The 70767-nt window shown below is 46.1% G+C and overlaps 2 protein-coding genes and 1 pseudogene across 8 annotated transcripts; 2 read left to right on the forward strand and 1 right to left on the reverse strand.

The window, feature by feature from the left end:
• Positions 1-11402: 11402 nt before the first annotated feature.
• LOC100967573 (speedy protein E18-like) lies at positions 11403-17626 on the reverse strand (annotated as a pseudogene).
• Positions 17627-24926: 7300 nt separating this feature from the next.
• Positions 24927-49203, forward strand: RBAK (RB associated KRAB zinc finger). Of its 6 annotated transcripts, none has more exons than XM_055114882.2 (6): positions 24927-26188; positions 26546-26639; positions 27253-27876; positions 37014-37140; positions 37403-37498; positions 43411-49203. In XM_055114882.2, the coding sequence occupies exons 3-6, from the start codon at positions 27862-27864 to the stop codon at positions 45315-45317; spliced, it is 2145 nt and encodes a 714-aa protein (XP_054970857.1). In that variant the 5' UTR covers positions 24927-26188; positions 26546-26639; positions 27253-27861; the 3' UTR covers positions 45318-49203. The 6 variants fall into 6 exon arrangements, with proteins under 6 accessions (XP_054970857.1, XP_057158675.1, XP_034819464.1 ...); XM_057302692.2 differs by having other exon boundaries at positions 27755-27876; XM_034963573.4 differs by having other exon boundaries at positions 27818-27876.
• Positions 49204-51076: 1873 nt separating this feature from the next.
• On the forward strand, positions 51077-52956 carry LOC100968264 (putative RBAK downstream neighbor protein). 2 transcript variants are annotated; one of them, XM_034963578.3, is made up of 3 exons: positions 51077-51689; positions 52098-52233; positions 52657-52956. In XM_034963578.3, exons 1-3 carry the CDS (start codon positions 51553-51555, stop codon positions 52951-52953), a joined length of 570 nt encoding a protein of 189 aa, XP_034819469.1. In that variant the 5' UTR covers positions 51077-51552; the 3' UTR covers positions 52954-52956. The 2 variants fall into 2 exon arrangements, with proteins under 2 accessions (XP_034819469.1, XP_054970860.1); XM_055114885.2 differs by lacking the exon at positions 51077-51689 and adding an exon at positions 51789-51940.
• The last annotated feature ends 17811 nt before the right edge of the window (positions 52957-70767 follow it).

Consider the following 70767-nt stretch of genomic DNA (forward strand, 5'->3'; position numbering starts at 1 on the left):
CAGCTGCGTCTGAAGCGAGGGCAGCCTAGTGGGGGCTGGTGGCATTTGACCTGTGGCATTTGACGTAACATCAGGGAGTTGACACCAGAATTGCGTCACACAGGCCAGGTGTGGTGGCTCATGCTTGTAATCCCAGCACTTTGGGAGGCAAGGTAAAGGATCGCTTGAGCTTGAGTCTGAGGCTGCAGTGAGCTATGACCGTGCCACTGCACCCTAGTCTGGGTTATAGGACAAGACTCCGACTCCAGAAATAAAAAAGAAAAATCACAAAGAATTGCATGGAAGAGTGCCTGTCTTTAACAGCTTTAACTGTGGCAGGAACTGTTTTGTCTTTTTTTTTTTTTTTTTTTTTTTTTGCAGCAGGAGACAGAGTCTCACTCTGTTGCCCAGGCTGGAGTGCAGTGGTACAATCTCTACAACCTCCACTTTCCGTGTTCAAGTGATTCTCCTGCCTCAGCCTCCCAAATAGCTGGGATTACAGGTATGCACCACCATGCCTGGCTAATTTTTGTATTTTTACTAGAGACAGGGTTTCACCATGTTGGCCAGGCTAGTCTCGAACTCCTGCTGGGATCAATGGAGTGAGCCACCGTGCCCTGCCACCTTTAGAGTTTTCTTACCACCTGGTTTTCCTCTCTCAGTATCTTTCCCTCATTTCCTGCTTTAAAACCCTAGCTTGGGGTCTGGGTGCAGTAGCTCACGCCTGTAATCCTGTAGCACGACGAGCCTCAGACAAAACTCCTCAGACACCGAGTTAAAGAAGGAAGGGGTTTATTCGGCCGGGGGCATCGGCAAGACTCCTGACTCAAGAGCCGAGCTCCCCGAGTGAGCAATTCCTGTCCCTTTTAAGGGCTCACAACTCTAAGGGGGTGCGCGTGAGAAGGTCGTGATTGATTAAGCAAGCAGGGGGTACCTGACTGGGGGCTGCATGCACCGGTAATTAGATCAGAACAAAACCAGATAGGGATTTTCACAGTGCATTTCTATACAATGTCTGGAATCTATAGATAACATCACCGATTAGATCAGGGGTCGATCTTTAACTACCAGGCCCACAGTGTGGCGCCGGGTTGTCTGCCTGTGGATTTCATTTCTGCCTTTTAGTTTTAATTTTTTCTTTCTTTGGAGGCAGAAATTGGGCATAAGGCAATATGAGGGGTGGTCTCTTCCCTTATTCCCCCCCTTGAGGATCTCACTCAATAGTGGGCGTTCTCACTTTCATTTTTACTACCTATGTCTTCTTGCAAGACACTTCGATAGTGATTCATATAGTACACTTGTGCTGAAGCATTTTGGTGAACTAAGGTAGTGATGAAGCTTTTTATCATTTGAAGAAGTACAGTTAGCAAACAAGGGAGCAGTAAGCAGGTTGTTATTACTATTATAACTCTTAATATAAGAGTTTTTAATCTTCTTAGTGCTGGGAACCATTTTCCAAACATGGCCCCAGGATCAAATCTATGCCACACTTGCACGGGCACATGTGCCAGTTTTGTCATATCTCTAACTATGTCTTCAACTACTTGCCCTTGATTATCTATGTATAGGCAGCAATTAGTAAGGTTAAATTTCCTACAGACCTCTCCTTCAGCTGCTAGCAAGTAGTCAAGAGCCAATCTATTTTGATAGATAGCATTTCTCATCTGAGTTTCTTGCCGGGCCAGAATAGTCAAGGCTCTGCCAGTTTTGTTAGTGATTATTTTTAAGACAGCTTGTAACCGTATGATTCGGTTGATCATGTAAATGGGGGTCCAGTATCCTCACGAGCCGTCTTTTGCCTAAGTAGCAGGCCTATAATATTGTATGATTCTCTCAGGGGTCATTTATCATTTTTTCAATTTTTTATAGCTATGCTTCTCTTTTCGCAGGAAGCATAGACAGGGAAGCCCAGGAGTCTGCCTGTTTTTATGGGCAGTAGGAAGAAAGATGGTTTAATAGTGCCAATAAAACAACTACCTGCCTACTGGTCAGGTAATTTGGCATAAGCTCTATGCCTACATATCCAGTATAATCCAGTGGGGGCCATCCAGTCCCGGTGGGACTCTGGGTGGGTCCACATGGTTTGCAACTTTGGGGATTTACTAAATGGATTTCTTTCTTTTTTTTTTTTTTTTTTTTTTTTTGAGACAGAATCTCGCTCTGTCGTCCAGGCTGGAGTGCAGTGGCACGATCTCTGTTCACTGCAAGCTCCGCCTCCCGGGTTCACGCCATTCTCCTGCCTCAGCCCCCCGTGTAGCTGGGACTACAGGCGCCCGCCACCACGCCTGGCTAATTTTTTGTATTTTTAGTAGAGACGGGGTTTCACCATGTTAGCCACGATGGTCTCGATCTCCTGACCTTGTGATCCACCCGCCTCGGCCTCCCAAAGTGCTGGGATTACAGGCGTGAGCCACCGCGCCCGGCCTTGGATTTATTTCTGTGTGATTTGAACTCCACCAAGTGACTGTTTTTGTCTCAGACAACTACGTCGTCCTATGGGGTAAGTGAATTCTTTTCCTACACTAGCTATGCAATATTGTCCAATAATTGAGGCGTTTAGGACCTAGAAATTATCAGGGTGATTCTTTTGAGCCGGGAATTCATCAGGAACTGGGTCTGTAGGTACTAATTCTCGGGCTTCCCATGGCCATTGATCTCCCATTACAGTTCCTCCGCATACATAACATGAAGTGACATTGAGAGACTGGGCTACATGCTTGGCTAATTGCAAAAACCAATTTCTTGTTTTTCCTGGAATTTCTGGTACTGGCACATTTAGTTCATCATAGAAAGTTTGAAACAGTGGCTCAGGAGAGCGTTTGTAAACTTCTCCTCGAACCAAGATATTTACTCGAGGGTTCAGTCCGGCCCCGTGATTCCTAAGGTCACACGTTCCTCTTTTTTCTAGCGAGGATCGAGGGGATTGGTTATTACTAGCTCTAAGGGGTTACATTGTCCTTTAGTACAGGAAGGGCTATTTTTTCCTTTCTGAAGGTGGACTGGATCCTTCTCATTTTTTTTTTATCCAAGTGGCCTAAATGACACAAGACCAGTATTTACATTTATTTCCACACAGTCCTAATTTATGACAGATGTACTTATTTTCTGCCATATAGCCTCTTTTCTAATTAAGAGAACCACACCTTATTCCTAACTTATTACTATTAATGAGAGCACAGGCATCAAATTTTAAGGTGACTTGTTTGGGCACCCCTTTTTCTTCTGTTTTGGCTAACACTTTACTCGTATCGTTTATGAGCCCCCACCAGTCCTCAGTCCTTAATCTTATTTTAAAAACTGTGGTCATGGGGGAGGCTCAGATGGGTCATAACACACATCAGGTTGGTCATTTCCTGGGCTACATACCTCGTACAGAATAACATTATACAAACAAGTTCTTTTTAGAGTTCCAGTACACTTACAATAACCATAAAATAATAGGACTGTAGCAACCTTTTGTCCTACCTCCGTGACTTGATGTATACACTGGGAACAGCCCTCAGTCTGAGGAAGGTCAGTTGAAGTCCTTACTGTACAAGTCCAAATTTTAAGGAAAATGAGTCCCGCGATGAGTTTCCTCATGCTTCGGCCGTACATGGATCAGTCAGCTTCCGGGTGTGACTGGAGCGGGGCTTGTCGTCTTCTTCAGAGTCACTTTGCAGGGGTTGGCGAAGCTGCTGCTATCCACGTACTGCTCACAGTCTACTGATGTTCAAGGATGGTTTCGGAGATTGGGCCTGCTAGAATAAACGGAGTCCAACACCTCTACACAGTTATGTTCAACTGGGCTGTCTGGTACCGGGAGCAAGGTGGTGGGGTTTAGGGTGTTGTAAACTTTAGTGGTTATGTGGGGATTTTCACATAGCAAGCTTTGGTACTTGGTTAATCTAGCATTTGTTAACCAATGATGTCCTTTGGTATTTATTAAAGTTACCACAGCATGGGGGGGCCTTTATATTCAGGTTTTGCCTAAGGGTTAGTTTATCTGCTTCTTGTGCTAACAGGGCCGTTGCTGCTAGGGCCCTTAGACCTGGGGGCCAGCCTTGGGAAACCTTGTCTAGTTGTTTTGAGAGATAGGCCACTGGCCTTGGCCAGGGCTCTACAGTCTGGGTTAAAACTCCAACTGCGATTTTCTCTCTTTCTAACACATAAAGAGTTTTGTCAGGTCAGGTAGCCTCAGGGCTGGGGCCGACATGAGTTTTTCTTTTAACTCATGAAAACCTCGTTGTTGTTGGTTGTAATAGATGCAGTTTATCTAATCTACATTTTTATTAACTGTCACCTACTAAAATATTGACTTAAATCCTGCAGCTATTTGATTTCAAACTTTAAATTGATCTGGTATTCTTCGTGGGACTCCAGTTGCGTCTAAATAGACATGAGAGTCGAAAGACCCATAAGGGGCTTCTCTTGCTTTACGATATCATATTTTTTTTCCTTCTGGTTGATGAAATGCCAGGGTGAAAGGGGTAGCCAATTGGACTAAAGTACAAGCGCCACTCCAGTTATTCGGCAGAGTGTCCAGTAAAGGCCCACCACAATACCACCATACATCCGCTCTGGGATGAACAAGGGCTGGCTGATTGAAAAGCTCTTGAAAATTCTTAACCTCACTGCATCCTTTCAGGTCTCCAAGGAATGCTAAGTTTCCTCCCTGTCATGAGAGACACGAAGTGAACTTAGTGTTGGGAGACAGAGGCTGGATGGCCCTTGGGGGCTGATCCACAGGGTGCTAGACTTTGGGATGCAGCAGAGAGAGCTTGGCACGACTTATTACTCCAGGCTGTAGAATCCCAGAGAAGGCCTACCGTGCAGCCTACGCCTGGTTGACTGGAGAACCACCTTAGTGGAAAGGGGACAATCTGGGCCTCTGGCCTGCCATGTGCACACACATAACAATTGCTTTTGTTTAACGTGCAGATGGAATATTTGATCCAATTAACCAGGCATTTGCATCTTGGTATCCTGTCTTAATTGCTAAAGTTTGTTTTAAGTCTTTAACTTCTATGATCCTCTAGTAAAATGAATGTATGATTTTAGGAAACTACAAAAACCGGTTGGGGCAGTCCACCCTTGCTCTTTAGTGGTCCACAGAACGTTGGACCAACTATGGCATGAAAACTCTACATCGGGGGGCAAGACTCCTGGTTGGCACTGGGGTCTTTATCGAAATCTCCCCGGATTAAATGGTCCTAGTTTACTAACGCCCAGTCTGAGGAGAGTCAGGAGGGACAGAGGTACTTTTGTGAAGTAGAGAGCCGTCTTTGACTTGGCAAGTCCCCACAGGGTATAAAAAGGCAAGCATTAAATGCAATAGTTTGAGGTGAAATTGACTTGGTTATGTTAATAACTAGATGGTCAGCAATAGAATGAGGAAAGAAGGAAGAGTAATAGAATAGATGAAAAGAGTTAAATTTTTCTTAGCTTTAGTTTGGTAGGGTTTTCCTATGGGACTATAGCCTACGACTCTGGAGGGGGTGGCGCTTTCTTGACTCGGATGTGATGAGTCCATCCTTTTATGCTGTACGAACAGCAGTCTTGGTGGTTAGCAGCACAAGGTAGGGTCCTTCCCAGGCTGGCTCGAATTTTTCTTCTTTCCACTTTTTGATGAGAACGTGATCTTCAGGCTGGTGCTGGTTTACCGGAAATTCTAGCAGTGGTACATGTGCTAAAATACTTTTAGTTTTTGAGAGAAAGAAAAGTGGAGGATAAATCAAGTATATAATTTCTAAGAAATTGACCTTTTGTTTTAAATGTGGGGACCCTGGCAGTGGACTTTATAGTCCTTAGTGCCTTTTTACTGAGAAATTTCCTTTAGCACCTATTTTTATTACTTTTTAGACCAAAGAAAGCTAAACACTATTTTATATTTAATAATGCTTTTTGTATGATTTTTATACCAGATAAGCTAAATTGTATATTAGTGTGTTATTAGTGTTAAACCTAACTTTAATAAAACCTTGTAAACATATTTATCTAATTTTTAATGTTTGACCATAAGGTAATATTTTATAGACTCTTTTTAACCTTTTATAATTTTTGCTAAAGAGCAGGTTGGTGCTTTAAGAAAAACCTGTTATGCTTTTACTTTAATGTCCAGTTCACAGAAAAACTGGATGATACTTCTTTAACTTTAGCTAATATGTTTACACACAGAATTTTCTTTACAATTAACATTTTAAAACTTGCTTAAACCTTCAAAACAATATATTTTTTAAACTTTTTAATGTAGGTAAAAATCCACATTCTTATGCCTCCTTATAATCCTTTTACCAAAGGTATATTTTACTTTTCTTATACATCTTACACATAAACTGTTTTTTCTTCAATAGTTTTACATTCAGGAGGCCTAGTTACTTTTAAATTATACAACATTTTTTGCATAAATTCTTTTTTATAACATTTTTCTCTTTCGCAGACAATGACTTTCGCAGACAGTTCTTCAACATGCATCAACTTTCTGACTTATTACAAATATTTCTTTCTTTAAACAACCAGTTAATTTGTTTCAGGACAAGAATTTACCATATAATACTCTTTTTATATAAATTCCGTCCCCCCCCCCTTTTTTTTCCTTTTTTTCCGAAGATGATAACCATTCTTTTCCAAAGCAAACCTTTTTTATGTCTGTGGACTAGACTGTCTAACGCCACAAGAATAGAAGTTACTATAATACATGTTACACTGTTAACTTTTAGCAGACTTTACTTTAGTTGAAAACCTTGTAAGTTTGGGATTTTAATTATCCTTTGCTATTAATACGACCTTGTTTTGTCCAAATTAGAATTGGTATAGATGGCTTTTTTTTTTTTTTTTTTTTTCAATTACCCGGGAGGAACCATCGATCGTCCTGTCCTGAAGGGAGTTCCTCCTAGGTCTGGTCAGACCTTCGTATGATAATTAAGATTTAGATCCCCTGTTAGGAAACCTGCTGGGTTAAGGGAATTTTCAGTGATTAATGTTAAATCATCTTTCTTTCTTTCTTTCTTTCTCTCTTTGACTCCTTCTTTGTCTGTCTCTTCCTCTCTGTCTCTTCCTCTCTCTCTTTGCCTCTTTTCCTCTCTGTCTCTTTCCTTTCTCTCTCTCTGCTGCTCTTTGCTTGCCTCTGCCAGCTGCTTATGCTGCTGTTCTCTCAACCACTGTGTGTTGGGGGCGGGGAGTCTAAAACCAGCTGTAATCAAGTGTCTATGTACGGGAACTGGTCTGGGTGCCTTGGCTTACAGGTTACCTTGTGCCATACCTTCGAAACAGGGGACCTGTCCAGGCTTCCTTCTAATGGCCAACCCACCTCTAATGCTGGCCAGTCTATCTTACACAAAGTTGTAAGTTTTCCTGGTGTCATAGTACTCCATAGTCTCCCTTAAATCCTTTTTTTGAAATTTTTCAACATAGTTCCTAGTGGGGTGGGCTTACTTTGGTCCTCACCCATGTTTCCTCAAGACAAAACACCACACTCACACCACACGCACACCACAAAACAAAGAATGGGTAAAAATGGCACACACTTTTGTAGTTTACACCAAACCAAAATCAAAACCAAGATCAGAGTATCCAGAAATCCAAGCCAGGTCAAAACCAAAGTATCAAGCAATCCAAGTCAAGTCAAAAACAAAAACCAGAGTGCTGGTACAGGCACACCATGGGTGACCAGGCCACGCTTCCACTCAAATGGAGTAGGCAAGTTCCCAAAACCAGTCCCATCAAGCTATTCAAACCAAGTCAAAACCAAAACCAAAGTGCCAATAAAGGCGCACTATGGGTGATCAGGCCACGCTTCCACTCAAATGGAGTGGGTAAGTTTCAAAGACTAGTCTTACCGAGTTTTAGATGTCCAGACTCCAAGTGCCCATTCCTTCCCAGTGTTCAGCCACTGCGTTGATCCTTCACGGGGGCCTGCCACACACTGCTCTGGCAAGGCGTCCCAGTAGGGCAAATGCCTACTTGGGAGCGCTCGCAGGATCCGCGTCGCTCGGGCTGGTCAGAGTCCCCCTCAAGGATGTTCCATGGGGCAGGCTTAAGCCACCTAAGGAGCTGCCTCGACCATCTGCCAGTCACCTCGCTTCCCGGTCAGGGAACCAAGAAATGCAGCAGGATGAGTCACAGATAAAACTCCTCACACACCAAGTTAAAGAAGGAAGGGGTTTATTCAGCCAGGGGCATTGGCAAGACTCCTGTCTCAAGAGCCGAGCTCCCCGAGTGAGCAATTCCTGTCCCTTTTAAGGGCTCACAACTCTAAGGGGGTGCACTTGAGAGGGTCGTGATTGAGCAAGCAGGGGGTACATGACTGGGGGCTGCATGCACCGGTAATTAGATCAGAACAAAACCAGATAGGGATTTTCACAGTGCATTTCTATACAATGTCTGTAGTCTATAGATAACATCACCGATTAGATCAGGGGTCGATCTTTAACTACCAGGCCCAGGGTGTGGCGCCGGGCTGTCTGCCTGTGGTTTTCATTTCTGCCTTTTCGTTTTTACTTTTTCTTTCTTTGGAGGCAGAAATTGGGCATAAGACAATATGAGAGGTGGTCTCCTCCCTTAATCCCAGCACTTTGGAAGGCCAAGACGGGCAATTCACTTGAGGTCAGGAGTTGGAGACCAGACTGGCCAACATGATGAAACCCCGTCTCTACTATTTTTACAAAAGTTAGTCGGATGTAAGGTTGGGTGCCTGTAGTCCCATACTTAGGAGGCTGAGGCAGGAGAATTCGCTTGAATCCAGAGGTGAAAGTTGCAGTGAGCCAAGGTCATGCCACTGCACTCCAGCCTGGGAGACACAGCGAGACTCTGTTTCCAAAACAAACAAACAAACAAAACCTCTAGCTTGGGATTGGCCTTCTCTTCTATTATTTTTCTTTTTAAAAAAATTTTTAAAAAATAGTTGTTGATGCTATGTTGCCCAGGCTGGCCTCAAACTCCTGGCCTCAAGCGATCCTCCCGCCATGACCTCCAAAAGTGCTGGGAATGTAGGTGTGAGTACTGCACCCAGCCTTGTGTTTTTTTTCTACATAAAAAATAATGCAGGATTGTCTTCTAGAGCTAATTAATATATATGTTCAAATAACCAAAAGCCCATTGAGGAAAAATGTCACATGACAGCAAATAATCAATCCAGACCAATATGATCACACTCGCTGTGTAGGTGAGAAAACTTCATCTTTATTACGTTTCCCCAAGAGATGCACTGCCTTGTTCTCTTGAAAACACACAGCTCATGTTCTCCTTTAAAACACACATCCTCTTTAAAGTAACATACAAACATGCCAATACAAGGTAAAAAGTTACATCTGAATTCTCACATTTCAAAAACATACAGTAAACATCAAATAAAATTTTATTTTTATAAGAATTTAGGGGAACTATCATGTAGCTATAAGTGTAATACATATATTAAGTATCATAGATAAAAAGAGTGCTCCCTTCAGCAGCACATGTAATAATAGATACAAAGATTTACAGATAAAAGATTTAGGATAAAAAGAATCCTCTCTTAAAAAGGAAAACAAAATTATATTTATGTGTATATAGCAGCTGTAACACCCATCTCACAACTTTATAGGAACAGTGTCTATTCAAAAATACCAATATTTTCAAAATATTTAAAATAAATGTAGTAATAATTCTTCTAATAATGCCCATCTTTTTCAAAATAAACCAATAAAATATATAGTATATATTAGACATGTTAGTATATATCTAAGATGTTAAAAATCACAACTGAATTCTCACAATTCAGTCACAAATCTAAACAGCAAATAAAAATGTGTATGACAGGAATTTAGGGGAACTACCAATAGCTATAAATAGAAGAGATTATTATGGAAGTATCATAGATAAAAAGTGTACTCGCTTCAGAGGCACATATAATAATACAGAAAACAATTTAAAGATAATAAAAGATTTAGGATAAAAAGGATTCTCAAAATGAAAAGAAAGTTATCTTTATGTATGTATAACAGCTATAACTCTCATCAAAAAATCTACAGGAACAGCATGTTTTCAAAAGTACAACAATTTCCAAACTATTTGAAATAAACCTATTAATAATTCGATGGCCAACATTTTCCAAACCAATAAATGCATAGTGTGCATGAAGCTGTCTGTTACAGTCTATGGCACTCATATTTCACAAAGAATTCCATGCCAATCTGAGTGTCTGCACTGTGCCTTCAAATGCTCCTGGACTGTGGCAACCAAGTCCGTAAGAAACAGGACCTCCAGGTTCCACCCCAGGAAGTTGGAATTCAGCAATATAAAAAGGGAAGTGGTGCCGCAGGAAGGGGTGGAACCAGAAACACCCCTGGTTTCTCACTGTTCTCTGTGGATTCCTAGAAATACCACCCCACCCCCACCCCCAGTCCTAGGACAACAACGTGATCACTCTATTCAGCTTCATCTAGAACAGTCCAGGTTCTTCTAGATGATCTGCACAAATAGCTCCTCTCCTTCTTCCTGGTGCCTGCCATTAGCATTGGAATAAAGTTCCTGATGAAAATCCGCATCTCCCCTGGGCCCGGCGTTCTGGAAGCGAGAAAGAGGATGTCACACTTCAAGGAGGCAGCTCTCTAGACAGGAAGGTTATTCACGTCCCATGTCAAGTCTAACTAGAGTTCAGAGCAATTGAGAAATCCAATTTTATCTCCTGTCCTTCATTCCATAGCCTGCTTCTGAACCATGGTGTTCAACTGTGAAACTCACACTTTGGTGACCCTGACTCCAAAACTCACTTAATACACCCAAGGGCAGCCCCAGTGATCTGCTTCATAGCAAGGACTTTGGGTGGGTCTGCCCAGGGAGTAGGGCACCCTCAGAGAATGTGGCTTTGGACTTCATCACAGCTGGGGCCTTTTGTGTCACTTAAGAGCTAAACTTGTAACCATGCTAGATCTGTTTCTAATGTGACAACGTCACGAACCCCGAGTCCAGAAGCCTAATCCATAATCCTACCTCCTCATGATGAAGTCTCATGCTCTGTGCTCAACGTGGTTAGCTGCACAAGATGTAAACCAAAGCTTCACTGAACCCTCGACCCAAATCGGTAATTCAAGTGCGTCAATCATAATGAACCTCCCCAAACTCAATATTTATGATTATTTTTGAGTCAGGGTCTCACTCTGTCAACCGGGCTGGAGTGCAGTGGCAGGATCAGGGCTCCCTGCAGCCCCGACCTCCCAGGCTCCAGCGATCCTCCTGCCTCAGCCTCCTGAGTAGTTGGAAGTAGAGATGCCTCCCACATCGCCTGGCTACTTTTTGTATTTTTGTGGAGAGGGGATCTCGCCACGTTGCCCAGGCTTGAAGCCAGATCAAGCAGTTGGGTTCCTCAGATTTCTGAAATAGACCCCAATATTCTGCCTTTACCCCAGAGGACACAGATGTACCTTCTCTCAGGCCGATGACCTCAGGCCTCCACGGTCCCTGGAGCTCTAGGAAAGGCGGGCCCGATCTCACGCCCACACCCAGTGCTCTGGGTCATAACCCTGGATCTGGAAAAACAAATGCCCCTTAAGAAGATGGGGACTCCCCAGGATACTCCTCCCTCCCCTCATCCAGCCTCCAGCCCACCCGATTCCTCCCCACCTCCTCCATCTCCCCAGGCCCCACCCACCTCCTCCAACTCCTCCAGGAAAACCCAAGCCCTGCAGCGCACGGAGTGGAAGAACTGGAACCAAAGCTTGTGGGACAAGGCAATCTGAGAGCAGTTCTTCCCGTACAGGAAGTAGAAGATGTTTTGTTTGGGGGTCTCGCTGTCCTCCTCCATGTCATTGGTCAGGTAGCTGGGAACAGAAATCAGGTTACTGCTCAGGGGCACCACCAGGAGAGACTTCTGGCTGAGGTCAGCTTCCCAGAGAGGAGGGTAGGGGACCGTCCTCACCTCAGGACGGGCACCCACCCTGCAGAGAGCCACGCCTTCCTCAGGAGGGCTCTGCTGGACAGAGACCTGCTGAAGGGCACCTCCCACGCCCTCAGGATGGAGACAAAAACCCAACTGGTGGCCGAGAGTGGTGGCTTATGCGAGGAATCCCAGCACATTGGGAGGCCGAAGCAGGAGGATCACTTGAGGCCAGGAGTTTGAGATGGGCCTGGGCAACATAGCAAGACCCTCGTCTCTATTAAAAATATAAAAAATACGCCAGACACAGTGGCTCATGCCTGTAATCCCAGCATTTTAGAAGGCTGAAGCAGGTGGATCGCTTGAGACCAGGAGTTCGAGACCAGCCTGGTCAACCTGGAGAAACCCCGTCTCTACTAAAAATACAAAAGTCAGCCTGGTGCGGTGGCACACCTGTTAGTCCTAGCGACTCAAGAGGCTGAAGCATAAGAATTGTGTGAACCCAGGAGGCGGAGGTTGCAGTGAGCCGAGATTGGGCCCCTCCACTCCAGCCTGAGAGGCACAGCAAGACTCTGTCCCAATCAATCAACCAATCAATAACTGTCCAGGTGTGGTGGCACAGCCCTGTAGTCGGAGCTAATCAAGGGGCTGAGGTGGGAGGATCGCTTGAGCCCAGGATATGGAGGCTGCAGTGAGCTATGATCTCACCACTGCACTCCAGCTTGGGGGACAGGGCAAGTCTGTCTCAAAAAAATAAAAGAAATTGAATACATTGATAGTTTGCCAGGACCCTGCCTTCTACAGGCATCTAGTCTAATGGGACTGGGAGTAATCAAGGCAGATGACCTAATCCCAGTGTCACATTATAATAGGATGTAACTGGAGAGCTATGGGCTTGCAGAAGTTGGAAGATGAGGGAAGGCATGACAGAGGCTGTGGGGTGAACTGACTTCAAGGAATGGGTCCTTCCCTTCAGAACCACATGTGTGTGGGACACCCAGACAGAAAACACAAACGCAAAGTCAAGTGGAGGGCGTTTGGAAGGAGCAGTGAAGCCAAGCCAGGAAACACCAAGATGGTGAGCCAGTGTGGTTGTAGAGATTGTAGAGAGGGTGGAATTGGCACTGTTACCCTGGCCTCGATTTAGAAAGACGTCAGCTAAGGAGGTTGTTCAGGTGGGCAGTGAGGTTGTTGTGCTGTGGAAAGATGTTCAGGCTGCACTAGGGAGCCCCCTGGCTTGGGGAGAGACTCCAGGAGACCCCGGCAGGGAGCATTTGACAGTGGATTCGAGTGATGCAAGGGGGACCTGAACTGTGGCTTCTGTCGTGGGAACCCGAAGGAGGTCGATGGCATTTGCGGTTGATGTGGGAAGGAGAGAGAGAGAAGAACCAGAAACGTCTGCTTGCTGGGGGAAGTGTCGTGTCCGCTCCTCCGCTCCTTTTCTTCTCCCCTTAGGAGCAGTTTATGCTTCCTTTTGCTTTATTCTTTTTTTTTTTTTTGAGAAAAAGTCTTGCTCTGTCACCCAGGCTGGAGTGCAGTAGCTCAACCTTAGCTTACTGCAACTTCCACCTCCTGGGTTCAAGGGGTTCTCTTGCCTCAGCTTCCCAAGTAGCTGGGATTACAAGTGCATACCACCATGCCCAACTAATTTTTCTATTTTTACTAGAGACGGGGTTTGGCCATGTTGGCCAGGCTGGTCTCGAACTCCTAACCTCAGGTGATCCACTTGCCTTGGCCTCCCAAAGTGCTGGGATTACAGGCATGAGCCACTGCGCCCAGCCTGAGTTTCTTTTTAGAAACAGTTTAAGAACAAGATAGTATAATCCTGTCTTTTTTGTACACAGAGTAAAGAGGACAAATAGGTGAAAGAATAAATGAAAGGCTGGAATCTCACCTTCCTCTGCTGTCCCAGGGCGTTGGATACTGATGGATAGGAGTCAGCAAACCACTCACAGAGCCAGGAAGAAATGAATGCGTTGGTATTGCCAGGAGAAGAGGCTGGCCGGGCTAGAATATGCTATGACCATAGCCAGGAGATACTGATGGAGCGAAGGGAACACAGAGAGGGAGAGGTCACATCTTGGGAGAGGAAGATCATGGAGATAGTGGAATGGGGGTCTGGGGAGGGGTTGCCCATCAGAGAAGGGACCTCAGTGTTGGGGTGACTGTGCTCATGTGCAAATTGCAGGGTGGAGGGGTATTCAAAGGTCGGATGCAAATTCGAGAAGCCGGAGGAAGGGATGTCGGTGATGCTCCCAGGATGGTGGGCTCTGATGGGATCTTTGAAAGGGTGAGTCTAGGTCAGCTGGTGTCAGGAGGGTCTTTTGTGTGCCAGGCAGAGAACTGTCCCAAAGAGCTGAGAGTAGAGGGGCCAGGAGCTTCAGGGCTGCGACCAGACTGTGGCCCATGGCTCAGATCCCAAACAACCTGTAGGAGAGGCAGGGGCCACTCATTCACTCGGCAAGAGACTAGCAGAGTCCGGAGGGAGATGCTGGCAAATCATAAAAAAGACCAAGAATAGCTGGGAGTGGCGGCTGAAGCCTGTGATCCCACTAGTTTGAGAGGTGGAGACAGGAGGATCACGTGAGCCCAACAGTTCGAGAACAACCGGGGCAACATAGCAAGACCCTGTTTGTATAAAAATTATTCAAGCGTGATGGCATGTGCCTGTACTCCCAGCTACTCAGGAGGCTGAGGCAGGAGGATTGCTTGAGCTCAGGAATTAGAGGCTGCAGTGAGCTGTGATCATGCCACTGCACTCCATCCTGGGGAACTCAGCTAGATACTGTCTCAAAAAAAAAAAAAAAAATGGGCACCAAGACTCAAGACTGTGGGAGCTGGAGGGGCACAGTGGCTGATGTCTGTAATTCCAGCACTTTGGGAGGCCAAAGCGAGTGGAACACCTGAGGTCAGGTGTTCAAGGCCAGCCAGGTCAACATGGCAAAACCCTGTCTCTACTAAAAACACAAAAATTAGCCAGCCATGGTGGTGCATGCCTGTAATCCCAGCTGCTTGAGAGGCTGAGGCAGGAGAATGCCTTGAACTCGGGAGGCGTCGGCTGCAGTGAGCCAAGGTTGAGACACTGCCCTCCAGCCTGGGCAACAGAGCGAGACTCTGTCTCACAAAAAGAAAAGAAAAAGACTGTGGGAGCATCTGGTGGGAGATGCTGGAGGGAGAGAGGAGAGGAACTGTGGGTTTGGAAGCTGGGCCTGCTCCGGGCGGTGCATTGAAGCAGGAACACCGTTCCGTAGAAAACAACCTTACCTTGTCCGACACCCTCAGATCTTTGTCCCAGGCCAGGAATCTTTTAATCACAGGATCCTCTGTTATTGGAGGGCAGATGTCAGCATGAGAAGCTTTCTGTGGGAGCAGCAGGGCAGCGAGGAGAAGTGTGCCTCCCGGGGGGGAACTCTCAGGATTGCTGCCACGGGCGAGGTGGATGGGAGGGGGGAGAATGACTTTCACTGGGCAAAGGAGAGAGGCTCCCGCTCTGAGACTCCCCTGAGAAGAGGCCGAAGGAGGCCCTGGGTGTGAGAATCTACAGGATGTAGAGCTGGGAATAAGCCAGGACGCCCTCCAGCAGACACGGAGGGACCACTGCAGAGTCATAAAGGAATTCCCATCATTTTCCCATAAGACAGTCACATCAGGGTGCGACCATGGCCTCGGTATCCCCCTCTGTGGATGGAGACACTTAGGTTTAGAAAAGTCAGTAAGAGACATTAAGTTTCAGAGAGCACAGCTGAAACCACTTTCTTTGATTTTTATTTTGTTTTATTTATTTATTTATTTATTTATTTACTTACTTACTTATTGAGATGGAGTCTTGCTCTGTGGGCCAGGCTGGAATGCAGTGGCACAATCTCAGCTCACTGCAACCTCGACCTCCCAAGTTCAAGCGATTCTCCTGTCTCAGTCCCCTGAGTAGCTGGGATTACAGGCGTGTGCTACCACACCCGGCTAATTTTTGTATTTTTAGTAGAGATCAGGTTTTACTATGTTGGTCAGACTGGTCTCTAGCTCCTGACCTCAGGTGATCCACCTGCCTCAGCCTCCCAAAGTGCTGGGATTACAGGTATGAGCTACCGCGCCTGGCCTTGCTTTTTCTTTTGAGACAGAGTTTTGCTCTATCACCCAAGCTGGAGTGCAGTGGTGCCATCATAGCTCACTGCAGCCTCAAAGTCCTGAGTTCAAGCAATCCTCTTGCCTCAGCCTCCCAGTGTGCTGGGATCTCAGGCGTGAGCCCCCGCACTCAGCTCAAAACCAAGCTTTCTCATCCCAAGCGCTGACCTAATCCTAATCCTCTATCGTCTCCTAAACGTCCCTCATGAGTGATCACTTCTGAGTCCTCCCGCATGGAGAGCTCACCCACTGGGGGCATATTTTTCCCATTGGAAAAGTGTGGTTATTGGAAGTTTCCTCTTTTTAGAAAGAACGGGATTGGAAGTGCTCTCTGGGGTGTCCTCCTACCAAGCAGCCTGTTGAAGGCCTCAGGTGCTCAGGGAGCACAGGTGACACTCGCTGTCACTTCAGCTTCTTCTTGAGCCCACACAGTGTCTCCGCCACCCAGGTCTCCTCAGGCTCAGAGGCGAGCTCCTTCTCTGGCTCCTCCTCTGACTCCTCCTCAGATTCGTCCGACCACTCCCTCTTCCTTTTCCAGCAAAGGGACCTACCCCAGGGGCTGGGATCTACCCCAGGGGCTGAGTAAAGAAACCAGGCCATGGTGTAATGCTTCTGCAACTGATCACCTTAGACCCCGATCCAAAACCCCAAACTACTCTCCATCCTCCCCAGCCTCACAGACTGTTGGTTTCTCCAAGCCATCTTTCTGTCTTTCTCCTCTGCTGAGCCCCATGTGGTGCTCCTTCTCCTCCCCATTCTTGCATCTCTCTGTCCTGAGAACACTTCCTCATGTCCTTCCCTGGTCCCTGGCTCTCTGAGTCCCTCTTTTTCTGTTTGTTTGTTTGTTTGTTTTGTTTTGTTTTGTTTTGAGACAGAATCTTGCTTTGTCTCCCAGGCTGGAGTGTAGTGGTGCAATCTCAGCTCACTGCAACATCCATCTCCCGGATTCCAGTTATTCTCCTGCCTCAGCCTCTCAGCTCTCAGGTAGCTGGGATTACAGGTGTCTGCTATAATGCCCAGCTCAGTTTTGTACTTTTAGTAGAGATGGGGTTTCACCATGTTGGCCAGGCTGGTCTCAAACTCCTGGCCTCAAACTCCTGGCAGGCCAAGTGAACCGCCTGCCTTGGCCTCCCAAAGTGCTGGGATTACCGGTGTGAGCCACTGCACCCAGCCTGAATTTCTCCATTCTTCCCACACACCCTTCTCAGGTTCTCCTTCCTGATCTCTGACCTTTTTTTTTGTTTGTTTTGAGACAATATCTCTCTCTCACCCAGACTGGAGTGCAGTAGTGCTATCTCGGCTCACTGCAACCTCTTCCTCCCAGGCTCAAGCGATGCTCCTGTCTCAGCCTCCCGAGTAGCTGGGATTACAGGCGCGCACCACTACCATCTGGCTAATTTTTGTACTTTTAGTAGAGATGGAGTTTCACCATATTGGCCAGGCTGGTCTCGAACTCCTAACCTTAGGTGATCTGCCCACCTCGGCCTCCCAAAGTGTTGGGGTTACAGGCGTGAGCCACTGCGCCCGTCCCCCTTCCTTCGTCTTAGTCAATCCTATCCTACCTCTTCTTCCTCCAGTCCCCTCACCTGATGGTCCTGACACTTCATCATCCACCACCTCCTGGAGGGGGTACCCTGAGGCGCTGGGCTGGGGGCTCTGCTCCTCATTCTGGAGGTGTGGTTGATGGTTGGTCATGATCTTTCCCAAAATCTGTCCCATCCCATGGAACCTAGTCTCTGTTCTGCCCAAGGCCTTCTTCTGGACTCTGCTAAGACCCAGAAGAGTGTGTTGTCAATTCTCGAGGCTGGGAGAAGTCAGGAGTGGAGAACAGCTCTGAGAAGATGCTGTTGTCCACCTGAGCTCCCAGGCGCCCACAGAGTCCAGTCCTTCCTAGGAAGGTTGGAATCTCTGATGTCATTGGTTATTCCAACCTGGCAACCATTTGGAAGAAAAACACATGTAACTGCCAGGCTGATCTCTTGTCCTGGGTGAATGGTATCTCCTGCCACTGTCCCAACCTCAGACCACTGTCCAAAAGCATCTTCAGGGTCTCCGCATCCCTCTGTTCCCTGTCCCAGCAGAGGCTGTGTCCTCTCCACTCAAAGCCTGAAGTATGTTGGGGTCTCCTCTTCTCTGTACATGCCCATTTCAGAGTCCAGTCTGGTGGGAGAGGGAACAGGGTGGGAAAGAAAACTAGGGTAAGCAGAAACTATGAAACCTTACATGAGTGAGATGATCATGTACAAGAGATCCCAGGAACATTGACCTTGATGAAAAAATCACATCAGAGCACTCAATTTGGCAGAGCTTTTCTGCCGAATGTTTACTGACATTCACTGTCCGAGATTCTATACTGGGGGTACAAGCGTCCTCTGCCCTAAGGCATCTTTGAGTCCAAGAGACATTTTGAGGCCTGAAAATCATAGGAAAGTGCCCATGAGCTCACACATATTTCCAATGGTGTCCCCAATTTCAGGGAGTCCATGGATTACCTAAAGCTAGGCTCTCCAGTTTTGTATCATATGTATTGCTCTGAACTCAGAAATTTCCCTACCATTTATGGATTCTATGAATAAAATATCGCATGTACAAGAAGACTAAGTCGAAAAATTTCAGCTGTGCACAGTGGCTCATGCTTGTAATCCCAGCACTTTGGGGGGCCAAGGGAGGAAGACTGCCTGAGGCCAGCAGTTCAAGATCAGTGTAGGCAACATAGCAAGACCCCATCTCTAAAAAAACAAAACCAAACCAAGTTAGCCAGGTGTGGTGGCTGGCACCTGTGCTCCACCTACTTGGGAGACTCGTGACAGGAAGATCTCTTGAGCCCAGGAGTTAGAAGCTGAGTGAGCTATGATCTTGCCACTGCACTCCAGTCTGGGCAACACAGCAAGACGTTGTGTCAAAAAATTTTTTTTGATAAAAAATAAAAGAGTTGCATGACATTCAGAGACCATCCGAAAAACCTGTGGGTTCCTGGCCGGGCTCAGTGGCTCATGCCTATAATCCCAGCACTTTGGGAGGCCAAAGGGGGTGGATCACTTGAGGTCAGGAGTTAGAGACCAGCCTGGCCAACATGGTGAAACCCCATCTCTACAAAAAATACAAAAAATTAGCCAGGCATGGTGGCGGGTGCCTGTAATCCTAGCTACTTGGGTGAGGGGGTGCAGGAGAATCACTTGAACTTGGGGTGCAGAGGTTGCAGCAAGCCAAGATCACACCATTGCACTCCAGCCTGGGCAACAAGAGCAAAACTCCATCTCAAAAAAATAAAGAACCTGTGAGTGAGTTCCCACATGGCTTCCTAATGTGCTGTGGCTCTCCTAGGAGTCTCTCGCTCATGGGAAAGGCACAGACTGAACGAGGAAGCAGATCCCATTGCTGTGGAAGTCCCATTGTTAGGAAACTCTGCTTTTCTGGAGTTCAAATTTGCATTCATGACGCTTTAAACCGTCAGAGCTGGGTGGGTTCTCCTACAACAAAAGAGTTTGCTATCTGTCTCCTAGTTAACAGGCTTTCAAATATTAGAAGATCAATGTTCTGACCCCGTTAAAATTGCTCTTTTGTGGAATGAAAAGCTCTGATTTAACCCGTCTTCAAGCCTGGTTTGCATATTCCTCTCTCTTCTGGCCACCTTGTCTAGACACACTACACTGAGGCCGTGCCCATCTTAAATGATGTTGATACGTTGTCAAAAAACGTAGCAAAGCAGGTGCGGTGGCTCATGCCTGTAATCCTACCACTTTAAGAAGCTGAGGCAGACAGATCACCAGAGGTCAGAAGTTCGAGACCAGCCTGGCCAACGTGCTGAAATCCGTCTCTACTAAAAATACAGAAAAAATGAGCTGGGCCTGGGAGTGCAGATCTGTAATCCCAGCTACTTGGGAGGCTGAGGCAGGAGAATCGCTGGAACCTGGAAGGCAGAGGTTGCAGTGAGCCGAGATTGCGCCACTGCACTCCAGCCTGGGCGACAGAGCGAGACACCATCTCAAAAAAAAAAAAAAAAAAAAGCTAAACAGCCCAGGTTTGGTCTGATATGTTCAGAAAAAAGCAAAATAGCTACCTCTCGCCTTCTCTTTTCCCGCAGTGATGCAGTTGAATACAGCAATGGCTGCAGGTATGCGGCAGAAATATCATTCAAGTGACACAGAAGGGCTTTCCTGGCCGGACACAGTGGTCACTCCTGTAATCCCAACACTTTGGTTGCCAAGGTGGGAGGATTTCTTGCAGCCAGGAGTTGGAGGCTGCAGTGAGCTGTGATCCCACCACTGCCTTCGAGGCTGGGCCTCAGAGTGAGGCCTGTCTCTAAAAAAACTCTTCACTCCCCACAAGAAGGGATTTGCAAATACCAGCCTTTCAGCATGAGGATCACATGGAGGAACATTAAGATATAGATGCTGGGACCTGGCCCTATTGATTGTAATTCAGAAACTGAGGTGGGGCCTGATTTAACCCCATCATTGGAATCCATTCAGATTTGGAACTCTCTGGGTTGAACAGTGTAAGAGAGATCCTAAGAAAGCAAAGTCACTATGGACTGAAATGAGCAGACAAGGTTTTCTTTCTTTCTTTCTTTCTTTTTTTTTTTTTTGGAGATAGAGTCTCGCTCTGTCACCCAGGCTGGAGTGCAGTGGCGTGATCTCGGCTCACTGCAAGCTTCGCCTCCCAGGTTCACGCTTTTCTCCTGCCTCAGCCTCCCCAGTAGCTGGGACTACAGGTGCCTGCCACCACGCCCGGCTAATTTTTTTGTATTTTTAGTAGAGACGGGGTTTCGCCGTGTTAGCCAGGCTGGTCTCCATCTCCTGACCTTGTGATCCTGCCCGCCTTGGCCTCCCAAAGTTCTGGGATTACAGGCGTGAGCCACCGAGCCCGGCCGTAGACAAGGTTTTCTGAGCATAGTGAAATATGATCTGGGCCTCACTTGGGAGGGCTGTGGCCAGACCTTGAGTCCTTGGCTCAGTGAGACTATCTGAAACAGCCTCCAAGCTGCGCCCCCGCTTCCTTTGCTGTTGGATGACCCCCTCCAGCGGCTTTGGTGCTGATGGGAATAAGTCGACCTGCAGCAGAATTTCAGCCCAAGTCTCAGCCCAGCAGCGTCCCCACACCTGACCGGGGTCTGGTCATGCTGCCATCTCTGCGGTTCTCTGCAGAGTTGTGGTTTCTGTACCTTGAAGAGAATTTCCCCTTCTGGAACCCAGAAACCCAGTAAACCCTGAGGAAAAAAGCAAATGAAATTACTCTGTGGCAGGGAGATGGAAAAGAGGCTCTTTGTTTTTGTTTTTTTGTTTTTTGTTTTTTGAGACACAGTTTCACTCTTGTCACCCAGACTGGATTGTAGTGGCTCAATCTTGGCTCACTGCAAACTCTGCCTCCCATGTTCGAGCGGTTCTCATGCTTCAGCCTCCAGAGTAGCTGGGACAATAGGCGCACACTACCATGCCCAGCTAATTTTTGTATTTGTAGTACAGATGGGGTTTCGCCATGTTGCCCGGGCTGGTCTCGAACTCCTGGCCTGAAGCAATCTGCCTGCCTTGGCCTCCCAAAGTGCTGGGATTACAGATGATGTGAGCCACTGTGTCCAGCCCTCACTGTACGGATTTTCTAAAAAAAAAAAAGATTAAATTTGTCTTATTTGCCAAAAGGTAAATTAACCTTTTCTCCTCTCCTTTTTAAAGAGTATTTCCTTGATAAACGTGGTAATATAAATAACTTTTGTGCCTTTGACATGTATCTAAATCTTTTAAAAAGGTGAATGAACTTCTTGCCAACACTACAACCTGGGAATTTTTTTTTTTTTTTTTTTTTTTTTTGAGACAGAATCTCACTCTCACCCAGGCTGGAGTGCAGTGGTGTGATCTCGGCTCACTGCAACCTCTGCTTCCTGGGTTCAAGCAATTCCCCCGTCTCAACCTCCTGAGTAGCTGAGACTACAGCGCCTGCCACCACGCCTGGCTAATTTTTGTATTTTTAGTAGAGACGGAGTTTCACCTTGTTGGTCTGGCTCGTCTTGAACTCCTGACCTCAGGTGATCCACCCGCCTCGGGCTCCCAAAGTGCTGGGATTACCGGCATGATCCACCAAGCCCGGCCACAACCCAGGAATTTTTTTCTTAAGAGCCTGAGAGTCTTGTCTTTGAAATGTAAACCTCGAGGAAAATAGTGTCCCTATCTTCCTGTTGCCTAGGGAGTTTAGCCTAGGCACCTTGAGCTGTTACTACCTGCTTGTCAAGGAGATATGAGAAGTTTTGTTTTTTCATCGGATACAGGTAATTAACTAGCATGGGTGGCCACCTTGATTTCCAGGTGAATTTAGGATGAGTGTTTAAGAATGAATAGCAGGCCAGGCGCGGTGGCTCACACCTGTAATCCCAGCACTCTGGGGGAGGCTGAGATGGGCGGATCACTTGAAGCCACACAGAAATCAAAAGAAGGAGTTTGAGTCCAGCCTGGCCAATATGGCGAAACTCTGTCTCTACTAAAATACAAATATTAGCTGGGCATGATGGCACATGTCTGTAATTCCAGCTACTCGGGAGGCTTAAGCACGAGAATCACTTGAACCCAGGAGGTGGGGGTTACAGTGAGCCAAGATCACACCACTACACTCCAGCCTGGATGACAGAATGAGACCCTGTCTCAAAAAAAAAAAAAAAAAAAAAGCAAGTCCTTTTACATGAGGATGAGTTACCGTTTATCTTGAGAGCGTGTATGCAGTGGATCATGTCTGCCAGGCTATGTAAAAAGGAGGCTTTGGCCGGGCGCCATGGCTCACGCCTATAATTCCAGCACTTTGGGAGGCCTAGGCGGGCGAATTGCGAGGTCAGGATTTTGAGACCATACTAGCTAACATGACGAAACCCCATCTCTACTAAAAATACAAAAAATTAGCCAGGCGTGGTGGCATGTGCCTGTAGTCCCAGTTACTTGGGAGGCTGAGGCAGCAGAATCGCTTAAACTGGGGAGGCAGAGGTTGCAGTGAGCCGAGATCATACCACTGCACTCCAGCCTGGGTGACACAGCAAGACTCTGTCTCAAAAAAAAAAAAAAGGAGGCTTTATTTCTCTTTGCATCTCATTAATGGATCACCTGCGATGGGCATCACAGTTTGGTTTAATGTTTATTCAATAATAAAATTGTTTTCTTTATTTTCTGAATTTGTGGAGAGAATATTCTAGGTTAAGAGAAGAATTTCTTTATTTATCTATTTATTTATTTATTTAGAGGTGGAGTCTTGCTCTGTCGCCAGGCTGGAGTGTAGTGGCGTGATCTCGGCTCACTGCAATCTCCGCCTCCCAGTTCAAGTGATTCCCCTGCCTCAGCCTCCCAAGTAGCTGGAACTACAGGCGCGCACCACTACACCCAGCTAATTTTTTGTGTTTTAGTCGAGACGGGGTTTCACCATGTTGGCCAGGATGGTCTTGGTCTCCTGACCTCATGATCCACCTGCCTCAGTCTCCCAAAGTGCTGGGATAACAGGCATGAGCCACTGTTCCTGGCATCAGAAGAATTTAGTTTTAGTCTTTTCCTTACCAGTTTTTATGAAACAACTGGGCAAGAACACTAAGAACACTGTTAGAGTTCACCAAAAAATTGTGATGAATCATTGTCCTTATGATCCCATTTTTGAAAACTGACATTTTAATTGTAAAGCAAAAATAAAATTCTAAGCCCCCACAACTGACTGAATGGACTCCCCTGTTGGCCAGCAAGATCCAAAATAAACATGAAAAACTAATTCAGGTCATGATGGGAAGGAGGGGGTCGGACATGCCTTGTCATACTCTCCTCCCTTCAGAGTTTAGGCACAGCTTACCAACATTAACACTAGAATACAGATGATAAGACTGACAGAACAGGCTCTTTGTATCAGTAAGATACCCAACTCCATCCAGACTCTGATATAGCATCACATGACAGATAGCAGTCCCTGAAGGAAATCATAGTATTTTACCCCATAATATATTTTCTTTGACACACTTTAAAATAGTCCTGCAAAGCCATCTCTTTGGGGAAAATTTGCATTCTGTAGAGAATCTCCTTCCCTTACAGAAAAGAATCCAGGTCTTTTCTGGAGATTCTGACACCTTTTAAGATCCAATAAGATATATTTATCATCTATTCTCTCTGAAGCCTGTTCTGAGGCTTCATCTACATAACAAGAACCTTGGTTTCCACAATGCCCCTTATCTTAACTCAAGCTTTTCTTTTCTTTCCCTCCCTCTTTCTTTTCCTTCCTTCCCTCCTTCCTCTCTCTCTTTTCCTCCCTCTCTTTCTCTCTTTCTTTTCTTCTCTGTTGCCCAAGCTGGAGTGCAGTGGCACCATCATGGCTCACTGTAGCCTCAACTTCCCAGGCTCAAGCGATCCTCCCATCTCAGCCTCCTGAGTAGCTGGGACTACAGGCATGCACCACCACACCTGGATAATTTTTTTTTTTTTTTGTAGAGGTGGGGGTCTCGCTGTGTTGCCCAGGCTGTGCTTGAACTTCTGGCCTCAAGGGATCCTCCCAGCTCACCCTCCCAAAATGCTGGGATTACAGGCATGAGCCACTGCAATGGCCCATTTCTTCATGTCGTTTTCCAACTGTTCAGCCAACGCTTAACTCTGAACCAACTGCCAATCTTTGAATCTGCTAGTGACCTGAAAGCCTTTCCAGGCTGACCCAATGTGTACCTCTCATGTATTGATTTATGTCTTTGCCTGTAACTGCTGTCTCCCTAAGATGTATAAAACCAAGCTGTAACCCAACCACTTTGGGCTCACGTTCTCAGGACCCCCTGAGGCTGTGTCACCAGCCATGGTCACTCAAATAGGAGGCCCAGAATAAAACTCTTGAGAGACTTTGCGTCTTTTTGGTCAATATAACCTAACCCTAAACATAATCCTCCTGGGGAAGGTGAGATCACAGGTATCTCTTTTCTTCGTTCGATCTGTGTATTTCCTGATTTCTCTACAGTTTTTAGGCATTCGCTGTGTGATCTAGAAAAGCTACAGAGTCTCGCTCCGTCGCCAGGCTGGAGTGCAGGGGCGCGATCTCGGCTCACTGCAACCTCCACCTCCCGAGTTCAAACTATTCTCCTGCCTCAGCCCCCGAGTAGCTGGGATTACAGGCACACGCCACTACTCCCAGCTAATTTTTGTATTTTTGGTAGAGACGGGGTTTCACCATGTTGGCCAGGATGGTCTCTATCTCTTGACCTCGCGATCCGCCCGCCTCAGCCTCCCAAAGTGCTGGGATTTACAGGTGTGAGCCACCGCGCCCAGCCACAAATTCTATTTTCTTTCTCTTCCTTGGAAAGCATCGCTGGGCATTTATCCTCTCCTAGTATTTGAGTGAAACTTCTCTTAGCATTTCAGCGCAGTGACCACGATACACCCTTTCCTTTCCTTCTCTTTATGGGAAACTCGGTTCTAATCCAGAGGCCTTGGGCTCCAGGACCCAGTCAGGCAGCCCTGGACTTGACCCTAAAAGGGAGTAAAGACAAAAGCGAAGTTCAATCAGGGGTTCAGAGCTCCCAAAGCTCATAGCCTGGAGCTTCTTAACCTTTAGGCAGGGTAGAGACATTTAAAACGGCCCCTAAACTTGGGGGGCGCGTAGGCTCATGGGAAATAGAGTCCGGCCCTTGTCCTGGGACCAGCTGTGGGCCCCGGAGGCTGACTTCCGGTGCACTCCTGCGCGTGTGCACCTCTCCCTGTGTGCGTGTTCGCGCATGCGCGCCGCCGCTGCACTGCCCTCGCTTCCTGTGCGTCCTCAGGTCACCGCTTGCTCTAGTTCCCAGGCTTTGGCCTCCAGTGGACGAGAATCGCGGAGCCTGCGGGGCTGGACGCTGAGCGCCCGGGCCAGCACCTAGGCGGGCGCGGGGGTGTGCAGGCCAGGGTTCGCGCGGGCCGGGTGGAGGCTTGAGCGGGGACCCCCGAGCTTGAGCCCCGGAGCCGGCGGCGCTGGGGCCAGAGGGGCCGGACGGGAGGTGGCGGAGGTGGCGGCGGAGGCGAAGGGGCGGCGGGACGCGGGCCTGGCCCGTGTTTGTCCTGGCGGCCTGGCCCAGGCTGCCCCTGTACGGTGAGCCCGAGGGAGGCGGATCTGGGTCCCGGGAAGGACACCCGCCTGGATTTGCCCCTTAGGCCCGGCCCGGGCCCCTCGGGAGCAGAACAACCTTAGTGAGGTGGACAGGAGGGGACCTCGCGAGCAGACGCGCGCCAGCGACAGCAGCCCCGCCCCGGCCTCTCGGGAGCCGTGGGGCAGAGGCTGCGGAGCCCCAGAAGGGTAGGTCTTGGGTTTTCGGGCCCGGAGCGAGAAGGGCCTGAGTGAAGTCACCGTGTGTTGGGGACCTTAGAGTGTGGGGCAGGGGGAGGGTCTCGATCGCTTGCAGGAGAGACGTGTGTTTGGGTTTGAGGGCAGGGTCCGGCTGCACCGAACAGGGGCTGCATGGGAAATCTGGGAGGACGAGGCTTACGGGGGCCTGGAGGGTGTCACCAGCCTCAGCTGCGGACGTCGTCTCCACTCCCCGCTAACCCCTAACAGCCCTTCCTCCTCCTTTCCGTGCTCCAGATTTCGACCGCCTCTAAACGTCCGTCAGCGCCTCTGTTCTCTCATTTAAGTGTCTGCTGATTCTCCCCTTAGATCTGCCCTGGAGACTGGTAGTAATGCAGGAACAGTCTGCAGGGATTCTCTCTTGCTGCCTCAGTTGCTAGGGGAAGAGACTGGGCCTTAGCAGGTGGGTGACTTGACCGGGTCACTGGCTTTGTGGGTAGAGTTGCTCATAGTAGAACTCAGGAGTCTTATCTCCCAGGCCAGTGTTCTTTCTCCCGTATCCTAGTTTTCTTAATAGAAGATTATTAGGTGCAGCAATAACCAAGTTCAGTTAGATAATTTAGAAACAAAACCATATTTTATACACATTCATTTCATTTCTGAGAGCTCACATACTCAATTCCTATGGCTTCTTTGATTTTAAGCAGTTTAAAGAGACAATAAGAAAATGCGGGCCAGATGCAGTGACTCACACCTGTAATCCCAGCACTTTGGGGGGCTACAGCAAGAGTATCCCTTGAGACCAGGAGTTAGAGACCAGCCTAGGCAACATAGGGAGACCCTGACGCTACAAAAAATACAAAAGTAGCCAGGCATGCTGGGATGCACCTGTGGTCCCAGCTACTCAGGAGGCTGAGGTGGGAGGATCAATGGAGCCCAGGAGGTCGAGGCTGCAGTGAGCTGTGAATGCACCACTGCACTCCAGCCTGGGTGGCAGATTGAGACCCTGTCTCAACAAACAAACAAACCAGAAAAAACATGAGCTGTATAATGGGAATTTTTTTTTCTTTTTGCAGGTTGTATTTGATGATGGCAGACTATTTGTAAAAGGAGTCATGTTACCCATGAGAGTCTAACTCATCTAATTACTACCTGACTATCTTAGAGTTACAAAGTTACAAGTGCATGCTTCGCCTATCACTCTTTTTCACTCTCTTTTTTTTTTTTTTTTTTTTTGAGACAGTGTCTCTCACCCAGTCTGGAGTGCAGCAGTGTGGTCTCGGCTCACTGCAACCTCCACCTCCCAGGTTCAAAGGATTCTTGTGCCTCAGCCTCCTGAGTAGCTGGGACTACAGGCATGTGACACTATGCCTGGCTAATTTTTTTGTTATTTTTAAGTAGAGACAGGGTTTCGCCATGTTGGCCAAGGCAGGCGGATCACTTGAGGCCAGAATTCGAGACCAGCCTGGCCAACATGGCGAAACCCTGTATCACTCTTTTAGGCCCTTCTGAGTGTTTGCAGGCTAAGTGTTCACAGGGTGTTAGCCTACTGAGCTTTCTTTTGTGGTTCTTACGCAGGAGATTCCTGCCTTTGCAGGCCAGAGCACTCATGAGTTCAGTGACCTGCTTCTCCCCCTCTAGGTCTACCAGCCACAGTCTCTGCACGTTTCCAAGAGCAGCAGAAAATGAACACATTGCAGGTGAGTTTTCATGCTTGTGTATATGTTCCTCAACTTTATTTTATGATGCATTTTAAGAGGTTTGTAAGGATTCGTACTTTTTTTTTTTTCTTTTTTTTTGAGATGGAGTCTTGCTCTGTTGCCCAGGCTGGAGTGCAGTGGCATGATCTCGCTTCACTGCAACCTCCACCTCCTGGGTTCAAGCGATTCTCCTGCCTCAGCCTCCCGAGTAGCTGGGATTACAGGCGTGCGCCACCATGCCCAACTAATTTTTTGTATTTTTAGAAGAGACAGGGTTTCACCATGTTTGCCAGGCTGGTCTCAAACTCCTGACCTCAGGTGATCCTCCCGCCTCAGCCTCCCAAAGTGCTGGGATTACAGGCATGAGCCACCGCGCCCAGCCAGGATTCATACTTTAAAATGGGAATGTGGAAATAGACATTGTCCTGTAAAATATACTTAGTGTGGCAGATCAACACCAAAAATGATTTGTGAAGCTTGTGTGTGTGGATAGTAGATTTTAAGGCTGTTGAAATTGAGCCACACCCAGGACTGATATTCTTGGCAGTCATCACAAAAGGAAAATGCCATCTGTATTAGTCCATTCTCACACTGCTGTAGAGAAATAACCAAGACTGGGTCATCTATAAAGAAAAGAGGTTTAATTGGCTCACCTGCAGGCTCTATCATAGGAAGCATGGCTGGGGAGGCCTCAGGAAACTTACAGTCATGGTGGAAGGCAAAGGGAAAGCGGGTACATCTTCCATCACCAGAGCAGGAGGAAGAGGGAGGGGGAGGCGCTACACACTTTTAAACAACCACGTCTTGTGATAAGTCACTGAGTGTCAGGAGAACAGCACCAAAAGGGAAATTGCCCCCATGATCCAATCACCTCCCAGCAGGCCCCACCTCCAACATTGGGGATTATAATTGAACATGAGATTTGGGCGGTGACACAAACTGAAACCATAGCACCATCCATGACATCATTTGCATTCATTATAAGGAGAAACCAACTTTGTTACTTGTGGATTTAAAAGATTTTCTAGGACTTTGAAAACTTTCTTCATTCCAGTTGATACAATTGCGGATAGCTTTCATAATAACAACCATTAAATTACCGTAACTTATGGCTTATTCTTGGTGCTTATGTAAGCAGAGGGCCTGCCTGCTGCCCAAGGAGAACTTGGTGCATATAATTTTTCCAGGGACGGAAATATTGTGATCCAAGTAGACAGAATTCTGTTTGTACTGTTGAGTCCTAGATCATGGGGGGAATGAATGACTTGATCATCCTTCAAATATTTGTTCGTCTTTCTGTTTGGGTTGCACAGCAAACAATACAGTTACTCTCTTGTGAAGATTTCCTCATTTCTGTTTCTCATTTCAGTTCTCAGTGTTTTAGTTTTGTGCTTTTCACGTTGCTGAGTCAGTCTGTAAAGATTACCAGTGATTTCATTGCAGTCGAATCCAGCGGGCATTTTCTAGCCCCTACCTCCCAGGACCCTTTGTCTGCCTTTGACATCTGTTAGTTCCAAACTGATACTTTCTCCATGGAGTCTCTCTTTTCTTGGCTTTTAAAAAGATTCGTCTGTAAGTATTTCTGCTTGTCTTTAAATGATGAAGTCTGTTTTGTTCTGTTTCTTTTTCCCTTTTTTTTGAGATAAGGTCTTGCTGTGTCACCCAGGCTGGAGTGTAGAGACGTGATCACAACTCACTGCAGCCTCAATCTCCTGGGCTCACACGATCCTCCTGCCTCAGCCTCCTGCGTAGCTACAGGCACACGCTGCCACACCCGGCTAATTTTTTTTGTATTTTAGTAGAGACTGGGTTTCACCGTGTCACCCAGGCTGGTCTTGAACTCCTGAGCTCAGGCAGAGCTCAGGCAATCTGCCCGCCTCGGCCTCCCAATGTGCTAGGATTACAGGCGTGAACCACTGTTTCTGGCCTAGAGATGTATTCTCACTGTATTGCTCAGGCTGGTCTCAAACTCCTGGTCTAAGTGATCCTTTCACTTTGGCCTCCCAAAGTGCTAGGATTACAGGTGTAAGCCACCACACCTGGCCAATAAGGAATCTTTTTGAAAGGGGCTAGGAATAACCCATAATACTCTCTTAATACATGTGGCAGTTGCGTTAAGTCTTTTAATAGTTCCTATATTATGTCTCTTGCGTGCTCATTGTTTTGAAGAAACTGGGTTGGTTATCCTCATTTTGGATTGTGTTACCCTTGTTTCACCTTTAGCACATTTTTAAAAAATATCTTGTATGCCTTGTAAAATTGGTAGTTTGATCTGGAAGTCTAATCAGGTTTATGTTCAATTCTTTTCACACAGCTGTACCGTACGTGGCATTTGTCTACTTCTGGAGGCATGTGTTACCTTCTTTGTTTTTGTGAACTTAAGAACTATTGACTGTTGATTATTGCTGTGATTTACTAGTTCATTAGGGGAGGCAAAATGGTGATCTGCTAATTCTACCATTTCTTCTTTATTTACTAGCCAAAATACCTTTCTTTTCTTTTCTTTTTTTGGAAACAGAGTCTCACTCTGTCACCCAGGCTGTCGTGTTTACGGCTCACTGCAGCCTCAAACTCCTGTGCTCAAGTGATCCTCCCACTTCAGCCTCCCAAGTAGCTGGGAGTATAGTCATGTGCCACAATGCCCAGCGAATTTTTTAATTTTTAGTAGAGACAGGTTTTGCTGTGTTGCCCAGGCTGGTCTTGAACTCCTGGGCTCAAGTGATCCTCTTCTTTGACCTCCCAGCGTTGGGATTACAGGCATGAGTCACCACAGCTGGCCTAGAATACTTTTCTAAAGATAAATTTCTGTTCTCTATTTGGTTATGTAATTCATGCAGGAAAGACAGTTTCTAAAATGTTGAGTAGGCTTCTAAGCAGGAAGGTTTTTTTGTTTTGTTACCATTATGAGCTCGTGGGTTTAAACAGATAGTAAATATTTCAGTACATCAAAGTTGTGATTCTTTTTGAAAATTAAGTGGCTCCATCTTTGGCCAGACAAAATCCCTTTAAGTTGGTTTCTGAGTCCTTTTGAAATATATTTGATATATTTGATAGCAAATCTATACATACAATATATATTTGATAGCATTATTTTCTGTTCAGCATTTTATTTTGAAATCATTTCAAATTTTCAGAAAAATTGCACGGATTTTACAAAGAAATCCCAGCTACTTCCTTTTGTTCAGATACTTCATTCTTAACATTTTCCCACATTAATCATTTATATGCATATATACATATATGTGTGTACATATTTTTATATTTTTTTTTCTGAACTGTTTGAGAGTGGGTATGATTTGTCATGCCTATTTACCCTATAAAGTTTTAGATTATATCTCATAAAATCAAGAATTTTCTATTAAATACCCATAGCACAGTAATTGAATTCAGGAAATTTATCATTGATTTAATACTTTTATCTAAACTATAGTTCATTTTCCAGTTTTGCCAATTTCCCAATAATTTCCTTTATAGCAATTTTTAATTTTTGGTAGAAGATTCAGTCTAGGACTGTCAATTGCCTTTAGTTTTCATGCTTTTTGAGGCTGTTTAATACGGATTTGTTCCTCAGTGCCATTATAATATTTGCAGAATACAGGCCAATGATTTTATAGAAGTCTTTAAATTTAGGTTTCCCTGATCTTTCTTCATGATTAGATTTAGTTGGTGAATTTTTGTCTGGAACACTACATGGGACCTCTTAAATTTATGGCTCAGAATAGGATCTGTGTTGGGAAACTTCTGCTCATGCTTGAGAAGATGGCTTGTTCTGCTCTGGTTGGGTGGAGTGTTTGATAAATGTTAATGAGATCAAGTTGGTTGTTGTGTTGTTCAGGTGTATTATATCCTTGTTGATTGTGTGCCTACTTGTATCAATTGTTGGGGAGAGGGGATTGAAATCTGCTGCATTTGTGGTTCTCTTTCTCTTTGCAATTTTACCACTTTTTGCTTTATGTGTTATATTAGATACATAAATGTTCAAGGTTATTACGTCCTGTTGATTAATTAACCACTTTGTAAAATGGCCTTCCTTATCCCTGCTAATATTCCAGGCTGAAATGTACTTTGTTATTTATGTAGCATGCTTTTGAGTAATGCATGCATGGTATATCTTATTCCATCCTTTTACTTATAACATATTTGCATCTTTATATCTAAAGTATTATTTCTTGTAGGCAGCAAGATTTGGATCTTGCTTGTTTTCATCAGTCTATTTCTGTCTCATAATTGGGGATGTATAGACTGTTTACATGTAATGTAATTATTGATAAAGCTAGTTAGGTTATAGTCCATTGCCTTTGCTTTCTTTTAGTCTCATCTTCTTTGTTTCTTTTTAAAATGTCTTTGTTTGTCTTCCTTCCTTTTGATTAATTGATAATTTATGATTCTACCTAATATATTTTGTTGGGTTTTTAGCTATCACACTGTTTTGTTATTTTAATGAGTTAGAATTTATAGTATGCAACTTTAATTATCATAGTTTATTCTTAAGTAATATACCGTTTTTCTTAGAGTAAGAGAAGCTTACAATAGGATACTTCCATTTCTCTCCTCTTGGTCTTTACACCGTTGTTCATTTTATTTTTACAGGTGGTGTCAGTGCCACACAGAATCTATTACATTGTTGTTAATTAAACAGTTATCTTTGATTGATTGATTGATTGATTGAATGATTGATTTTGAGATGGAGTCTCACTCTGTCCCCCAGGCTGGAGTGCAGGGGTGCAATCTCGGCTCACTGCAACCTCTGCCTCCCAGGTTCAAGTGATTCTTCTGCCTCAGCCTCCCGGGTAGCTGGGATTACAGACACCCACCACCACGCCCGGCTAATTTTGGTATTTTTAGTAGAGATGAGGTTTCACCATGTTGGCCAGGCTGGTCTCAAACTCCTGACCTCAGGTGACCTGTCTGCCTCAGCCTCCCAAAGTGCTGGGATTACAGGTGTAAGCCACCACACCCAGCCCAGTTATCTTTTAAAAAGATTTAAGTAATGAGAGAAAATACGCAGTTACCATTTCTGGTACTCTTCATTCCTTTGTGTAAATCTAAATTTTTATTTGCTGTCATTTTACTTCTGCCTCAAGGACTTTCTTTAACATTTCTTCTAGTCGATGATGAATTCTTGTATGTCTGCAAATGTCTTCATTGTGTCTTAGCTTTTAAAGGTGTTTCTGCTGGATATTTCTCCACAGTGCTTTAAATATGTTTTTCTATTGTCTTCCTGCTTACATTTTTTTCTAAGAGAAACCTGATCTCATACTCATCTTTGTTCCCCTATATATAACATGTCTTTTTTTCTTTCCCCCCTTATGTTGTAAACTTTTTATCACTAGTTTTGGGGAATTTGATTGCAATATGTTATGGTATCATTTTTTTCATGTTTCTGTTTTGGGGATCATTGAACTTCTTGGATCTTGGGTTTATAGTGTCATCACTTTGGGAACATTTTTATCATTATTTCTTCACATACCCACCACCTCCCCGCCATTGATTCTTGTTGCCTGTATATTAGGCCACTTGAAATTTTCCCACAACACACTGTTGCTCTTTATTTGCTTTTAATTCTTTTTTCTCTGTTTCATTTTATGTAACTTCTGTTGCTGTCTTTATATTCACTAATCTGTTTTTTCCATGATGCTGTTAATCTTGTCCAGTATAATTTTCATCTCAGATATTGTAGTTTCTATCTGTAGGTTAGCATAGGTCTTTTTTACATCTTCCCTGTCTCAATTTTTTTGAACATGTGGAATAGAATGATGAACTCTCTCAGTGCTCTGTGCGGGTTGTAAACTCTGTGTCAATTCTGGGCCAGTTTTGATGGACTGATTCTTTTCTTCCTTATGGGTTGTAATTTCCTGCCCATTTTCCCATCTCGCAACTCTTACACCTCACATCTGCCTCTGTTCTTCTTCCCTGCTCTGTGGCCTGGAAACACTCAAGGCAGAAGTTGATTGGTTCACCTTGTTTATTTCCCATCACTCATAGATAACTCTACTGCCTGATAATCAGTGCCTTGAAAACCATTGCTTCAGCCTGGGCGTGGTGGCTCATACCTGTAATCACAGCACTTTGGGAGGCCACGGAGGGCGGATCACAAGGTCAGGAGTTTGAGACCAGCCTGGCCAACATAGTGAAACCCCTTCTCTACTAAAAATACAAAAATTAGCTAGGCATGCTGGTGCATGCCTGTAATCCCAGCTACTTGGGAGGCTGAGGCAGGAGAATCGCTGGAACCCGGGAGACGGAGGTTGCAGTGAGCCGAGATTGTGCCATTGCACTCTAGCCTAGAAGACAAGAGTGAGCCTTCGCCTCAAAAAAAAAAAAACAAACCATTGCTTCATATATGTTCTCTGTTTTATTTTTCTTTCTGTTTTTGATTTTGTTGTTGCTGCTGTCCTTTGTTATGTGCCATTTCAGGTTGGAGGGTATACCCAGTACCTATTAGTTTATCACAACTGAGGGCAGAAGTATTCATGTCTCTCTCTATATATTTTTTTTCTAATATATATATATTTTTCTTTGTAGAGACAGGGTCTTGCTATGTTGCCAAGGCTGGTCTCAAACTCCTGGCCTCAAGCAGTCCTTCTGCCTCAGCTTTCCTGAGTGCTGGGATTACAGGCATGAGCCACCGCATCTGGCCTGGATCCAGTTTTGTCCATGTCCAAATGGTGTTTTTCCCTGAGCTGTTTTTTATTTTCTTCCACCCCATATGAACTGTAGTGTCAGCTTATCTAGTTCCAGGAAAAAGCTTTTTGGTATTTTTATTGGGGTTGCATATTTATAAAGTAATTTAGGGTAACTGACTTACCCTAGGTAGGGTAAGTTGACCTTAATAATACAACTAATTTTTTTTTTTTTTAGTAGAGATGGGGGTTTCACCATGTTGACCAGGCTGATCTTGAACTCCTGACCTCGGGTGATCTGCCCGCCCCGCCTCCCAAAGTGTTGAGATTACAGGCGTGAGCCACCGTGCCCGAGCACTTTTACTTTTTCTTAGTTATATTCCTCTAATTGTTTTATCTTCTCTAATTGTAGATAATGAGCATTTTATTAATACCTTGTTCTTGATCTTAGTAGGAAGGTATGTAGTTTTTCCCTGTTAAGTAAAATCCTGACTTTTGGACCGAGAAGACTGAGGCATAAATGCGTGTGTGTGTGTGTGTGTGTGTGTGTATACACGCAAACTGTATATATGTGCTTGTGTGTAATTGAAATACATATGTCACATATATATCATACATACTATTGCATATTAAGGTGCAATATTTATATTTGTGTATATACATATTATTGAAGTTAATGAAGTATCCATCAGTTTCTATTTTCTTTAGTTTGTTTTTTTAAATCAGCTTTTTCTGTCAAGCTTTTTCAGGTATCTTCATGGATACAAGATTTTTCTTCTTTGCTGTGTTATAGTGGCTTATCATATTAATAGATTTCCAAATATTAAACTAGTCTATATTATTGGAATAAGTCCCATTTGGCTATTGTATATTATGTTTTTAATCTGGTACTGGATTTTGTTTGATTATGTTTCATTTTTGGTTTTTGTATTGATGTAAGTGGTATTGGCATGTAATTTTATGTTATTTATTGGTTGATCAGTCTTCTAACCCCTACTACCTCCTTGCCTTATGGACTAACTTAACCCAGAAGGTTATTACTCTCTCTCGGTGATTTTATCAGCTCCTGTGGCCTGATTGTGGATAAGCTTGGATGTTGTGCTTTAGTTTCTCAGCCCACAGCCTAGCGGCCCTGCCTCTGCTATCTCTTGGGATCTACATGGTCCTAGCTGTATCACTGGATTTGAACCCCTTGTTGATATGTTCTTTATAAATAATAGGATAATGCAACCTGCTTATTGGGCACTTCCTTTTTCTAAACTACAAGTTTGGGTGGGGCATGCTGGCTCAAGCCTGTAATCCCAACACTTTGGGAGGCCAAGGCAGGTGGATTGCTGGAGCCCAGGAGTTTTGCATTTTTCTTTCTTTTTTTTTTTTTTTTTTTTTTTTTTGAGACAAAGTCTCACTCTGTTGCCTAGGCTGGAGTGCAGTGTTGCATTCACAGCTCACTGCAGCCTTGACCTCCCAGGCTCAAGTGATCCTCCTGCCTTAGCCTCCCAAGTAGCTAGAACTACAGGCGTGTGCCATGATGCCCAGCCAATTTTTTTTTAAAATTTATTTTTAGCAGAGATGAGGTCTTACTATGTTGCCCAAGCTGGTCTCGAACTCCTGAGCTCAAACGATCTTCCCATCTTGGCCTCCCAAAGTGCTAGGATTATAGGCATGAGCCACCATGCCCAGCCCCAACCTCTTAAAAATTGAAGCTGCTTCTCGTTTGCCATTGGTACTTTTTACACCTCATCATATTCTTCTTCCCCTTCATCCCATAGAATGCACAATTCATCTTTAAAGACTTCAGGTTAACTGAGTCTGTGAAGCCTAATCTGATGGCATAAAATTAAAATAATTTGATCCTCTTTTGTTAAATCATTCTGCACCTTGTCTGCATTACTCTAATAACAGCTTTGGGCATTCATTCATTTAACGAATATTTATTGCTCCAAGATTGAGATGTTTGAGATAAAACTCAGCCATGCAGATAGCCAGAGGCCACCGGCTGTGAGAATAAAAGAGCCAAAAGAACAAGGAGCTGAAACTAGGTGAGAGCCCCAGAGCAGTGAGTTAGGAGGAAGAGGACCAGGAGCTGAGTGGTGGGCACTCCAGCATGAAGAGGTCCCGGAGAAGGGGAGGGCCTGGCAGCAAAGAGGACTAAAAGAAGTGACCAGGAGTAAAATGCTTATGTTTGTTTACATGTTTATCTCCTTATTAGGTTGTCCACTTTGGGAGTAGGCATGGTGTTTCACTCATCTCATATCCCCAGAGCTCAGCTAGTTCACTTGCAAAATAGGAGCTCAGTTGTGTTTTGGGTTTTTATTTTTGTGGGGCAATATATATATATATTATATATATATAACCCCAAAGGATATGTGTTTCCAATATGATTTCCCTTCCATAATCTGTAACATAAAATAAGGTATACAATGTTTATGGTTAACTTTACCAGTGAGCTTTGTAAAACGTTATCCCCTTATCCCTTTTCCATATCTCCCAATTCTGATCATGTTGCCATTACAGGGGCCAGTGTCATTCAAAGATGTGGCTGTGGATTTCACCCAGGAGGAGTGGCAGCAGCTGGACCCTGATGAGAAGATAACATACAGGGATGTGATGTTGGAGAACTACAGCCATCTAGTTTCTGTGGGTGAGGATAGCTTGCTTTCTGAATGCTCTCAGTTGAATGGGGTTTTATCCTTGAGTTTGAAGAAATAAGTGATGACACCATTTAATTCCTTGTGGGCACTAGCTGGAGTGTTTATATTATTATTCATTGAAAGGTTCTAACTTTGATAAGGTAAAAAATGGAGCACTTCTGTTATGCAGCTTATGAGGTGGCAACATCTTGTACTTCAGAGATTCTGAAGCCAAGCAGCTTGCCCAAGTCCTCCTTCTTTTCCCATTAACAGGGTATGATACCACCAAGCCAAACGTCATCATTAAATTGGAGCAGGGAGAGGAGCCGTGGATAATGGGAGGTGAATTTCCATGTCAGCACAGTCCAGGTAAGTTAGTAGCGTATCAAAGGTTAAAAAATGCTCATCCCAGACCTTTGGGAGAGACTAAAGAGTTGTTTATATGTATTCGGTACCCTCAGTAACACCTCCCAACCCCCAAATATCACTTTCCTTCCCGCACACATACATGAACTCTTTTGTTGATTTTACATTTGATTTACATTGGTAGGGATTTTTTTCATTCTAACCGATACTGGAGACCCATTCACTTCCTCTTTCTCCAGCATTATTGGTAACTTATTTACTCCCTTGCCATTACAGTATTGTTTTGGGTTTGTTTGTTTGTTTGTTTTGGAGACAGAGTCTTGTTCTGTCACCCAAGCTGGTGTGCAGTGGTATGATCTCAGCTCACTGCAACCACCACCTCCCAGGTTCAAGCGATTCTCCTTCCTCAGCCTCCCAAGTAGCTGGGATTACAGGCACATGCCACCACGCCTGGCTAATTTTTATATTTTTAGTAGATACAGGGTTTCACCATGTTGACCACACTGGTCTTGAACTCCTGGCCTCAAGTGATCTGCCCACCTCAGCCTCCCAAAGTGCTGAGATTACAGTCCTGAGGCTCCCGGCCTTACAGAATTGTTTTGTTTTGGGGCATTCAGAAGTCTGACATAAAAATTAACTTGAGACTTTTATGTTCATTCCTTTTATCTTCCATTTTCTTTCCTTCCTTGCTTTAAAAATACCTTGGACTTATTTTCTGCCCTCGATTTTATTTACTTCTTTAGGCATTCAGATACCAAAACCTCATCCTCCACCTATGCTTGTGAATTGAGTCACAGCTTGTGGTGTATGTTATTTCCCAAAGTCCATGATCAGTTGATGTGACGCTATAGCACTCCCTCAGCCTTCATCTGTTTCCCCAATGCTTATGACCCGTCTGTGTGTTCATTTCCCCTTCCCCATAACTGGAATCATGCTCTGTCCATAGTAGACATTCAGGAAGTGTGAATTTCATAAGTGAATGTCGGTTCCTTTTCTTGCCTTTTCAGGAGTGTCTCCCTAGGACCTGTTTTCCACTTTTTTGGTTTTATTTGTATCCCTTAAAAGAGTTTATCTAATCTCACCTTCTAAGACCTTTTTTCCTGTGTATTTTTGCAGCTTGCCTCCAAATTGATAAGTCTGACACTTTTAACCTGGAGTCTAGTTGAATATTTTACTTGACAACATAGCAGTTACCAGGGAGATAGTTCACTTCCTTCTTTCTCAGAATGTCTGATGATAAACTGTGCACGTTCCAAAATCATGAATTCTGTCTACCTTCCTCACCTCCCAGTATTTGATTGTGCTAGTCTTCTCTCCATGGTTTGTGTTCTTTGTCTTCTGTGAAATGCCTTGCAGATCGTCAGCACATTCTGTTTCTTTTGACATTAGTGTTCAGTATTCTCCCATACCTGGATTTCAGTGGATCCATCTTCCATTCAAATGATCATTGTCCTTTTCCTTCATCTGCATTTTACTTGCCCACATAATACATATTTTCCCTCCCTTTCCTCATCTCCTCCCTCTCTCCCTTCCTTCATTCCTTCCTTCCATTTTGAGACGGAGTCTCACTCTTGTCGCCCAGGCTGGAGTGCAATGGCATGATCTCGGCTCACTGCAGCCTCCCCCTCCCAGGTTCAAGTGATTCTCCTGCCTCAGCCTCCCAAAGTAGCTGGGATTACAGGCACACACCACCATGCCTGGCTAATTTTTATATTTTTAGAAAAAAAAAAAACCACACATAACATACAATTTACCATCATAACCATTTTTAAGTATACAGTAATGTTAACTGTATTTGCATTGTTGAGCAATAAACTTTAGAACTTTATGCTTTACATTTGAGCTGAAAAGGTTAACTCCTTGAAGTTTCCTTCATGGTTCATTGACCACTCCAGTCTTTCCTTCTCTTAATATCTATTCCAGTCAGCAATTGTTACCACAAAAAGTTAGATATGATTATATACTCTGATAGGATTATACACTCTGATAAGATTATATGCTCTAAGATTATATGCTCTGATAGGAGTGTATGCTCTATGAATATAAGCTCTAAGATTGTGTGCTCTGTGATTATATGCTCTGATAAGATTATGTATTCTAAGATTATATGCTCTGATAGGAGTGTATGCTCTATGAGTATAAACTCTGATGGGATTATATATTCAAAGATTATATGTTCTGATAGGATTATATGCTGTGATAGGAGTGTATGCTCTATGAGTATATGCTCTGTTAGGATTATATGCTCTGAGTATAAGCTCTGATAGGAGTATATGCTCTGTGATTCTATGCTTTGATAGGAATATATACTCTAAATGATTATATGCTCTGAGAGGTAGGTGCATATATTTGTTGCTTGAGCTTCTTCTACCGAATTATAGTCCTCCAAAGAGGAAAGACCTTTTTACTCTTCTTGCTTTGATAATGCAACATACAGTAGGCATTCAGTAGGTTTTTATTGACTTACCAAGGAGCTAGGTAAAAGAAAGATCTTTATTATTAATCCGTCAAGAGATCATTTATTCTGAACCACAGATTCTGATAAAACAGATAGGGGTTAGATTAGAACCTGTAAGCACCCATTAGATTAGGAACTACTTTAATTTCTATTCAGAGAAATTCAAAGAAAATATGAATATTTTCCAAGGGCATAGGTTTTGGTTAGGAAATAAGATAAAAGCTGCATGAATTACTTTAAAATTCAGCTTTCACATGGATAATTTATACTCCAATGCACATTGTGCAACTTTAAGAAGCTATTTTAAAATGTAAGGGAAAGAGATTCAATGAACTGGGAAGAGATTTGATAAATGTCTTCAAGTTTCCCCCAAAGTATAGATAGATTTTGAGTATACCCAACACCAGGAGTCAAATTGAATGAGGAAGATCACGAGTACAGACTTGTGGCTGAGAATAAGCAAGGCATAGCCTAGGCTTCCAGGAGCAGAAGATGTTGACAGATTAGTGGAATGCTAGCTTGGATATATATTGTGAGTCCAAGTAGTGAAAAATCCCGTTAATAACCTTTCTGTTTCTTCTGTTGGTGTTTGGGGTGCTGGAGCTCAGAGATGTTGTAGATTTCTGAGCAGAGTACCATCAGGGTTGCATTGAATGTGGGTGATAGCAGCTAACAATAGTTTATGCATCCAAAAATTTGTAAGATACATAAAAATAAAAGTACATCATAGGGGCAGCTTTAGGAATCTGAGATATAAGATTTTACACCAAATGAAACCCAGGAGTTTGGGAACTCTTGTTTGTATTCAGAATTAAGTAAAAGAATTATACAGAGACATGACTGGTTTTAGGAAATTTAAGTCAGCAAATTGAAAGAAAATTAATGGCTCAACTTAATGAGCATTTGTTTTATGTTATAAACTGTTCTAAGCAGTTTACATGTACTAATTCAGTCCTTTGACAACCCTATGATTTAGGCACTCGTATTCACATTTCAGATGAGTGAAACTGCATCACAGTTACACAACTTGACCAAGTGCCCTAGTTAGTAAATTGTTGGCGGTTTGAACTGAGGTGACCTGCTCTGGTGGTCATGTTCTTAACCACTGTGCTATATTGTGCAAGCAGGGAAAGCAGAATTTAATGGCTAGGAAGGTTACCTAGTATTAAAAATGGCTTTCAAAACACTTCAAAGATCTGATCTTTGGTTTTTTGTTTTGTTTTTCTTTTTTTTATTTTTATTTTTGGTAGAGACAGGGTTTTGCATGTTGCCCAGGCTGGTCTCAAACTCCTGAGCTCAGGCAATCCATCCACCTTGGCTTCCCAAAGTGCTAGGATTACAGTCATGAGCCACCATGCCCGGCATGATCTTGTTTTTAAGATATTCCCTGGCCGGCCACGGTGGCTCATGTTTGTAATCCCAGCACTTTGGGAGGCTGAGGTGAGTGGATCACCTGAGGTCAAGAGTTCAAGACCAGTCTGGGCAACATGGTGAAACCCTATCTCTACTAAAAATACAAAAATTAGCTGGGTGTGGTGGCGTGTGCCTGTAATCCCAGCTACTTGGGAGGCTGAGGCAGGAGATTTGCTTGAGCCTGAGAAGTGGAGGTTGCAGTGAGCCAAAATGGTGCCATTGTATTCCAGCCTGGGTGATAGAGCGAGACTCCATCTCCAAAAAAAAAACAGATACCTTGTCTTCTGGTCTATCTTATGTTTCTTTTGGACATTCATATGCCTGGATCTCTCCTCCAGATGAATGTGAATCTTCTCTGTAAACGTGAAGAAATCAAAGCATTCAGAATGCTTATTTGCATTTCTTTGCAGACTAGTAAGGCATGGATTTTGGAAGGGATGCCACCATCGTAGTCCTGATATGAAGTGATATCTTGCAGTTTAATATAAATTGTAATAGATGTCTCCCACATGTAATCCATAATGGAGTCTTTCCTTTGCACGGAGACCTAGCACCTGTTTTTGTTCCTCCTGATCCCATTTGTATCGGGGAACCTGCCCCGATAGTCACGTAGGTTCTTTTCTATTTTCCCTAAGCATCGGCTGGTTTGAGAAATAAAGGGACAGAGTACAAAAGAGAGAAACTTTAAAGCTGGGCGTCCAGGGGAGACATCACACGTCGGTAGGTTCTGTGATGCTCCACAAGCTGCAAAACCAGCAAGTTTTTATTAGGGACTTTCAAAAGGGGGGGGAGTGTACAAACAGGTGTGGGTCACAGAGATCACATACTTCACAAGGTAATAGAATATCACAAGGCAAATGGAGGCAGGGCAAGATCACAGGACCACAGGACCGGGGCAAAATTAAAGTTGCTAATGAAGTTTCCGGCACCATTGTCATTGATAACATCTTATCAGGAGACAGGGTTTCGAGAGCAACCGGTCTGACCAAAATTTATTAGGCAGGAATTTCCTCTTCCTAATAAGCCTGGGAGCACTATGGGAGACTGGGATTTATTTCATCCTTACAGTCTCGACCATAGACGACGGCCACACCTAAGGGGGCCATCTATAGGCCCACCCCTAGGCGCATATTCTCTTTCCCAGGGATGTTCTTTGCTGAGAAAAAGAATTCAGCAATATATCTCCCATTTGCTTTTGAAAGAAGAGAAATATGGCTCTGTTCCACCCGGCTCACCGGCAGTCAGAGTTTAAGGTTATCTCTCTTGTTCCCTAAACATTGCTGTTTTCCTGTTCTTTTTTCAAGGTGCCCAGATTTCATATTGTTCAAACACACGTGCTCTACAATTTGTGCAGTTAATGCAATTATCACAGGGTCCTGAGGCGACATACATCCTCCTCAGCTGATTAAGAGATTAAAGTAAAGACAGGCATAGGAAATCACAAGGGTATTGATTGGGGAAGTGATAAGTGTCCATGAAATCTTCACAATTTATGTTCAGAGATTGCAGTAAAGACAGGCATAAGAAATTATGAAAGTATTAATTTGGGGAACTAATAAATGTCCATGAAATCTTAACAATCCATGTTCTTCTGCCATGGCTTCAGCCAGTCCCTCCGTTTGGTGTCCCTGACTTCCCACAACACATTTGATCTAAGTCCTCCCATCTTTGCCTGGATCTGACGCACTTTCAACCACTTCTCTGCTCATCATTTGGTTTTATTTCACCTTTTCTACCAAAGTTTGAAACATAATATTTGTAAAGCAACAAAGTTACCTGTATTCAATATGAATTTACTCTTCTATTTTCTACCACTATCTCACCTTAATTCTTTCACCGTGTGTGTGTGTGTGTGTGTGTGTGTTTCTGTTTTGTATTCCAAATCAAAGGAAAAAGAGAACTATGCATTTGTAATTATTTTTATTTATGGAGATTGGCTCTAAAGCCAGAGTCAACCCCACAATGGGGGCTCTTGAATACCAGTACCTTTCCATAGCTAGTGTGTTCAAATTTACAAAGTTTGTTTACTATTTTTCCTTTTTAGAAGCCTGGAAAGTTGATGACCTGATAGAGAGAATCCAAGAAAACGAAGACAAACATTCAAGGCAAGCTGCTTGTATCAACAGCAAAACCCTGACTGAAGAGAAAGAGAATACATTTAGTCAAATTTACATGGAAACAAGCCTTGTTCCTTCAAGCATAATAGCTCATAATTGTGTCTCATGTGGAAAGAATTTAGAATCTATTTCGGAATTAATTAGTAGTGATGGAAGCTATGCCAGGACAAAACCTGATGAGTGTAATGAATGTGGGAAAACATATCATGGAGAGAAAATGTGTGAATTTAATCAAAATGGGGATACCTATTCTCACAATGAAGAAAATATTCTTCAGAAAATTAGTATTTTGGAAAAACCCTTTGAATATAATGAATGCATGGAAGCCTTAGACAATGAGGCTGTTTTTATTGCTCATAAGAGAGCTTACATAGGGGAGAAGCCCTATGAGTGGAATGATTCTGGACCAGACTTCATACAGATGTCAAATTTTAATGCATATCAGAGATCACAAATGGAAATGAAGCCCTTTGAATGCAGTGAATGTGGAAAATCCTTCTGTAAAAAGTCAAAATTCATCATCCACCAGAGGGCTCACACAGGAGAGAAACCTTATGAATGTAATGTATGTGGGAAATCCTTCAGCCAAAAGGGAACCCTCACTGTACATCGGAGATCACACTTAGAGGAGAAGCCCTATAAATGTAATGAATGTGGGAAAACCTTTTGTCAGAAGTTACACCTCACTCAACACCTAAGAACTCATTCAGGAGAGAAACCCTACAAATGTAGCGAATGTGGGAAAACCTTCTGCCAAAAGACACATCTCACCCTACACCAGAGGAATCATTCAGGAGAGAGGCCCTATCCATGTAACGAATGTGGGAAATCCTTCTCCCGCAAGTCCGCTCTCAGTGACCATCAGAGAACTCACACAGGAGAGAAGCTTTATAAATGTAATGAATGTGGGAAATCCTACTACCGAAAGTCTACTCTGATTACACATCAGAGAACACACACAGGAGAGAAGCCCTATCAGTGTAGCGAGTGTGGGAAATTCTTTTCTCGGGTGTCATACCTCACTATACATTATAGAAGTCATTTAGAAGAGAAACCCTATGAATGTAATGAATGTGGCAAAACCTTCAATTTAAATTCAGCCTTCATTAGACATCGGAAAGTACACACAGAAGAGAAATCCCATGAATGTAGTGAATGTGGAAAGTTCTCTCAGTTGTATCTCACCGACCATCATACAGCTCATTTAGAAGAGAAACCCTATGAATGTAATGAATGTGGGAAAACCTTCCTTGTAAATTCAGCCTTCGATGGGCACCAGCCACTTCCAAAAGGGGAGAAATCCTATGAATGTAATGTATGTGGAAAGTTATTCACTGAGTTGTCATACTATACTGAACATTATAGAAGTCATTCAGAAGAGAAACCTTATGGGTGTAGTGAATGTGGGAAAACCTTTTCCCATAATTCATCCCTCTTCAGACATCAAAGAGTACACACAGGCGAGAAACCCTATGAATGTTACGAATGTGGAAAATTCTTCTCTCAGAAATCATATCTCACTATACATCATCGAATTCATTCAGGAGAGAAACCCTATGAATGTAGTAAATGTGGAAAAGTCTTCTCTCGGATGTCAAACCTCACTGTCCACTACAGAAGCCATTCAGGAGAGAAACCCTATGAATGTAATGAATGTGGGAAAGTCTTTTCTCAGAAGTCATACCTCACTGTACACTATAGAACTCATTCAGGAGAGAAACCCTATGAATGTAATGAATGTGGGAAAAAATTCCACCACAGATCAGCCTTCAATAGCCATCAGAGAATTCATAGAAGAGGAAATATGAACGTACTTGATGTGGAAAATCTCTGAAGTCAGATCTCAAATTTTAGAAAACTCTCTGAATATAATGAATATGGGAAATCCAATAGGAAGTCAAAGCGTTTATCTGAGAGTTCGTGTTCCTGAACGGTGAGAAGCATTTAGGCGTTAGAGTCATTTTAATCCTAATTTTCACAGAGAAGAATCCCGAAGAATGTAACAAGAAGCAAAGCCTTCAGCAAGATCATACGACTCATCGGACACTAATTTATGCAGGAGTGAAGTTTTATAAATGTTTAATATTTATTTTGGATTCAAATTGTATTTACATATCAGGGAATCATACAAAGGCAAAATCTGTCAATATGGTGAATGTGGAAAATATATTGTCTTGGAAATTTGTTGTAAAAGCCATATTTCTAATGGAAAATCAGGTGTTTATAGGAAAGATCTCAGACGCTATGAGCTCTGAATAAATCTTCATTGTATAAAATGAAGTTTTTAAATTGTCAGGAGTTGATCATGAGGACAGTAGCATTAAATAAGTATATGGCCGTTTTTTATCATGTCTTAAAAATGCAATCTAATGGTAATTCTATGCAAGTTTGGAATTGGACGACTTGTGAAGAGGCAGTTTTCTTATTTGAGTATTAGGATAGCAAAATGTATTAAGACAGGACATATTGTTGGCGAGATAATATTTAATAGGTATAAAATGGTAAAATACCTAGTTTTCTATTTAGAGGAATTTACAAATGGGTTTTTAACAAATGCCTCATTAGTAGAGGAGGCAGTCATTTTGTAAAGTTTTCAACTGCATCTGAGTAAGATAAGATTTTCTAAAAGACTATTTTGATAAACTATACATACATAATTTGGAATTGTTTAAGTCTATTTCACTGAAAGAGAACAAGCATACTGCCCGTACTCTAAAATATCCCCAGCTCTCACACCACCCTTGTTTTGTAACCCATAGGTTCGAGTGTGCCTAGTGCCAATATTTTGTAATTTAGAAATTTTATTCACAAACTTCTGTTTGGTACAAATACAGTGTCATTGTTTTGTGCATTCTCCTTTTTCCCAGTATTTCAGAACAAATTGATTCAAGTTTCTAGCAGATATTTTTTGATCAATTAACTTAATGTCCTCGCTCCATTTCTTGCTGGAACAGTTTAGGTACCTACCACTTCTTCACATGACACAGGGGAATCCTGATTAGTCAAAATAATAATGATTTCATTCTCTTTGCCAGTAACTTGTTTTATAGTGGTCATATGACCTGATACTGGGTAAACAAAACAAAGATGGACTTGTTCTGGGAAAAGGTAAAATGGTAATCAAATAGATTATGTTCCAGGAATGCAAAGGTGGCTTAATATTCACCAGTCAGTTGCTATTATACACCACCTGTAGAAAAGTAATCTGGCATGCAGAACATTCTTGTGGTATAATTAATGTTCGTTTATGATCTTAGCAAATGATGGATTGAAAGGGACTTCCTTAACTGCATAAAGAGACTTAAACTACAGCAAACAGTATGCTTAATGATGAAATAGTGAACATTTCTCCTAAGATTATAAAAATAAGACAAGGATATCTGCTGTCAATGATTTTATTCAGCATTGTTCAGAAGGACCTAACAAGAAAACTAGTGCAAGAAACAGAAACAAAAGGCATAGAGATTAGAAAAGAAGTAAAACTTTAAAAACGAAAAATAATATAAATCTCTATTTGCAGATGCCATGAGTAAATTTGGTAAGTTCCCTGCATAAAAGTTATGCAAAAAGCATTTTATGATATACCAGCAAAAAGCATGGAAAATGAAATTTTGAAAAGCAATGCCACTTCAAAGATCCCTCAAGTGCCTAGAGGGAGAAAATGAGTTAATATGCTTTGAAGAACTGTATCCAGAAAATAAAATTACAAAGGAGGAGAGGGATAGGATTCCAGGACAATCTCAAAACTATTGCTTTTTCCTAAATTCATTGCAACCTTAAAATCCTAGCAAGTTCTTTAATGTAAATTAACAAGCTAATTCTAGAATTCATATGCATATTCAAAAGGCCAATAATTGTCAAGGCTATCCTATAGAATGGACAGAGAGGATTGAAATTTCTAAATATCAAGACCTGTTATAAAGCCATAGAAATAATGAAGGTGTTATTTTGGCACAAGGATGAAAAAACTGACTAGTGGAACAGCATACAGATTCAAAAGTAGACCCACATGTATACCATCACCTGAGTTTTGAGAAAGGTGACATTGAAGTGTAGTGGGGGAAAGGGTTTTCTTTCCAGTAAATGTACTTTGCCAATTAAATTTTGTAATTTAATAAAAAGTTATTTGGAGGTGGATTGCAGATCTGAATATGAAATGTGAAAGCTTTACAAAGAAATCTTAGGACAGTTTGTAATCTTGGAGTAAGCAAAGCTTTATTGAGACCCAAAAAGCATTAACCCATAAAATTAGAACTTAATAGTAAATTTGAGAACTTCTGTTTATCAGAAAGACCACCAGTAAGAAAATGAATAGGAAACCATGGGGAGGAGAAGATATTTGCAGTTCATGTATGTGACAACAGCACTGAGTATAGCAAAAGTGTTGGCAAACTTTAGCAAGGCACCAGATGGTGAAAATTTTCAGCTTTGTCACAACTGCTCATCTTTGCTATTGTGTGAAAGCATCCGTACACCATGCATTAAAAAAAAATGGGCATGGCTGCTTCCCAGTAAAACCATTCACAATCCCAGGTGGCAGTCTGGATTTGGTCTGCACTCATAGTTTTCTGGTCCCTGATCTCGAATATGTAAACAGCACCTACAAATCAACAAGGGGGAAACTGGAAAAGGCAAAAGACTTTAGAGGATATCCACTCACTTTAGAGGCTATCCAGACAGCCAATAAGCATGAAAAGATGTGTTAGCTTTATTAGTAATCAGGGAAATGCAAATTTAAAACATGTAGCGCTGCTACCCATCCATGGAAATGGGTTAAATGAAAAGCATGAAAAAGCATCACGTTTTGGCAAGGATGTAAGCAAGAGGAACTGTACACTACTGGTGGAATTGCTCATCGATAAAACCATTTTTGAAAGCTGGCACTAAAAGCCAAGCATATGTATACTGTTTTACCCAAACCCAGCAAAAATGCATGTGTCTGTCCACCAAAGGACATGCACTAGAATATTTATAGCATAAAACTGCACAAAACAGAACTATCTTAAGGCACATGTGCAATGGAATGAATAAAGAAGTGGCATATTTCCATGGAATACTGTAAAACAGTGAGCATGAATGAACTAGAAGTCCGTGCAATAACGTAGCTGAATTTAACAAAGCTTGCTGAATGAAAGACTCCAGACACAAAAGCCAACATGCTGTATGATTCCTTCTATATAAATTATAAAGACGGGCAAAACTTGTATACGCGGTTCAAAATTAGGATAGCAGTTAACCTTGGCCAAGGCTGAAAGGGGGCATTTATCTGGTGCTGGGAATAATCTGTTTCTAAACCTAGGTGCTAAATATTTGAGTGTGTTCTGAGCTGTGCACTTAAGATATGTGTATTTTTCTGCATGTGTGTTACACTTTCCATAAAAATTTTCTAAAATCACAAATGGCTAACATTTGTGTCGCTCATCACTCTAATCATATTTTTCTAGATGTGTATGAATATGCTGCATAACAGGAATTAAATGGCAGATTTTGCATAATTCTGTGCAGGAAATACATATTTATAGTAATTTTGATGGCAACTACTAAGATTTCCTGTGCTGTCCTTAAGGCTTAGCATAATGTATATTTTAAGTGAAATATTTGAGAAGGTTAAAGAATCATTACATACTTTGTCATCCTATACTTTTGCATATATAAATAGGTCTGAGCTGCCTCTTCAATAAAGAAGCTAATGTGTAACATTTCATATTTCCCTAAACAAATTGTTTTTTGCATTTCTGAATTCGGGATTCATCTTAACTTTTACCATAGGGGTGACCTTTCTTGGCAGTGAATGAATATAATGCTGAGTTTGATTTGATGGAAAATTATTTTAAAAGTATTCAGCTAAATATTTGAGCAAATCTCAGATACACAGTTAACAGCACAGATGTAAGTGAGTGAAAGAAACAGGTCACCAAGACTTTGCACCATTGAAAAAAAAAACACTTTGGGTGAGGGCTGACTGAGCTTGTAAAAGCACAGCAAGAAGGACGTGACATTGGATGGCATAGACTGTGTGCCTCATTTTTTTTTTTTTTTTTTTTTTTTTTTTTGGTAGGAAGGCATGTGTTTTTTGTTTTTCTTTCTCTTATTTTTAGAGTCAGGTTCTCACCACAGCCTGCAGTGCAGTGGTGCAATCACAGCTCACTGCAGCCCCGCCTTTCTGAGCTCAAACGAGCCTCCCACTTCAGCCTCCTGAGTAGCTGGGACTACAGGTGCATGCCACCACACCTGGCTAATTTTTTTATTTTTTTCGTAGAGACGGGGTCTTGCTGTGTTGCTAGACTCAAACTCCTGGGCTCAAGTGGTCCACCCAACTCGGCCACCCAAAGTCCTGGGGTTCCAGGAGTGAGCCACCTCGCCCGGCCATGTGCTTTTCATTCCACCTTACTCATTGAGGGTTAAGCTGAAGTGTGAACAGGTGACTAATGCTTTGCTGAAGGAGGGGGAATCTGGGAGTTGGTTGGGACTTGGGGGTGTGATTCCCCCACAATGGCTCCCTTTGCTCTCTCACTCCTTTGGCCAGAACCACCAGGCAGTATTTAAGCAAGGCAGGGGCTCGCCCTTCACCCCCACCGAAAGTGCCCATTTCACAGGAGATTTTCTCCACCCACGCCCATATTTGCTGGTGCTTGGCTTGGGGTTGGCGAACTTTTCAATGTTGTCTCTAAATTATGGCAAAAGACAGAAATGCAAGACTACTACTTTATACCTGAGGTCAAAAATTCACCCAGTGTTCCTTATTCCATCCCAAATTATGTCCACATATGAGGATGCTAGGCTCTTCAAAGAAGGGAAGCAGACCAGGCACATCTGTAATCCCAGCACTTTGGGAGGCTGAGGTGGGAGGATCTTGAGCTGAGGAGTTCAAGAGCAGCCTGGGCAACACAGCCAGGCCCCATCTCTATTTATTTCATGTGTGTGTGTTTTGTTTGTTTTTGTTTTTTGAGATGGAGTTTTGCTCTGTCGCCCAGGCTGGAGTGCAGTGGCTCAATCTCGGCTCACCGCAAGCTCCGCCTCCCGGGTTCATGCCATTCTCCTGCCTCAGCCTCCCGAGTAGCTGGGACTACAGGCACCCGCCACCACGCCTGGCTTATTTTTTGTATTTTTAGTAGAGACGGGGTTTCACCGTGTTAGCCAGGATGGTCTCGATCTCTTGACCTTGTGATCCGCCCGCCTCCGCCTCCCTAAGTTCTGGGATTACAGGCATGAGCCACTGCTCCCGGCCCTAATTTTTGTATTTTTAGTAGAGATGAGGTTTCACCATGTTGACCAGGCTGGTCTCAAACTCCTGACCTCAGGTGATCCACCCGCCTTGGCCTCCCAAAGTGCTGGGATTACAGGCGTGAGCCACTGAGCCTAGCCAACATCCTCTATAAACCCCTCCTAAAAAGCAGAAATGGGGTTAACCTCCCGTACCAGGAAGTAGCTATGAGATTATTTTTTCTTTCCAGGCAAGATTGCAGCACTTCCCTGGAGAAAATGAGTTCTGGCAAAAATAACCAGACATTTGAGGAACTCAATCACCAAAGAACAAACTGCACCACCTATGCTAAAGATTCTCAAAGAAATAAGAATATATTGGTAATGTTTGGGAGACTGAGGCAGGAGGATCTCTTGAGGCCCGGAGTTCAAGACCTGCCTGGGCAACATAGTGAGACTCCGTCTCTACAAAAGATAATTTTAAAAATTAGCTGGGCATGGCTGCGTGCACCTGTGGTTCCAGTACTCAGGAGGCCGAGATGGGAGGATCGCTTGAGCCCAGTAATTTGAGGCGACAGTGAGCTATGATCATGCCACTCCATTCCAGCTCGGGCAACAGTGAGACCCTGTCTCAAAAACACAAAAACAAAAAAAACAGGCATGCAAAGAAGCAGAAAAACAGAACCCATAATGAGTAGAAAAATAACAAAGAACCAGAAATGGCATAGATGATGGAATTAGTGATCAGGACATTAAAACAGCTACTATGAATATTCCCCGTATGTTCAAGAAGAATGGAGAATGAACGAGAGCGAGGGACCGGAAACGACTGTGTTCCATGCTGAGGGTGGCAGAGGCTGGCCTGGATGCTGGATGAGGCTCAACTCGGGGGCCTGGGCTGTTGCACTGGGGCTGGACTGGGGATCACAGAAGAGGGCCAGGCCCGCGTGGGTCTCCAGGGCTGTGCTCAGGGGTGTGGTCTTCTGCAGTGGGGGCTTGGCTGGTGAGTGGAGACTCTGCGCGACTCTGGGGGAGTGGCCGAGAATGGGTGTAGCTATGTACTAGGGCGTGGTCATTGCGTAGGGGTTTGGGTGAAGCGTTAACAGTGGGTGGGCGTGGCTCGGGCTCGGGGGCGTGACCAGCACGCGGGGGCGTGGCTCAGGCTCGTGGAGGCGTCCGAGCTCCAGGGCAGCTCTGGGGCGGAACTGTCCGGATCTAACAATGCCTGGGGAGCCGGAGACCGGTGACCGATCTGTGGGCTAACTCAGGGCTGCCCGGGAGACATAGGCGGGCCGTGGGGGCAGGTGAAGGGTGCTGGACGTGCGAGCCTGGCACGCAGAAGCCAGAGGGCAGAGAGGAAAGGTCGTGAAGAGGGGGCGGGGCCTCTAACGCCCACCTTGTCCCCCGACAGCCGCCCTGCCCGCAGGCCATGTGGCCCCCGCTGTTGCTGCTGCTGCTGCTGCTCCCGGCCGCCCCGGTCCCCACCGCCAAAGCCGCTCCCCTCCCGGATGCTAACACCCAGGAAGGCCTTCAGAACCTGCTCCAAGGTTTCAACCGCCCCATGCTGGAGGGGAGGGGCGGGGAAGGGGACTGGGGGCGGGGGGATGGACGGGAAGAGAGGAAGTCAGGGACGCAGAGAAAGGAATAGAGGAGACAGAAAGATGAGGCACTACAGACCCAGCACAGGGAACTGGATAAGGACAGGGGACCAGACAGGGGTGGGAGGATGACTGGTGGGGCCCCGAGGGTCAGAGCGTGGAGAACATGGGTTGGGCTGCTGGGCCCCTTGGCTTCGAGGCCGGCCACACACCTGGAACCCCCAGGGCACCTGCTGCGGGACAGGGACAGCGTCCCCGATGCCCCCCCTCCCCAGGCACAGCGACAGCACAGAGGACCAGGGGGCTGCCTGGCTGAAGAGCATCACCCTTTCTAGCCAGCACCAGGAAGCCCCCCTTTATCACCTTCCCCAGGAGTCGAGGCTGGCGGAGACGGAGAGCTGCAGGCAGACTCACACCTGGCCCCGGGCTCTGGCTGTATTGATGGGGCTGTGGTGGCCACACGACCAGAAAGCCGGGGAGGAAGTCCTGCGGCTCCGTGAGAGGTGTCCAGGGCTGCAGGCCACGGCGACAGGCTCCGGGGAACATGGGGCTTTCCCTGTCCACTCCCAAGGAGTGTGGGTCTCAACGCATTGGCAGGGGACGGCCGTGTGCCCTCTCCAGACCCCACCCCCAGATGCATTTATTAGAAATAATAAAGTTCTTTCTTAGCTAGCGGTGCTGTTTCCTTTCGGGATGGGCCGGTGCCTGGTAGGCCAGGCTGTTCTGGGTTCCTCCCAGCTCCAAGCCTGGCCCTGTCTCCAGGAGGCACCTGCACTGGTTGAGTTCTCTGAGCCCCGTGTTCAGGCACTGTCTGTCTTCTGACGAAGCAGCTGAGTCCTCCAGTCCCTGATGCTGACGTCCCCAGACCCTTCTCTGCACTCAGTCTGCCCATGTCACCTGAAGCCCCATATGTGTACTCGATCCCTCAATGTCACCTGCAGTCCTATTTGTCCACCGGGTCCCTGTCACCTGCAGCCCCAGCTGTGCACCCAGTCCATCACCTGCAGTGGGTTTGTCCCTGTCACCTGAAGCCCTGTCTGTGCACTCCGTCCCTGACTGTCACCTGCAGCCCTGCCTGTGCTTCCGGTCCCTGACCTGTCACCTGCAGCTCCATGTGTGCACCTGGTCCCTGACCTGTCGTCTGCAGCCACTCTGTGCTCTGTCCTTAACTGTCATTTGTAGCCCTGTCTGAACACTCCGCCCCTGACTCTGTCACCTCTAGATGCTGCAGCCCGTGGGTGTCCCATTTGCTGGTTCCTAACCTCTCCAATGGTGGGGCACTCGGCTCTTACTCAAGGCCACCTGAGATCTCAGAGGAGCATGCTGAGTTGGGCACAGCAAGCGTGTCTAGTCCTGCTCCCCCACGGAGCACTGCTTACCACATTGAGCCTCCTGGCCCCAGCCTCAGTAACAGCACACGCTGGAGCCGCCCTTGTTACTTTCTGTCTCAGTGACTTCAAAAATACCAGCCCTGGTGGTTTTTTTTTTTTTCTTTTGTTTGAGACAGAGTTTTGCTCTTGTTGCCCAGGCTGGAGAGCAATGGCACAATCTCGGCTCACCGCAACCTCTGCCTCCCAGGTTCAAGTGATTCTCCTGCCTCAGCCTCCTGAGTAGCTGGGATTACAGGCGTGTGCCACCATGCCCAGCTAATTTTTGTATTTTTAGTAGAAACAGGGGTTTCATCATATTGGTTAGGCTGGTCTCGAGCTCCTGACCTCAGGTGATCCACCCACCTCGGCTTCTCAAAGTGCTGGGATTACAAGCATGTGCCACCGCGCCCAGCAGGTGGTTTCTTAAAATGTTAAACCCACACCTGCCTATGACCCAGCCATTCCATGGCCTGGACACTTACCCAAGAGGCATGAAAGCACATGCCTCACAAACACTTGTACACAAATGCTCGTGGCAGCTTGATTTATAATTGCCGAAGTTTAGAAACAACCCAAATAGCAACAGGTAGAATGGATAAACACCATGATACAGCCTCATGAGGGAATGTTCATCAGCAATAAAAAGAATTACTGATACATGCAACATGAATGGGTCTCAGAAACACATTCTGAAAAAAAATAAAAGCCACTAAAAAATACTGCATATAATTCTTTTTTTTTTTTTTTTGAGACAGAGTCTCGCTCTGTAGCCCCAGGCTGGAGTGCAGTGGTGCGATCTCGGCTTACTGTGAGCTCTGCCTCCCAGGTTCACGCCATTCTCCTGCCTCAGCCCCCCGAGTAGCTGGCACTACAGGCGCCTGCCACCGTGCCCGGCTAATTTTTTTTGTATTTTTAGTAGAGACGGGGTTTCACCGTGTTAGCCAGGATGGTCTCGATCTCCCAACCTCGTGATCTGCCTGCCTTGGCTTCCCAAAGTGCTGGGATTACAGGTGTAAGCCACCGCGCCCTGCCAAATACTGCATATAATTCTATCCTTGATGAAATCCTAGAAAAGGCAAAATCTCAGGCCAGGCACAATGGCTCACACCTGTACTCCCAGCACTTTGGGAGGCTAAGGTGGGTGGATTGAGGTCAGGGGTTCAAGACCAGCCTGACCAACATGGTGAAACCCTGTCTCTTCTAAAAATACAAAAAAATTAGCCAGGCATTGTGGTGTGCACCTGTAATCCCAGCTACTCGGGAGGCTGAGGCAGGAGAATCGCTTGAACCCGGGACGGGGAGGTTGCAGTAAGCCAAGATCCAGACTGGGCAACAGAGCAAGACTCTGTCTCAAAAATAATAATAATGAATTAATTAACGGGGTGTGATAGTGTGCTCTTGTAGTCCCTATTCAGGGGGCTGAGGTGGGAGGATCGCTTGAGCCCAGGAGGTTGAGGCTGCAGTGAGCCGTGACTGCACCTCTGTGCTCCAGCCTGGGCAATAGAGTGAGACCCTGTCTCAAAAGAAACTTGAGTCTACACTGACAGCAGATCCGAGATTGCCTGGGGATGAGGGTGGGAGAGGATGGGGTGACGGGGACACAGGGAAGCTTCTGGGGGTGATATGCTTCGGCTGTGTCCACACCCAAATCTCATCTCGAATTGTAATCTGACTCGTAATCCCCAGGTGTCAGGGGAGGGACCTGGTGGGAGGTGATTGAATCATCAGCGTGGCTTCCTCCGTGCCGTCTGGTGATAGGGAGTTCTCACGAGATCTGATGGTTTTATAAGTGCCAGTTCCTCCCGCCCGCTCTGGTGAAGAAGGGGTTCGCTCTGCCTTCTGCTAGGATTGTAAATTTCCTGAGACCTCCCAGCCATGTGAACCGTGAGTCAATTAAGCCTCTTTCCTTTATAAATTACCCAGTCTTGGGTATTTCTTTATAGCAACATGAAAACAGACCAATACAGGGGGCTATTGGCCCATCTTCTTTGTGGCGACGGTGTCACAGGTGTACATATCTATGTCAAACTCATTGAAACCACACAGTTAAATGGATGCAGTTTACTATATCCATCAGACCTCGGTAAACTAGCAAAGCCAGCTCTCTGTGCTCAGAGCCCCGCCCGGAAGGAACCCTGCAGCCTTTTCAGATCCTTGTCTGTTCCTCCCGGTCCCCTCAGTCTCTGTGAGAACCTGGGCCAGGTTCCCTCTGCACCATGGAGAATGGTGAGTGGGTGGAGGCGCCCCCCCCCCCATCGTCCCTGCCCATAATCACGCCTGGGAGGTTGTCACTGCCGCTGCCTCTGCACCCCCAGAGCCACACTGAGAGTGGCGTAGCCTTTGCTCCCTCTGTGTGGCATGCCTCACCCTGCAGGTCTGCCCTGGCCTCCTGCCTGGCCAGTCTGCCATGGCACGGTCAGTGCCCAAGGACGGATGCAATTTAGGGGACCTGCCTTGAGGTCTGGCATCTCCTGGTGTTGTCTATTTGCTTTGGTTGCTAATTGGCATTCCGTTTTTAGGCCTGATATAAGTTATTTGAGACCCAGTTGTATCCTATCATCTTTGGCCCAGGTAAAGCCTCCCCTCCCAAGTGGTTGATTGTGATGCAGCCCACCTGTTCCTCATGCTGCCAACCCCCAAACCCAACACACTCACAGCTGCTGACCATGCTGGAACCTTCGGGCCAACACCTGCGTCATGAAAATCAGTTCCCTTCACAGGAGTTTCCTTTCCTTTTCTTTCTCTTCTTTTTCTTTTTTGAGACAGAGTTTTGCTCTTGTTGCCCAGACTGGAGTGCAATGGCGCAATCTCAGCTCACTGCAACCTCCACCTCCCGGGTTCAAGCGATTTTCCTGCCTCAGCCTCCTGAGTAGCTGGGATTACAGGCATATGCAACTACACCCAGCTAATTTTGTATTTTTAGTAGAGACGGGGTTTCTCCATGTTGGTCAGGCTGGTCTCGAACTCCCGACCTCAGGTGATCCGCCCACCTTGGCCTCCCAAAGTGCTGGGATTACAGGTGTGAGCCACCACACCCGGACTCCTTTCTTTCTCTACCTTTCCTTCCCTTCCTTCCCTCCCTCCCTCCCTTCTTCCTTCCTTCCCTCCCTCCTTCCTTCCCTCCCTCCCTCCCTCCTTCCCTCCCTCCCTCCTTCCTTCCCTCCCTCCTTCCTTCCCTCCCTCCCTTCTTTCTTCCCTCCCTCCCTCCTTCCTTCCCTCCCTTCTTCCCTCCCTCCCTCCCTTCCTTCTTCCTTCCCTCCCTCCCTTCCTCCTTCCCTCCCTCCCTCCCTTCCTCCTTCCTTTTCTTCCCTTCCCATTTTTCTCTCTCTCTCTCTCTCTTTCTTTCTCTCCCTCCCTTTCTCTTTCTCTCTCTTCTTTTTTTTTTTTTTTTGAGATGGAATCTTGCTCTGTCGCCCAGGCTGGAGTGTGGTGGCGCGATCTCTGCTCACTGCAAGCTCTGCTACCCGGGTTCACGCCATTCTCCTGCCTCAGCCTCCCGAGCAGCTAGGACTACAGGTGCCTGCCACCACGCCCGGCTAATGTTTTGTATTTTTAGTAGAGACAGGGTTTCCCCATGTTAGTCAGGATGGTCTCGATCTCCTGACCTCATGATTGGCCTGCCTCGGCCTCCCAAAGTGCTGGGATTACTGGAGTGAGCCACCGCGCCTGGCCTCTCTTTTTTCTTTTACTTTCTCTTTTTTCTTTTTCTTTCTCTTCTTTTTCTCTTTCTCTCTTTTTCTTTCTTTTTCTTTCTCTTTTTCTTTCTCTCTCCCCCCTCTCTTTCTCTCTTTTTCTCTTTCTCTCCTTTCTCCTCTTTCTCTTCTGTCCTTTTCTTTTCTCTTTTTTTCTTTTTGTTTTTTGAGACGAAGTCTTGCTCTATCGCCAGGCTGGAGTGCAGTGGCGTGATTCCGGCTCACTGCAACCTCCACCTTCCAGGTTCGAGCAATTCTCCTGTCTCAGCCTCCTGAGTAGCTGGGATTACTACTAATTTTTGTATTTTTAGCAGACATGCGGTTTCATCATATTGGCCAGGTTGGTCTCAAACTCCTGACCTCAAGTGATCCACCCACCTCAGCCTCCCAAAGTGTTCTTTTCTTTTCTCCTCCTCCTCTTCCCCTTTCCTTTCCCTGTTTCTCTCAACAGAGTCTGGCTCTGTCGCCCAGGCTGGAGTGCAGTGGTACAATCATGGCTCACTGAAGCCTTAAACTCCTAGGCTCAAGTGATTCTCTTGCGTCAGTCTCCCAAGTAGCTGAGACTACAGGCCTGTGCCACCACCCTTGGCTCATCTTTTAAAAAAATTTATTTTCTTTTTCTTTCTTTCTTTCTTTCTTTCTTTTTTTTTTTTTTTTTTTTGAGGCGGGGGTCTTGTATGTTGCCCAGACTGGCTCAAACTCCTGGCCTCAAGTGATCTGCCCACCTTGGCCTCCCAAAATGCTGGGATTGCAGGCGTGAGCCACCACACCCAGCCCTGTTTTCCATTTTAACTGAAACGTCCTGACCAATAGTTTCCAGAAATGGCATTGGACTATTGTAGCTGCAAACCCAGGATGGGCTGGGCAGTCTTCTGCATACAAGTGTGTGTGTGTGCACGAAAATGATTGCTTTTCTTTTCCATAAACCCTCTTACAAGCTCCTGACGGCAGAAATGGGCTGTGTTTCCTGCTGTGTCACACAACACTCAGCTTGGCAGACGTTCAGTTCTCGAAGCCTTTTTCTCCCATCGAGGACAAGCACGCAGGTGGCTGTGTCTGTCACACACTGTACAGAGAGGCTGTTCCCAGACACTCCAGCCCCTGTTTCCACTTTCCTATTGCCTCCAGTGGTGATCGTGTGGGACAGCGTAAAATGCTAGGGTCCTGTTGTTCAAAGGCTGAAAAGTGAAATTTATGCTCATGGATAGATGGGTGAGTTGGCAGTGATTGAAAATAAATGGGGCTAGGTGTGGTGGCTCATGCCTGTAATCCCAACACTCTGGGAGGCCAAGGCGTGGGGACCACCTGAAGTCAGGAGTTCGAGACCAGCCTGGCCAACGTGGTGAAACCGCATCTCTACTAAAAACACAAAAATTAGCCAGGTGGGGTGGCAGACGCGTCATCCCAGCTACTCGGTAGGCTGAGGCAGGAGAATCACTTGAACCCAGGAGATGGAGGTTGCAGTGAGCCAAGATCACGCCACAGCACTTCATCCTGGCTGACAGAGCAAGATTGTCTCAAAAAAAAAATAAATAAATAAAAATAAATTGACTACTCACAGGAGTACTTTGATCTCTGTTGGGAGGTAAAGAACCACTATTTCTTTACAATTCTTTTCAATAGAGTCAGGGTTTTGTCATGTTGCCCAGGCTGGCCTGGAACTCCTGGGTTCAAGCGATTCACCTGCCTCGGCTTCCCAAAGTGCTGGGATTACAGGTGCACCCAGTCTACAACCTTTTCTCTCTTTCCTTTCTCTCTTTCCTTTCTTCCTTTCTTTCCTTTCTTTCTTTTTTTCCTTTCCTCATTTCCTTTCTTTCCTTTCTTTTCTTTCTTCCTCTCAACAGGGTCTCACTCTGTCACCCAGGCTGGAGTGCAGTGGCATAATCTCAGCTCACTGCAACCTCCGTCTCCCAGGTTCAAGTGACTCTCCTGACTTAGCCTCCCGAGTAGCTGGGATTACAGGTGTGAGCCACCACGCCCAGCTAATTTTTCTATTTTTAGTAGACACAGAGTCTCATCATGTTGGCCAGGCTGGTCTTGAACTCCTGACTTCAAGTGATTTGCCTGCCTCGGCCTTCCAAAGTGCTGGGATTACAGGTGTGAGCCACAGTGCCCAGACTAAAACCACTCTTGCTTAAAGCTTTGTGGCTAAAGTGATGACACCTTCTCCTCCTGCTGTGTCCTGGGCATAGCCGGGGGCATAGCTGGGCATTTCTACACTGCCACAGGCTCATTTTCTGGTAGGTCTTCACTTGAGCCAAGCCAGAGGAGTGGGCCTGGGGTGACATTGGCCTTCAGCAGGCTCAGTGGCGGAGCAAGGGAGATGTGGGAGGATCTAGAAAAGGGGTTAGGCTGGGCGTGGTGGCTCACGCCTGTAATCCCAGCACTTTGGGAGGCCAAGGCAGGTGGGTCATTTGAGGTCAAGAGTTCGAGACCAGCCTGGCCAACATGGTGAAACCCCGTCTCTACCAAAAATACAAAAATTAGCTGGGCGTAGTGGTGGGTGCCTGTAATCCCAGCTACTAGGAGGCTGAGACAGAAGAATTGCTTGAACTTGGGAGGCAGAGGTTGCAGTGAGCCGAGATCACACCACTGCACTCCAGCCTGGGTGATAGAGCGAGACTCAGTGTCAAAATAGAAAAGAAAAGGGTAAGTATGGTGGTCACACCTGTAATCCCAGAACTTTGGGAGGCTGAGGTGGGATGATTGCTTAAGTCCAGGCATTTTGAGACCAGCCTGGGCAACATAGCAAGACCCCATCTTTATAAAAAATAATACTAAGCTGGGTGTGGTGGCAGCGGCCTATAGTCCCAGCTACTCAGGAGACTGAGGTGGGAGGATAGCTCAAGCCCAGGAGTTGGAGGCTGCAGTGAGCTATGATTATGCAATTGTACTCCAGCCTGGGCAACAAAGCAAGACCCCATCTCTACATAAAAATTTAAGAATTAGCTAGGCATGGTGACCTGTGCCTATAATCCCAGCTACTCAGGAGGCTGAGGCAGGAGGATTGCTTGAGCCCAGGAGTTTGAGACTAGAGTGAGCTATGATCATGCTACTGCACTCCAGCCTGGGTAACAGAGCAAGACTCTATCTCTTTAAAAAAAAATAAAATAAAATAAAATAAAATGTGGGCCGGGCGCAGTGGCTCACGCCTGTAATCCCAGCACTTTGGGAGGCCGAGGCGGGTGGATCACAAGGTCGAGACGATCCTGGCTGACACATTGAAACCCTGTCTCTACTAAAAATACAAAAAATTAGCCGGGCATGGTGGCGGGCTCCTGTAGTCCCAGCTACTCGGGAGGCTAAGGCCGGAGAATGGTGTGAACCAGGGAGGTGGAGCTTGCAGTGAGATGAGATAGCGCCACTGCACTCCAGCCTGGGTGACAGAGCAAGACTCCGTCTCGAAAAAAAGAGAAAAAATGCGGAGTGCTGAGGTGGAGGGCTCAGAGAGGGCAGAACTGTGCAGATGGCAGGGCTGGGAGTGATGGGTAGGCAGGGCTGGGATAATCAGCTGAGCTCAGGTGGGGTGAGTATGGCTGGTGGTGGAGCAGCCCGCACTGGGCCTGGGTGAATGTGCATAGTACAGACATCAGGAGCAAGGGGGGGGACCCTGAATGGTGCAAGGAGAGGCTGCAGGAGATGTGACAGCTGCCCTGTCCCTTGGCTTCAAGCAACAGTGTGGCTTAGGTGGCACTTTGGTTGCCTCTGTGACCCCAGGCTGATAAAACCACCCAATCACATGGCAGCTACTTCTACCAGAAGGTGAATGCCCATCAGGCAATGGGACCCTCCTCTGCATCCCCCGCGTTTGCCTAAACCCCAGACGAGCAGGGCCAGCTGCTGTTCCAGCATCTGTGCTAGAGCTTGGCTCACACTGTTCCACTGCCTGGAATGCCAGCCTGTGTCCTCTCCTCCGGCCCATTAGGAAGGGGGAAACTGAGACATCATGGCAGAGCCTATAAGATGTTATCAACATTCTATGTCAATTTATTTTTTATTTTTTAATTTGCTTTTTTTTTTTTTTTTTTTGAGATAGAGTCTAGCTCTGTCACCCAGGCTGGAGTGCAGTGGCATGATCTCAGCTCACTGAAACCTCTACCTCCCGGGTTCAACCAATCCTCCCACCTCAGCCTCCCGAGTAGCTGGGACTACAGGCATGTGCCACCATGCCTGGCTAATTTTTGTATTTTTAGTAGAGAGGGGGTTTCACCTTGTTGGCCAGGCTGGTCTCGAACTCCTGACCTCAAGTGATCTACCCACCTCAGCCTCCCAAAGTGCTGGGATTTCAGGCGTGAGTCACCATGCCTGGCCATGCCAATGAATTTAAATATTTGGATAAAACCAACAACTTTCTAGAAAATTACTGAAACTGACACAAGAAATTGAATCTGTAACTTAAAATCCCCCCACCACGGCCCAGCGCGGTGGCACATGACTGTAATTCCAGCAGTTTGGGAGGGTAAGGTGGGAAGAACTCGTGAGGCCAGGAGTTCAAGACCACCCTGGGCAACATAGCAAGACCCCCCCCCGCCTCTGTCTCTACAAAAAATTTCCAAATTAGCTGGGCATGGTGGTACATGCCTGTAGCCCCAGTTGCTCGGGAAGTAAGGAGGAAGAATTGTCTGAACACAGGAGGTCGGGGCTGCAGTGAGCTGTGATTGCATCTCTGCACTCTAGCCTGGGTGACAGAGTGAGACTCTATTTTTTTTTTTAAGACTTTAGAAAATGGCCTTCTGAGGACCTGGCTCTTGCCTTGAATGAATGGGGGGACCTCTTCACCCTTCAGACCCCCAGAATGGCAGGTTCCCTCTCCCCATGGGTATTTCTGCTGGGACTCTCTCTGGGTTCACCTGAAAGGTACGGAGCTCTTCAGCTCCCTTCCACTCTTCAGAAAAGACATCCCTCGCCACAGCCTGAGTCCACTGGAGCACACAGTTGATGACTTTTAGGCTGTTGATATTTCTCTGGTAACGTGTTTTTTTAAATTATTATTATTATTATTATTATTATTATTTTGAGATGGAGTCTTGCTGTGTTTCCTAGGCTGGAGTGCAGTGGCACAATCATAGCTCACTGCAGCCTCCACCTCCTGGGCTGAAGTGATCCTTCTGCCTCAACCTCCCACGTAGCTAGGACTACAGGCACATGCCACCATGCTGGTTAGTTTATTTTTTGTACAGACAAGGTCTTACTCTATTGCTCAGGCTGGTCTCAAACTCCTGGGCTTAAGCGATTGTCCCACCTTGGCCTCCCAAAGTGCTGGGATTACAGGCATGAGCCGCCATGCTGGGCCTCTTTGCTTAAAAAAAAAAAAGTCACTATTTGCTGTACCCCAGTTTCCATTTACCATGTGTTTGGTGTGCATCCTGCCCAGTCATCTGAGAAGGAAGTGCCAGGCATTCAATTATTTCCAAAAACTGGGTTTCCAGGTTTTGCCATTGAGAAATAAATTGGGATTTGGGTCAGGTGCAGTGGCTCATGCCTGTAATCCCAGAACTTTGGGAGGCCGAGGCAGGCAGATCACTTGAGGCCAGGAGTTCAAGACCAGCCTGGCCAACATGGCAAAACCCCGTCTCTACTTAAAATATGCTTTTAAAAAAGAAGAAAAAGAAAAAAGAAAATTAGCCGGGCATGGTGGTAGGTGCCTGTAATCCCATCTACTCGAGACGCTGAGGCAGGAGAACGGCTTGAGGTGGAGGTTGCAGTGAGCCGAGATTGCACAACTGCACTCCAGCCAGCCTGGGCGAAAGAAACCGGGATTTAGAAATGCCTCAGGTATTGGGCTCCTGTCTCCTCTTGCGGGGGTGGGGGAGAGTGGTATTTTCACGCCTTCCAGGAAGCAGGGGGGTGTCTCCAGTCCCATAACCTTCTTCTCACCTGGATTTGCCATGCTGGTGAGTGCTGCAAAAGTGCGGAGTGAGCCAAGCACACCTTGTCCCCTCCCTAGCTGGTCTCTCTGGGACAGCCTGGTCCACAGTTCCTTCTGCTTTTCCTAATGGAAGACCTTTGTGGTTTTATAACTTCACCTGTGACTGGCAGGTGCAAAGTGCTGGGAAACCCACGCGGTCAGTCTCCCCCGGCCTCCGCCCCGGTCCCTCTACTTCCTCCAATTCAGTGTCGTTCATAATAAAACGGATTTTGATTGCTATGCATCTGACACTGCTGTTTATGGCTTGGGGGATTACAAAGTTAGGAAAGGAAGAGGGGCTGGTATCAACCCCCAAACTAGCATGCTTACGTGGATTGCAAGGAGTCTGGCATGGTGATGTGTGCCTGCAATCTCGCAATGCGTCCGTTATGTGCGCTTGCCTTCGTCCAGCGTGGTTATCTGCACTGGCAATGCGTCTAGCATGGCTACCTGCGCTTGCGATGGGTCCGGCGTGGTTATGTGCGCTTGGCTGCATCTGGCGTGGTTATTTGCGCTTGCAATGCGTCCGGCAGGGTTATGAGCGCTTGCAATGGCTCCGGCACGATTATCTGTGCTCGCAATGAATACGGCAAGGTTATGTGTGCTTGCCTGCATCCGGCATGGTTATCTGCGCTTGCAATGTGTCCGGCACGGTTATGTGTGATTGCAGTGCCTCTGGCATGGTTATCAGCGCTTGCAGTGCATCTGTTACGTGCGCTTGCAATGTGTCTGGCATGGTTATGTGTGCTTGCAATGCTTCCGTTATGCGTGCTTGTACTTGCTGGGGATATGGACCAGCTGCATCGCCTTTGTTTCTCTCCATCCCACTGCCTCGTGATAACCACCATGCCAAAGCAGCAACTGTCCCCCACAATCTGAAGGACGTGACATCGAAGCTTCCCTTGAAACCTACTGAGGAGCTTGTAAGAAACTGATTTGGCACAAACAATCCCCACTGCAACTCACTCAATCCACAACGAGGACTTTTTTTTTTGAGACAGAGTCTCGCTCTGTCGCCCAGACTGGGCTTGAACTCCTGGGCTGAAGTGATCCTCCTGCCTCAGCCTCCTGAGTAGTGGGGAGTACAGGCATGCACTCCACACCAAGCTAATTTCTTAATTTTATTTTGTAGAGATGGGGTCTTGCTATATTGCTCAGGCTGGTCTAGATCTCCCAGGCTCAAGTGATCCTCCTGCCTTGGCTGGGATTACAGGCATGAGTCACTGCATCCAGCCCCCATCCCCCTTTTTTGGCTTAACCCCACCAAGATAAAGGGAACATGAATACAGTTAAAGGTAGAAAAGAGACGTCCACACAGTGTTAGGAGAAACATTACTAATGGCAACCCCTGGCTGAGCAAAGCTGAAGCCCAGGCTGGGTGCAGTGGCTCACGCCTGTAATCCCAGCACTTTGGGAGGTTGAGGCAGGTGGATCACGAGGTCAGGAGTTCAAGACCAGCCTGGCCAAGATGGTGAAACCCCATCTCTACTAAAAATACAAAAATTAGCTGGGTGTGGTGGTGGGGGCCTGTAATCCTAGCTACTTAGGAGGCTGAGGCAGGAGAATCGCTTAAACTCAGGAGGCGTAGTTTGCAGTGAGCAGAGATTGCACCACTGCACTCCAGCCTGGGCAACAGAGCAAAACTGTCTCAAAAAAAAAACCCTGAAGCCTAAGTTCTTCAGAGGCAAACACTCTTCGGGAGGGGAGTCAAAGAGGAAAAGGCTCTGGGATTGGTGGAAACATATACGCCAGAGGGTGGAGATGTGCAGTGGGCTGCAAACACGAGACCTGTTCAAAGTCAGAGTGAAGGCTGGGCACAGTGGCTCATGCCTGTAACCCCAGCACTTTGGGAAGCCAAAGCAGGAGACTCTCTTGAGGCCAGGAGTTCGAGACCAGCCTGGGCAACATAGTGAGACCCCCATCCCTACAAAAAATAAAAATAGAAAAATTAGCCAGATGTGGTGGTGCACACCTGTAGTTCTAGCTACTTGGGAGCCTGGGGTGGGAGGATTGCTTGAGCCCAGGAGCTGGAAGCTGCAGTGAGCTGTGATTGCACTACTGCACTCCAGCCTGGGAAACAGAGCCAGACCCTATGTCCCTCCTTTTTTTTTTTTTTTTTTTTTTGAGATGGAGTCTTGCTCTGTTACCAGGCTGGAATGCAATGGCATGGCCTCAGCTCACTGCAACCTCCGCCTCCCGGGTTCAAGCAATTCTCCCGCCTCAGCATCCTGAGTAGCTGGGACTACAGGCGCCCGCCACCGTGCCCAGCTAATTTTTGTATTTTTAGTAGAGATGGAGTTTCACCATGTTGGCCAAGATGGTCTCCATCTCCTGACTTCGTGATCCGACTGCCTGGGGCTCCCAAAGTGCTGGGATGACAGGGGTGAGCTAACCCTATGTCTTTAAAAAAAAAAAAAAGTTTAAATGAAGATTGGTAAGACATGAGACCCCCTCTACACTGGGCTGAGTGGGCGCTCGCCCCAGTCTGCAGAGGGAAAGAAAAGATCTGAACTTGGAGGTGTGAAAATGGAACCTCTCTAGAAAGCTGCACCCTGGCCAGCGACACCACAGCTGTGTCTCCTGGAGCTGGGAGCATCCCCACTTACACCTCAGGGAGGGAGTGGAGTATTCCCAGGTGCAGATATGGCCCGGTGCAGATACGAACCCAACCAAGGGAAAAGCCCTCTTGAGGGTCCTGCCGCTGTCCCCGTGACAAGTGCGAGGCAGCCCTGCCCCCTGGTGGCAGCACTCAGAACTGCATCAGCAGGTGGGCTGCCTTAGGACCGGGGGACTCCGCAGGCAACATAAATGCCCTTGTGGGTTACAATCTAATAAGAAAGATGGTCAATCATCTTATTAAAATAATCGGCCGGGCGCGGTGGCTCACGCCTGTAATCCCAGCACTTTGGGCGGCCCAGTCGGGCAGATCACGAGGTCAGGAGATCGAGACCATCCTGGCTAACACGGTGAAACCCTGTCTCTACTAAAAATACAAAAATTACCCAGGCGTGTGGCGGGCACCTGTAGTCCCAGCTACTCCGGAGGCTGAGGCAGGAGAATCGCTTGAACCCGGGAGGCAGAGCTTGCAGTGAGCCGAGATCGCGCCACTGCACTCCAGCCTGGGCGACAGAGTGAGACTCCGTCTCAAAAAAAGAAAAAAAAAATTAGCCTGGCGTGCTAGCCTATAATCCCAGCTACTTGGGAGGTGGAGGAAGGAGAATTGCTTGAACCCGGGAGGCGGAGGTTGCAGTGAGCCGAGATTGCACCACTGCACTCCAGCCTGGGCAACAGAGGCAGACTCTGTCTCAAAAAGAAAAAAAAAAAATTACTGCTGTGAAGGGAACAAGGGGCTGAAGGAAGTAATTACAGAGGGGCCAGGGACGGGGTGGCATTTATGAGAGGTTGGGGATGAGATTTTGAAGATGGTCTCTGGGTTCCAGGCCGAGCTCACTCTGGTGCTCCTCTGGGCGGTGGAGCGGGGCTCTTCGCTGGGCTGCTTATTCCAGGCTCTGAGCTCTGGGCGGTGGGCTCAGGCTCTCCCAGGGATGTCGGTGTCTTTGCGGTTGCCACTGCCCAGTGGCCTGGGTTCTGCTTCTCCTCTGGACTCAGGTTCTCTCTGGGGCTGACAAGACCCAGGTGGGCAGAGAATGAGGTGAAGGCTTGAAGACCAAATCATGGGAGATGCCGGGAATGGGTGGTGCAGCGTCTGCCTGGCCGCAGCCCTGGGTGGGAGGCGCTCATGGCAGCGGTATGTCCACTCTGACCGCAATTTCCCATCAATATCCAGACCTGTGCCTGCAACATCAAGACCTGTGCCTGTTCCTAAAGAGTGCAGGTACCTGAAGCCCCACAAGGGCTCCCCCTCTACAAGACCTGCCCCCAGGATCTTAGGGCCTGGGAAAAGCAGGAGCTAAGATGAGGGTTTTGGGGGAGAGGAGGGGACCCCTTCATTGACTCCATGGACCAGCCTCAAAACAGAGATGGAGGCAGAGATGTTCAGAGATAGTACCAGTGTCAAGGAAACTCCTGTGTCGCCCCTAGGTCAGGCTGCCCTGGAGAGAAGTCCAGAGCCCCTGGAGGGGATAGACTGAGCTAGAGAGATAAGGGGGTGGCTGGTGCTCCCCTACTTCATCAGATAGGACTGTGAATCCTGGGAGAAGGCTGGGAGTCCGAGGATATGGGAGAACATTCACAGCTGAGAAGTAAAGGAGAGGGTGGGCGCGGCAGCTCATGCCTGTAATCCCAGCACTTTGGGAGGCCGAGGTGGGCAGATGACTTGAGCTCAGGGGTTCAAGGCCAGCCTGGGCAACATGGCGAAACCCCGTCTCTACCAAAAATTACAAAAACTAGCTGGGCATGGTGGTACGTGCCTGTAGTCCCAGCTACTTGGGAGGCTGAGGTGGGAGGATCGCTTGAGCCCAGGAAGCAGAGGTTGCAGTGAGCTGAGATCACACTACTGTATTCCAGCCTGGGTGACCGAGCGAGACTCTGTCTTAAAAGGAAGAAGTAAAAGACTGATTCATCCCCTCCTGGACACATAGCCCCTCTAGAGCTGTCTTTGACAGTCTGGGCTGCCATAACAAAGTCCCATAGACTGGCTGCCTTATCAACAATAGACATCTATTTCTCACAACTCTGGAGACTGAAGATCTGAGATCAGGGTACATGGTCAGCTTCTGGTGAGGGTCCTCTTCTGGGTTCCAGATCACAGACCTTCTAGTTGTGTCTTCAAGTGGTGGAAAAAGAGGGCGCTCTCTGGGGTCCCATTGATTGACGGATTGATTGATTGAGATGGAGTTTCACTCTTGTCGCCCAGGCTGGAGTGCAGTGGCATGATCTCGGCTCACTGCAACCTCCACCTCCCCGGTTCAAGCCATTCTCCTGCCTCAGCCTCCCAAGTAGCTGGGATTACAGGCATCTGCCACCATGCCCAGCTAATTTTTTGTATTTTTAGTAGAGACGGGGTTTCACCATGTTGAGCAGGCTGGTCTTGAATTTCTGACCTCATGATCCTCCTGCCTCAGCCTCCTTAAGTGCAGGCATTACAGGTGTTAGCCACTGCACCCGGCCATCCCTTTTATTAATATAAGGGCACTATGCCATTCGTGAGGGTAACACCCTCATGACCCAATCACCTCCCAAAGGCCCATGTCTCATAATACCATTACCTTGGAGGGTAGGTTTCAACGTATAAATGTTGGGGGGAACATGTTCAGTCTACTGCAAGAGCAATGGGGTAAGTTTCAGTATTGGGGTGTGCATGAAATGGGGGACAATATTGCAGGCAAAGACACTGGCTGAGAGCAACCCCTCCAGCCCGTACCCCAAATACCCCATTAAGATCTCATTTATTTGTCCACAAAATGGGAACAGAAATAGCACTTTGGCCAGGCGCGGTGGCTCACGCCTGTAATCCCAGCACTTTGGGAGGCCCAGGTGAGTGGATCACGAGGTCAGGAGTTTGAGACAGGCCTGGCCAATATGGTAAAACCCCTTCTCTACTAATATTACAAAAATTAGCCGGGCATGGTGGCTCATCCCTGTAATCCCAGCTACTCAGGAGGCTGAGGCAGAGAGAATCACTTGAACCCATGAGGCGGAGGTTGCAGTAAGCCGAGATTGCACTACAGCCTGGGCAACAAGAGTGAAACTCTGTCTCCAAAAAAAAAAAAAAAAAAAGAAGGAAGAAATAGCACTGCCCATGGGAATGGGATTCCCGCCCTCTTGGGCTGCTGTGTTTGGCTCCAGAGTGTAGAGCCTGGGCTTGTGAAGACAGGGGGACCCTTCCAGGCCTCTAATTTCCTGAAGCCATTTGTGGGGACTCCTGAACACACCTGGAGGAAGTCCCTCCTCTCTCCAGAAGAACAGGGCAAAACACTGCCCTCTGATGACAAATTGTAGTTGCTTTTCTCAGGAGCACTGAGCTTTAATTTTTTTTTTTTTTTTTTTTCCTGAGACAGAGTCTTGCTTTGTCACCAGGTTGGAGTGCAGTGGCGCAAACGGAGTCTCACTCTGTTTCCCAGGCTGGAGTGCAATGGCGCAGTCTCGGCTCACTGCAACCTCCGCCTCCCAGGTTCAAGCGATTCTCCTGCCTCAGCCTCCTGAGTAGCTGAGATTATAGGCACCCACCACCACGCCCAGCTAATTTTTGTATTTTTAGTGGAGACGAGGTTTCACCATGGTGGCTGGGATGGTTTTGATCTCCTGAACTCGTGATCCACCCGCCTTTGCCTCCCAAAGTGCTGAGATTACAGGCGTGAGCTACCGCTCCGGCCTGATTCTTAATTTTTGTTCCGCAAACGCCCTCCTTCTGCCCTCAGGCCTGGGAGGAAAATGCTCCTTCTCTAACTCCGTGGAGTCTCTGCCCCAAGGGGATCCACCAAACAGGAAATTCAGGATTCCAATTCGTAGGGACAAGTACCAAATTTCCTTCCAGAAAGCTTGACAAATTACCCTCCACCAACTGCATGCAAGAAAACCTCTCACCTCTGCCAGGCTGGTTAGAAACTTACAAATTTTTTGCCAATATTTTTGCAAAAACACAGTATTGCATTTACAATTTTTTCATTTGCTGAATCAAAGGTAAGTTGGGAGGCAGGATCACTTCCAGAACAGCAGAATAAACACCTCTGATAATCGGCCAGGCGCAGCGGCTCACGCCTGTAATCCCAGCACTTTGGGAGGCTGAGGCAGGCAGATCATGAGGTCAGGAGTTTGAGACCAGTCTGGCCAATGTGGTGAAACCCTATCTCTACTAAAAATACAAAAATTAGCCAGGCCTGGTGGTGCACGCCTGTAGTCCCAGCTACTTGGGAGGCTGAGGCAGGAGAATTGCTTGAACCTGGGAGGCGGAGGTTGAAGTGAGCTAAGATCGCACCACTGCACTCCAGCCTGGGCGACAGAGGGAGACTCCGTCTCCAAACAAAAAAAACCCCAAAATAACTGAAAATCTTCTCCTCCATAAAAGCCACACAAATCCTGGCAAAAATGGTCAAAACCAACTTCTTCATAACTTTAGAAATTAACCAAAGGCTTATAACAATTCGGGGAGTTTAAGAAAAATACCTGAATATCTCTAAGATTGTCAGTCGAGAAAAATGATGAGACAAGCGTCAATTATTTTAGGAGGTTTATTCGCCAAAGTTAACGATGCACACCTGGGAGACAGGTCTATGTCTTTCTCCAAGAGTAATTTTGAGACTCCACCGTTAAAGGGGAAAGGGCGAGATATTGAGAAGTACACAATTTTCATGTAAGAAGGAGGTAGGAAAAATAGTCATTCATGCCTGTTGTCTGGTTCAGTGAATCTGCTTCTCCCCGCCCCCAAAGAGGGTCTCATTCTGTTGCCCAGGCTGGAGTGCAGTGGCACAATCTCGGCTCACTGCAACCTCCGCCTCCTGGGTTCAAGCGATTCTCCTGCCTCAGCCTCACAAATAGCTGGGATTACAGGTGCCCACCACCACGCCTGGCTAATATATGTATTTTTAGTAGAGACAGGGTTTCACCATGTTGC

The sequence above is a fragment of the Pan paniscus genome, chromosome 6 (assembly GCF_029289425.2).
Source record: "Pan paniscus chromosome 6, NHGRI_mPanPan1-v2.0_pri, whole genome shotgun sequence".
NCBI classification, from domain to species: Eukaryota; Metazoa; Chordata; class Mammalia; order Primates; family Hominidae; genus Pan; species Pan paniscus.

Excerpts from the sequence above, each read along its gene's own strand:
- RBAK (XM_055114882.2), top strand. Across the intron at positions 37,141-37,402 it reads CAGCCATCTAGTTTCTGTGG|GGTATGATACCACCAAGCCA; the intron begins GTGAGGATAGCT and ends TCCCATTAACAG. Across the intron at positions 37,499-43,410 it reads TCCATGTCAGCACAGTCCAG|AAGCCTGGAAAGTTGATGAC; the intron begins GTAAGTTAGTAG and ends TTTCCTTTTTAG.
- LOC100968264 (XM_034963578.3), top strand. The coding sequence starts at position 51,553 with ATGCTGGATGAGGCTCAACTCGGGGGCCTGGGCTGTTGCACTGGGGCT. Across the intron at positions 51,690-52,097 it reads CTGCAGTGGGGGCTTGGCTG|CCGCCCTGCCCGCAGGCCAT; the intron begins GTGAGTGGAGAC and ends GTCCCCCGACAG. Across the intron at positions 52,234-52,656 it reads CCTTCAGAACCTGCTCCAAG|GAGTCGAGGCTGGCGGAGAC; the intron begins GTTTCAACCGCC and ends CACCTTCCCCAG.